This window comes from Oncorhynchus keta, unplaced genomic scaffold (assembly GCF_023373465.1).
Source record: "Oncorhynchus keta strain PuntledgeMale-10-30-2019 unplaced genomic scaffold, Oket_V2 Un_contig_18794_pilon_pilon, whole genome shotgun sequence".
Classification (NCBI taxonomy): Eukaryota; Metazoa; Chordata; class Actinopteri; order Salmoniformes; family Salmonidae; genus Oncorhynchus; species Oncorhynchus keta.
Genome location: NW_026281110.1, coordinates 68,188 through 137,003, shown reverse-complemented (window position 1 = coordinate 137,003; position 68,816 = coordinate 68,188). Strand labels below are relative to the sequence as shown.

General features: G+C 47.1%; 3 protein-coding genes and 4 long non-coding RNA genes across 78 annotated transcripts in view; 2 read left to right on the top strand and 5 right to left on the bottom strand.

The window, feature by feature from the left end:
* The window catches only part of LOC127920282 (uncharacterized), a 3,084-nt gene extending 2,716 nt beyond the window's left edge, over positions 1-368 (top strand). For all 50 annotated transcript variants that reach the window (XR_008105642.1, XR_008105634.1, XR_008105630.1 and 47 more), the window contains one exon: positions 1-368. This exon is cut by the window's left edge. Coding sequence is in view for 13 of the 50 variants with exons in the window: in XM_052504208.1 (XP_052360168.1) it covers positions 1-111 (111 nt within the window). In the remaining 37 variants the exon portion in view is untranslated.
* A 388-nt stretch (positions 369-756) lies between these two features.
* On the bottom strand, positions 757-3,853 carry LOC118382821 (hematopoietically-expressed homeobox protein hhex). The gene is given in 5 exon segments (XM_052504216.1): positions 757-1,021; positions 1,248-1,298; positions 1,516-1,694; positions 3,338-3,367; positions 3,370-3,853. Coding segments are annotated over 5 exon segments (846 nt in total). The 5' UTR covers positions 3,692-3,853; the 3' UTR covers position 757.
* A 7,077-nt stretch (positions 3,854-10,930) lies between these two features.
* On the top strand, positions 10,931-46,187 carry fh (fumarate hydratase). 7 transcript variants are annotated; one of them, XM_052504195.1, is made up of 10 exons: positions 10,932-11,099; positions 14,970-15,098; positions 15,394-15,504; positions 19,228-19,404; positions 24,022-24,204; positions 25,317-25,482; positions 26,034-26,237; positions 32,736-32,863; positions 35,436-35,589; positions 45,968-46,187. In XM_052504195.1, the coding sequence occupies exons 1-10, from the start codon at positions 10,992-10,994 to the stop codon at positions 46,108-46,110; spliced, it is 1,503 nt and encodes a 500-aa protein (XP_052360155.1). In that variant the 5' UTR covers positions 10,932-10,991; the 3' UTR covers positions 46,111-46,187. The 7 variants fall into 7 exon arrangements, with proteins under 7 accessions (XP_052360158.1, XP_052360160.1, XP_052360161.1 ...); XM_052504198.1 differs by lacking the exons at positions 35,436-35,589; positions 45,968-46,187 and adding an exon at positions 35,343-35,405 and having other exon boundaries at positions 10,931-11,099; XM_052504200.1 differs by lacking the exons at positions 35,436-35,589; positions 45,968-46,187 and adding an exon at positions 35,262-35,323 and having other exon boundaries at positions 10,931-11,099.
* LOC127920281 (uncharacterized) lies at positions 15,487-17,336 on the bottom strand. Its single transcript, XR_008105627.1, has 4 exons — positions 17,323-17,336; positions 16,471-16,571; positions 16,206-16,364; positions 15,487-15,588 (listed from the first exon to the last, which is right to left on the bottom strand). It is a non-coding gene; the product is annotated as an uncharacterized LOC127920281 (long non-coding RNA).
* Positions 29,333-30,073, bottom strand: LOC127920278 (uncharacterized). The gene is made up of 3 exons (XR_008105608.1): positions 29,745-30,073; positions 29,512-29,667; positions 29,333-29,471 (listed from the first exon to the last, which is right to left on the bottom strand). It is a non-coding gene; the product is annotated as an uncharacterized LOC127920278 (long non-coding RNA).
* LOC127920280 (uncharacterized) lies at positions 30,246-31,021 on the bottom strand. Of its 2 annotated transcripts, none has more exons than XR_008105625.1 (4): positions 30,885-31,021; positions 30,695-30,846; positions 30,498-30,611; positions 30,246-30,459 (listed from the first exon to the last, which is right to left on the bottom strand). It is a non-coding gene; the product is annotated as an uncharacterized LOC127920280 (long non-coding RNA). The 2 variants fall into 2 exon arrangements; XR_008105626.1 differs by having other exon boundaries at positions 30,923-31,021.
* Positions 31,119-32,406, bottom strand: LOC127920279 (uncharacterized). 16 transcript variants are annotated; one of them, XR_008105613.1, is made up of 6 exons: positions 32,272-32,406; positions 32,046-32,116; positions 31,862-31,999; positions 31,534-31,809; positions 31,304-31,487; positions 31,119-31,234 (listed from the first exon to the last, which is right to left on the bottom strand). It is a non-coding gene; the product is annotated as an uncharacterized LOC127920279 (long non-coding RNA). The 16 variants fall into 16 exon arrangements; XR_008105615.1 differs by having other exon boundaries at positions 31,304-31,510; positions 31,557-31,809; XR_008105610.1 differs by having other exon boundaries at positions 31,281-31,533; positions 31,603-31,809.
* Positions 46,188-68,816: the final 22,629 nt, after the last annotated feature.

Below are 68,816 nucleotides of genomic sequence, written 5' to 3'. Positions count from 1 at the left end.
CATAATTTTCTGACAAACCCACCTGCTACGCAAAAGTCAATTATGGTCAATTCTGACATAAACTGCATCCCATCTACAAAACCCAAAATCAGCGCCAAAATCCGCGGATGAGGTATATTGAGACGCAACCCAGATATCGTTAGTTTAATTAAGAGTTTATTTCAAAATAGTTCTACTAAACTAACATATGGAATTGTTTTAAGATGGTCATACCAAGAAAGATTTAGCTTTTTGATTTAGTCGACAACAAAAAATGCATCAAAATGAAGTTTGTTTTAAAGTGTCTGTCCTATATCTGAGAGGTATAAGAAAGATCGGGATTGTATTTTAATATTTGTACCAAAATTTAACAACAAAAAAAATGTCACTAAACTACTTCCACATACGTCCTTTCGTGTTTTTAACCCGTACGAGGGGATCTTCAAATCAAATTGTATATGTCACATGAGTACCGTGAAATGCTTACGTTCACGTCCAGTGAGGTTTGTGGGCGTCCTCGAGCTAAACATGTCGTTTCTAGGCCTAACCGTTCCGACGCTCATTTTTTGCTCAATTAATTTTTATTAAAAAAAAACTCAAATTGACAATAAAACAACATCACAAAATATACAGGTATTTATATACAAAACCAAATCTGTGTCCCAGAAAGATGCTACAACAATGTTTACTGACGGGCTATTGGTCCTCCTCCCGGGCCGTCAGTCACCCAGTGGGACAACGTCCAGATTGACCTGTAGTAAACAGTGATCTGATGACTTCATATCGGTGGATTCAGTGGGAACTCCATGTCATCCTCTATGTCCAGCTCTTGGTCTGTATCATCTGAAACGTCGGACTCTATTTGTCCTTGTGACAGAGGCGACGTGGAACACTGCAACCGACTGTGAGTGTGCGTCATCTCTGTAGCCCTACACCTCTGGTCCCGGCCCGGACTGAGGCTCACACCGGACTCCGGTCCCTCCTCGCAGTTTCTCCCGGTGCTATCGTCCTCCAGATCTGTCTTACTTCCGGTAGGGTTCTCCTGGGGGGGAAATAACAACAACGGTGACCAATCAGCCACAACGTACATTTCACATTGGGTATGCCATTGGCATTGTGCATGAATGTTACGCACAAGCACGAAATCTATAATAAATGTTTTTTATTTATTTTTTAGCTTGAAATGAAATATAAATAGCAATTTCTATATTCATAATTGACAACTGTAATCGAAAAGTACATTAAACCCCGTCCTAATTTATTCTTACCTGCTTCAGTCGCCTCCACTTGGCTCTTCGATTTTGGAACCACGTCTTCACCTGGAAAACAATGTCAACGAGAAATGTTTTAAAATGTTAGTCTACTAGATTGTGTGTCAGATCATTTACCTAAGACTATAGGCCTATGCGGAAATCAGTCGAACGAAATGTCTTTAAAAAAAAAAAGAATTTAATTGATGATACGGGTGAAACGGATAAAACCCAACTGACATGAATATATCCTGGATGTGGACCCTAATAAAACATTACTGCTGACCTGTCGTTCACTCAGTTGCAACATTTTAGCCAGTCGTTTTCGTTCGGGTGGTGAAAGGTATTTCTGCGTCTCAAACTTCTTTTCCAGCTCTATTGTCTGGTCGTTGGAGAATCGGACTTGTCCACCTTTTCTCTTGTGCAGTGGACGCTGAATGAACGGGCTCCATAGAAGTTGTTTCCCTTTGAAGACAAACAAAATACAAATAATGATTTAATATTGAAAAATGTTTTGACAAATGGGGCAGAATTATATGCTTAATGTTAGACCTTTAAAGTAGCCCCCCCAAAAAAGTGAACATAAATCAAAATGGTTTTCGTTAAGCTTGATTCGTTTCTCCTCCAGCAGAGGCCTAAAATGATTCTATGCAAATATTTACTGTGTTTATAATCTTTCTTGTCCGTGTTTTGCAGGCATCCGTTTAACCTCAGTTCTTAAAGGAAGGCCGTGAGTTGAAACTTGAAGCAGAGTGGAGAGAGTAGAACTATGGCAAAATATCCGTCCTGTGTTTCCTGTTGCTTTGCCTCACCAGTTTCTCTCATTACTAACGACCTTTCCATCAACATACTGCAATTGATGCTTTTTAAAATCGACATATGCTTTAATCAGCTTATCTCATTAAACTATAAGCATAACCTCATAAGAATACAATAATAAATCACCATTACAATAGTTAAATCCTTAAAAAAAACACACATATATATATATACATACACATACATATATATCTTCCAAAAGGCAAAAAATAAATAATCGCTTTAAAAAAAAATTGTTTGGTTTTGTGGCACAATGATCAAACCCATATTTTTCTTATAGGCGTGAATTTAATTATTTAATAAATGAAATCAATTGGATGAAATAGTGAAATTCAAATAACTTCAAAAGTCACCCTAAAGATGTTAAATTGCGTCAGTTCGTAGGCCTATTTCATGCTTTGCAGCTTGATTATTTTAGCAACCATAAAGTCACAATCCACCGCAGAGGAAATGAACAATATCAGACAAACGGATCCCGGCTATCAGAAGTCGAGTGTTTCCTGAATGCGTCTGTATTGAGGATGTCGATAAAATAATCAGCATCATGCACGACTCCCGGGGAAGAGGCTGCTCGAGGCCGCCAGGAAAACGTTCAACAGCTTCTGAAAGCAGATTTACTCCTATCGAGAGCTCAAGACTTCCTGTATGAACGGAAAGGGTCAGGCTTGCTGAACAGAGAGGCAGTTCACCTCAGGGCGACACTTTAATGCTGAAATAACAAGTGATTTAGAGCATGTTGTAGTCGCAGGATGCATCGGATGTTTGAAACAATAACGGATTTTGCACCCCAAAAAAACTCAAGGTGGTTGATTTAACTTTAACAATTAGCAAATTAAACAGATAACTTAATGTATTGAGGTAAATTATGCCTGAAGTAAATGAACTATGTTCAAGCATGATATAATGCTTACACATTTTTTACCTCTAAAACACACGACCACTTTAGGATGGAAACCTACAGCACGCTTCTGTAGCTCAGTTGGTAGAGCATGGCGCTTGTAACGCCAGGGTAGTAGTTTCCCCGGGAACCCATACGTAGAATGTATGCACACATGACTGTAAGTCGCTTTGGATAAAAGCGTCTGCTAAATGGCATATATTATTATATTATTATTATAGAATGTAGTTTCAAAATCAAGTACACGCACACACTTTTAATCTCCTTTCGCCTACACATTGTACATAGGTTATTACAGACGTACAGCAGTTGTCAACATTAAAGTATCTTTAACGAATTTCAGCAGAAAAAGCATCCAAACAAGTAAGAGATTGATATGAGTTGAACTCACCAAGCGGGTCGTGCCTGATCAGAGTATAGTCCCCACAGACCGCTGGAATGGATACAGGGAATTAGCGAAAGCCCCGGAGGCATACGTGGCGGTGAGCGCAGCGTGGTGAGAGAACGCAGGGTGGATCGGTGTCGGTTCATAGATGGGGGTCCGGTACGGAGAGACCAAACTGGTGAAGGATGAATTGGGTGACGGTAGATTTGGCGTGGAGACCACCACTGAAGACTGGGTCAGGGTCTCATTTCTCCCCAGGATGTCTTCGATGTAGAAAGGAGTTGGGTGGACGGGCTGGATAGGGGTCGGCGCGTAAAGAGGAACACCCATGGCTGAAGGCGCACTGTGTTGGTACTGCATGATCACACTGTGTTGGTACTGAATAATATCTCTATTCAACTATATTATCTTCTGCTGTCAAAGGAAGAAGTGTAGGAAACCTATAGGCGCCTCTCTCTCTCTCTCTCTCTCTCTCTCTCTCTCTCTCTCTCTCTCTCTCTCTCTCTCTCCATGAGTTGGCTGGTGAGTGTGACCTCAGTTAAAGCTTACTTCATATCTCAGCATTAGAGGGAGGAGATAACGGAGCAGGCCACTTCCTGCAGGTACACACACACACACTGCGATTGGTCCCCTCGGCAAATACACTTTATAATTCAATAATATCCAATCATTAGGCTATCCTTTATCTTACCTTGAAGCGCCTATGTTCATTAATAAAATAGGCCATTACGTGTTATCTGTTAAAAGAAAGAAAGATGGTATGAACATCTCCTGACGCGTGGCACATGTTAAAAAGACATGTCTTTATAAGTGATTCAATAAGCACGTGGTTTTACAGATTAAATAGAATAGGCTATTCACGTGGTTTTCCAGATTCAATAGAATAGGCTATTCACGTGGTTTTCCAGATTCAATAGAATAGGCTATTCACGTGGTTTTCCAGATGAAATAGAATAGGCTATTCATGTGGTTTTCCAGATTAAATAGAATAGGCTATTCATGTGGTTTTCCAGATTCAATAGAATAGGCTATTCACGTGGTTTTCCAGATGAAATAGAATAGGCTATTCATGTGGTTTTCCAGATTCAATAGAATAGGCTATTCATGTGGTTTTCCAGATTCAATAGAATAGGCTATTCACGTGGTTTTCCAGATTCAATAGAATAGGCTATTCACGTGGTTTTCCAGATTCAATAGAATAGGCTATTCACGTGGTTTTCCAGATTCAATAGAATAGGCTATTCATGTGGTTTTCCAGATTCAATAGAATAGGCTATTCACGTGGTTTTCCAGATTAAATAGAACAGGCTTTTCACGTGGTTTTCCCATGTGCATAAAACGTAGAAAAAACCCCTCTAATCTGTAAAAAGTAAATTATAATGGCCTGAATCATTCGGATATTTGGAGCACATTATCACAGACTATTACTACAGATTTAAACGGTAACAACAGATTGTAAAATACAACTGTGTCTGTGACAGGTGATTAACTCATGATTTGGATGATTGCAATGATCCCGAGGCTGATTCCTGTATCAGTGAGCCAATAGAGAGACACTATAGTAGCCCGTCAAGTATAACAGTGCTGTGTGTTGTGGGTCTATTATGAATGTTAGTGGTTTTAAATAGCTAACCGAGTAGGGGCTCTATCGGATTATTCCCGCATCGTTTCCTCTTCTCTGTTAAACAGTAATGAATACATTCCGTTATAACTTCTCTAATGTTTCAGTTTGATCAATAATAAGTGGTCTGTGCTCTCTCCAGTTTAAAACAGTGTCCATGACTACGAGCAGGCCCTAGCCTACATGTTGAACTTTTGTGTAATATTTCGCAGCCTATTTGGGTCTATTCTATATTCACTGAAGCTGCAATTTTGTAACTCGGCTCTTTTCAGCTCTTTTAATTAACAGTTATGTTTCTTTGTCTTCATGCAAAATTGTGCCGCAAAGCTGAAATCCCATTGACAATAGTTCCACTGATTAGCCGATTCGATTTTTCTACAAGCGAGTCACTCTAATAAAGAAAACTTTCTAACGTCGTAATTTAGATAAAAGAGACCCGAAGAATAAACACTGATACGAGAGAAGCTTAGACATATAGCCTCACATGAAAGTCAAATCACTAGACGGCTAATATTGGGACTTTGACAATGATTGCAGTGAATTGATCGGAGTGGCGTCCGGACTTCTGTTCCGACAAACAGCTGATAGTTACAGAGAGCAGGGTGGGTGGTCATCGCTGTCTAATGTCGTCGAGCGGCACCGACGTTGTTGGCGACACATGGCCGATTTTAGAGACGTTTTGAATTTAATGGAGTCAATTCATAAAAACGGGGTTTAATAAAATAAATAACCATCAAACACCCAACTGTATCTATTCTAAATATGTGGTATATTATTAAAGCTAATGCCATGAATATCCATAGGCCGTCTAGGCTACTTTATCCTGTCTACTGTGAGAGAAAGTAAGAGGGTGTAGCCACAGGCTTTAGGACCATAATCTGTTGTGTCACAGATGGATATTCGTTTTCAACAATTTATACAAACTGGGTCTTCAGCGCTGTTATCACCTGATTAGGTCCATAGTGTTGAAATAATAATATAATAATAATAATATATGCCATTTAGCTGACGCTTTTATCCAAAGCGACTTACAGTCATGTGTGCATACATTCTACGTATGGGTGGTCCCGGGAATCGAACCCACTACCCTGGCGTTACAAGCGCCAAGCTCTACCAACTGAGCCACAGAAGGACCCATTATGATGATTAGGCTACCTACATGTAATTACAGTTCATCTGCCCCAGATTACCAAGTAACATCATAGATTATTCGACAACAATTAAAATGCTTATGGTTCGCGACCTGATTTATGCTGCCGAGTGGTTAGAGTGTTGGACTAGTAACCGAAAGGTTGCTAGATTTAATCCCCCGAGTTGACAAGGTAAAAATCTGTCGTTTTGCCCCTGAACAAGGCAGTTAACCCACTATTCCCCGGTAGGCCGTCATTGTGAATAATATTTTTTCTTAACTGATTAGCCTCGTTAAATAAATAAAGGTTAGATTAAAAACAAGGGTGGCCCATCATGGTTTCACTTGTCCCCATTGAGTGCCGCCTGCCTGTGTGATTTATGGACCACCTTAACAGAAGGAGCATCATTGCTGCCATCTACAGGAACATAGATATACAGAGCAGACTAGTTTTTATTTATTTCTGAAGGGTAAAAACCGTGTGTAAAATCTCTTATTCCCACTCCAACTAGGAGCAGTACTGTTGACCAATCACCGACGAAAGGGGCGTGGACTTCGGATCCTGAATTTTCACAGAATGTCACGTGAACAAACCGAACCCAGATCAAAAAGGGGCTGATATGGTGGCCGTGATAAGGGCTTTTTAGAAAAGGCCCCCCCATCTCGGTGGTGTTGACAAATGGATGTAGTTTTTAAAAGATAATTTCCTGCAATTCTACACACATTTTTGCCATGCAAATGAGAGAAAAAGTTGAAGTTTTAAAACTCTCTCATTCAAGGAGTCAATTGGGCGCTAGAACAAAAAAATCCAACCTGAGCACCAATTATGTGAACAAGAAGCTCAACATATTAAACATTTTCCAGGATATGAGATAATAATAATACATTTAATTTGTTTGGCGCTTTATATTACAGTTATCTAAAACTTAACTTGTCCTCTGCAATATCGTAAAGCGTTGAAATCATGACATTAAGTACTTTCGAGGAATGTAGGGACGTTTCTGGAGTCATACCCAGACCTTTAGAAGGGATTGCTTGACGATTAGCTTAGCAACCGCTGATAACGGGATCGTGATTGGTCGACAGTCTGCTGGGCGGAGCGTTATATGTTCCTCTATTCATTTCCTGCTGGGATTCTTATCTACTCCTTTTCTAATATGGCTCAGCCAACCAAAATCTCTCCAGGGGGAGCGGCTGAAAGCGGATGTTTCCGGTTTTCAAGATACAGTATTTTCCATAGAATTAGGAATTAGAATACTAGAATCAGTGGCTATATTAGCATGTAAATCTTGGTATGGCAAACTCAAAACAGATTTTATGCATGCCAGCAAAGCCACTACACTACACAACACTAAACAATACATTAATTGCACTATATAATGGTGACAAACTGTTAGGATCTACATAAAGCTGTCCCAACAGCAGAGCTTTCTTTTCAGCACCATGGAGTCCTTACCACTGCTACACCTGCTTATCAGCGGAGACCTGTCTGGCAGAGAAACAGTTAATTCAGGCTCATTTACTGCCCTTTAAAAAACATACAGTACCAGTCCAAAGTTTGGACACGCCTTCTCATTCAAGTTTTTAAAATTTTATTTAATTTTTTACTATTTTCTACATTGTAGAATAATAGTGAAGACATCAAAACTATAAAATAACACATATGGAATCATGTAGTAACCAATAAAGTGTTACACAAATCAAAATATACTTTATATTTGAGATTCTTCAAAGTAGCCACCCTTTGCCTTGATGACAGCTTTGCACACTCTTGACATTCTCTTAACCAGCTTCAATAAAATGCATTTCAATTAACAGTGTGCCTTGGTAAAAGTTCATTTGTGGGATTTCTTTCCTTCTTAATGAGTTTGAGCCAATTAGTTGTGTTGTGACAAGGTAGGGGTGGTATACAGAAGATTGCCTTATTTGGTAAAGACCAAGTCCATATTATGGCAAGAACAGATCAAATAAGCAAAGAGAAACAACGTCCATCATGATTTTAAGACATGAAAGTCAGTCAATCGGGAAGATTTCAAGAACTTTTAAAGTTTCTTCAAGTGCAGTCGCAAAAACCATCAAGCGCTTTGATGAAACTGGCTCTCATGAGGACCGCCACAGGAATGGAAGACCCAGAGTTACCTCTGCTGCAGAGGATAAGTTCATTAGAGTTAACTGGCTCTCATGAGGACCGCCACAGGAATGGAAGACTCAGAGTTACCTCTGCTGCAGAGGATAAGTTCATTAGAGTTAACTGCACCTAAGATTACAGCCCAAATAAATGCTTCACAGAGTTCAAGTAACAGACGCATCTCAACATCAACTGTTCAGAGGAGACTGCGTGAATCAGGCCTTCATCGTTGAATTGCTGCAAAGAAACCACAACTAAAGGACACCAATAATAATAAGAGACTTGCTTGGGCCAAGAAACACGAGCAATGGACATTAGACTGGTGGAAATCTGTCCTTTGGTCTGTTGAGTTCAAATGTGTGAATTTTGCATCCAACTGCAGTGTCTTTATGAGACACAGAGTAGGTGAACGGATGATCTCCGCATGTATCGTTCCCATCGTGAAGCATGGAGGAGGAGGTGTGATGGTGCTTCGCTGGTGATACTGAAGAGGCTATATTGTAGAGGCTGTTTATACAGAAAATTGGTATTAAACCCATATGAACTGTATCTATAATTAAAAATCTAATCAAATCTAATTTCATTGGTCACCTACAAATATTTAGGAGATCTTATTGCGGATGTAGCGAAATGCTTGTGTTCCTAGAACATTGTAGTAATATCTGACTAAATGCTTGTGTTTCTAGCTCCAACAGTGCAGTAGTATCTAACTAAATACTTGTGTTTCTAGCTCCAACATTGTAGTAATATCTGACTAAATGCTTGTGTTCCTAGCTCCAACAGTGCAGTAATATCTAACTAAATGCTTGTGTTTCTAGCTCCAACAGTGCAGTAGTATCTAACTAAATGCTTGTGTTTCTAGCTCCAACAGTGCAGTAATATCTAACTAAATGCTTGTGTTCCTAGCTCCAACAGTGCAGTAATATCTAACTAAATGCTTGTGTTTCTAGCTCCAACAGTGCAGTAATATCTAACTAAATGCTTGTGTTCCTAGCTCCAACAGTACAGTAATATCTAACTAAATGCTTGTGTTCCTAGCTCCAACAGTACAGTAACATCTAACTAAATGCTTGTGTTCCCAGCTCCAACAATGCAGTAACATCTAACTAAATGCTTGTGTTCCTAGCTCCAACAGTGCAGTAGTATCTAACTAAATGCTTGTGTTTCTAGCTCCAACAGTTCCCAGCAGTAATATCTAACTAAATGCTTGTGTTCCCAGCTCCAACAGTGCAGTAATATCTAACTAAATGCTTGTGTTCCCAGCTCCAACAGTGCAGTAATATCTAACTAAATGCTTGTGTTCCCAGCTCCAACAGTGCAGTAATATCTAACTAAATGCTTGTGTTCCCAGCTCCAACAGTGCAGTAATATCTAACTAAATGCTTGTGTTCCCAGCTCCAACAGTGCAGTAATATCTAACTAAATGCTTGTGTTCCTAGCTCCAACAGTGCAGTAATATCTAACTAAATGCTTGTGTTCCCAGCTCCAACAGTGCAGTAATATCTAACTAAATGCTTGTGTTTCTAGCTCCAACAGTGCAGTAATATCTAACTAAATACTTGTGTTCCTATCTCCAACAGTGCAGTAGTATCTAACTAAATGCTTGTGTTTCTAGCTCCAACAGTGCAGTAGTATCTAACTAAATGCTTGTGTTTCTAGCTCCAACAGTGCAATAGTATCTAACTAAATGCTTGTGTTTCTAGCTCCAACAGGGCAGTAGTATCTAACAATTCACGACAATACACACATCTAAAAGTAAAACAATGTAATTAAGAAATATTTAAATATTAGGACGAGCAATGTCGGAGTGACATTGACTAAAACATTAGAATACATTTGAAATTAGTAACAGCATTCTTACATAGATATTCCTCTTGTCCAGATGGGATAGGGCAATGTGCAGTGTGGTGGCGATTGTATCTATTGGATCTATTGGGGCAGTATGCAAATTGAAGTGGGTCTAGTGTGACAGGTAAAGTAGAGGTGATATGATCCTTAACGAGCCTCTCAAAGCACTTAATGATGACAGAAGTGAGTGCTACTTTTACTGGCAATATTTTAAGTTGTCTATAATTCAATTTCACCATTTCTAATGGATCACATGCCTTACTTTTATGTTCCTGCTCAAGTAAAAGCAGGACTGGTGGCAACTCTGAAAAACTGATCTGGGGACTCTTCTCAGGCGTCAACAAACAACACACAAAGGCTTAAAACAACTTAGCCTAAAAATCCTCATAGCATAAATTCAAGTTTAGACAATTAAATCGGTAGCTGCAGTGCTCACCTGTCCCTCTGTGCCTATCAGTTATTAGAGATAGCAGTTTAGGACTCAACATTGCATGATTTCGAGCCTGTCCGCTATTTAAAATTATTTTTGACGTGGAGATCCGTCAAAAAGACATGTAAATAGCGCCCACTAGCGGCTATACAGGATACATGATAATAATAATATAATATTATTATTATTATATTATTACATGATCGCTTACACATTTGCATTTTCCCAACACAAGTTTAGACAAACCAAAAGGCCAAAAAATGTAATGACAAATACTGTAATATCAAACAACGTCACTTGTTTCAACGGCACGAAGACAGTCAAATGTAGTATAACGTTTTTACATCGCTTTTGATTCGGTGTGCTGCTTTAAATGATTACCCCCCTCACGTGCACAAGAAATGTTGCAAATATATGTTTCCGACCCCCTAACACAGACGTGTAGTTGGCTCATTTTTTTTAGTTCCGCCCTGGTCTGAAGGGACAGCTGGGTTAAATAACGCAATGTATCTCTCTTTGAGAAACGTCCTGCGATTTAACTGCAACGTCCAGGCGTTGCAGAGGAGCCTTTCCAACACAAAGCACAGTCCTGCAGTCATCTCCTCCAGAATGGTACGTTTTGGGGGTCTTATCGGGGGTTTTACAGTCAGTTGTTAGTCCATCGCAGGCCCTGCAGATGACCTTAATAGTTAGCCAAGCTAACTGGTTAGTTAGTTAGTTAGTGGTACGAGCTCAAATGAAATAGTTCGCCATCTTGCTATCGAGCTTTTACATTAATGTAGTAATTCTGTTTTTTTTAGGACAACCGCAGTGTGTCAAACAAACACAAGTACAAGTATTCACAGCAATATTCTGGTAGCTTGTCATTTGGCTAATGTTATCTTGTCAGGCTGGCAGAAGGTCAAAGTCAGTTTACAGCTGTCTGTTAACTGGCTACTTTCACTGCATTACTACCAAGTCAACACGGAGATCAAATTGTATTTTGTCGCTTGCGCCGAATACAACCGGTGTAGATTTGACCGTGGAATAATTATTTACGAGCTATTAACCAACAATACAGAGTGAAAACGTAACAACAATGTCTTAAATAATAATAAAAAAAGAAGCAAATAGTTAACTTTACTCAATAAAATAGCAATAACGAGGCTATACAAGGAGTGACTTAGCGAGTCAGTGTGTAGAGGGGTACGAGGTAGGTGGTGACAGTAGCTCCTAGGAATCTAACATGAAGGCTCATGGTTTTGGTGAACAGTCCCATCACAAGTCAGACTGTACAAGGCAGCCGCTACTCTTCCTGTGGTCCAGCACAAATGAAGGCAGTAATATACATAATAATACCATTTTTTAAAACATTAAAATACATTGTAAATGTATGTAGTACTGTGGAATAGAGTTCCATGTAGTCATGTCTCTATGTCGTACTGTGGAATAGAGTTCCATGTAGTCATGGCTCTGTGTAGTACTGTGGAATAGAGTTCCATGTAGTCATGTCTCTATGTAGTACTGTGGAATAGAGTTCCATGTAGTCATGGCTCTATGTAGTACTGTGGAATAGAGTTCCATGTAGTCATGGCTCTATGTAGTACTGTGGAATAGAGTTCCATCTAGTCATGGCTCTGTGTAGTACTGTGGAATAGAGTTCCATGTAGTCATGGCTCTGTGTAGTACTGTGGAATAGAGTTCCATGTAGTCATGGCTCTATGTAGTACTGTGGAATAGAGTTCCATGTAGTCATGGCTCTATGTAGTACTGTGGAATAGAGTTCCATGTAGTCATGGCTCTATGTAGTACTGTGGAATAGAGTTCCATGTAGTCATGGCTCTATGTAGTACTGTGGAATAGAGTTCCATGTAGTCATGGCTCTATGTAGTACTGTGGAATAGAGTTCCATCTAGTCATGGCTCTGTGTTGTACTGTGGAATAGAGTTCCATCTAGTCATGGCTCTATGTAGTACTGTGGAATAGAGTTCCATGTAGTCATGGCTCTATGTAGTACTGTGGAATAGAGTTCCATGTAGTCATGGCTCTATGTAGTACTGTGGAATAGAGTTCCATGTAGTCATGGCTCTATGTAGTACTGTGGAATAGAGTTACATGTGGTCATGGCTCTATGTAGTACTGTGGAATAGAGTTCCATGTAGTCATGGCTCTATGTAGTACTGTGGAATAGAGTTACATGTGGTCATGGCTCTATGTAGTACTGTGGAATAGAGTTACATGTGGTCATGGCTCTATGTAGTACTGTGGAATAGAGTTCCATGTAGTCATGTCTCTATGTAGTACTGTGGAATAGAGTTCCATGTAGTCATGGCTCTATGTAGTACTGTGGAATAGAGTTCCATGTAGTCATGGCTCTATGTAGTACTGTGGAATAGAGTTCCATGTAGTCATGGCTCTATGTAGTACTGTGGAATAGAGTTCCATGTGGTCATGGCTCTATGTAGTACTGTGGAATAGAGTTCCATGTAGTACTGTGGAATAGAGTTCCATGTAGTCATGTCTCTATGTAGTACTGTGGAATAGAGTTCCATGTAGTCATGGCTCTATGTAGTACTGTGGAATAGAGTTCCATGTAGTCATGGCTCTATGTAGTACTGTGGAATAGAGTTCCATGTAGTCATGGCTCTATGTAGTACTGTGGAATAGAGTTCCATGTAGTCATGGCTCTATGTAGTACTGTGGAATAGAGTTCCATGTAGTCATGGCTCTATGTAGTACTGTGGAATAGAGTTCCATGTAGTCATGGCTCTATGTAGTACTGTGGAATAGAGTTCCATGTAGTCATGGCTCTATGTAGTACTGTGGAATAGAGTTCCATGTAGTCATGGCTCTATGTAGTACTGTGGAATAGAGTTCCATGTAGTCATGGCTCTATGTAGTACTGTGGAATAGAGTTCCATGTAGTCATGGCTCTATGTAGTACTGTGGAATAGAGTTCCATGTAGTCATGGCTCTATGTAGTACTGTGGAATAGAGTTCCATGTAGTCATGGCTCTATGTAGTACTGTGGAATAGAGTTCCATGTAGTCATGGCTCTATGTAGTACTGTGGAATAGAGTTCCATGTAGTCATGGCTCTATGTAGTACTGTGGAATAGAGTTCCATGTAGTCATGGCTCTATGTAGTACTGTGGAATAGAGTTCCATGTAGTCATGGCTCTATGTAGTACTGTGGAATAGAGTTCCATGTAGTCATGGCTCTATGTAGTACTGTGGAATAGAGTTCCATGTAGTCATGGCTCTATGTAGTACTGTGGAATAGAGTTCCATGTAGTCATGGCTCTATGTAGTACTGTGGAATAGAGTTCCATGTAGTCATGACTCTACGTAGTACTGTAGCTGCAGTCAATTAACCATGTAGCTAACTGCAGTCAATTAACCATGTAGCTAACTGCAGTCAATTAACCATGTAGCTAATAGCAGTCAATTAACATGGCTCTATGTAGCTAATAGAGTTCTGCAGTCAATTAACCATGTAGCTAACTCTATGCAGTCAAATAGAGTTCCATGTAGTCATGGCTGCAGTCAAATAACCATGTAGCTGGCTGCAGTCAATTAACCGTGTAGTCAGCTCTGCAGTCAAATAACCATGTAGCTAACTGCAGTCAAATAACCATGTAGCTAACTGCAGTCAATTAACCATGTAGCTAACTGCAGTCAAATAACCATGTAGCTAACTGCAGTCAAATTAACCATGTAGCTAACTGCAGTCAAATAACCATGTAGCTAACTGCAGTCAATTAACCAGTCAATTAACCGTAGCTAACTGCAGTCAAATAACCATGTAGCTAACTGCAGTCAATTAACCATGTAGCTAGCTGCAGTCAATTAACCGTGTAGCTAACTGCAGTCAATTAACCATGTAGCTAACTGCAGTCAAATAACCATGTAGCTAACTGCAGTCAATTAACCATGTAGCTAACTGCAGTCAAATAACCATGTAGCTAACTGCAGTCAATTAACCATGTAGCTAACTGCAGTCAAATAACCATGTAGCTAACTGCAGTCAAATAACCATGTAGCTAACTGCAGTCAATTAACCATGTAGCTAACTGCAGTCAATTAACCATGTAGCTAACTGCAGTCAATTAACCATGTAGCTAACTGCAGTCAATTAACCATGTAGCTAGCTGCAGTCAAATAACCATGTAGCTAACTGCAGTCAATTAACCATGTAGCTAACTGCAGTCAATTAACCATGTAGCTAGCTGCAGTCAATTAACCATGTAGCTAACTGCAGTCAATTAACCATGTAGCTAACTGCAGTCAAATAACCATGTAGCTAACTGCAGTCAATTAACCATGTAGCTAGCTGCAGTCAATTAACCATGTAGCTAACTGCAGTCAATTAACCATGTAGCTAGCTGCAGTCAATTAACCATGTAGCTAACTGCAGTCAAATAACCATGTAGCTAGCCGCAGTCAATTAACCCCGACTGACTTTTCATCTTTTCTATTTGACTGTCTCCATGTTGTTGTTCAGTCTTCAGAGTACAGAATTGAGGCAGACACCTTCGGAGAGCTGAAGGTGCCCGTTGACAAGTATTATGGGGCTCAGACAGTCCGATCCACCATGAACTTCAAGATCGGAGGACCGTCGGAGAGAATGCCAGTAAGTTCAGACTAGATGCTACTTCCATCTATCAAGGTGTAGCTTGAGCCCTGAGACACGGCTGTGGATCCCTGTGGCTGTAGGTCACCCGTCCCGCCATGTCTCAGGGGTGTGGGGTCATTGTAGCTAGCTCTCGCTACAAATTGGACACACATCCTTGCAACAATTTCCTGTCCTATTTTCCCCAGATTCAGATCAGACTAAAGGTTACTTCCTGTAATCAGAGTATCGTTGTGTATCAGTGACATCATCGTAGCGCCACACGTCCTCACTAACTGTCTTTGGTGTCCAACAGATCCAGGTGATCAAAGCCTTTGGGATTCTGAAGAGGGCTGCTGCAGAGGTCAACAAGGACTACGGACTGGACCCGAGGCTGGCTGATGCCATCGTGCAGGCTGCTGATGAGGTGCCTGATACAGGGGGAACAGCCACAACCACTACAGGAGAGGGTCGCATGACTGTCAACGTTGTGACAGATTAGACTGGGTACCTGTCTACTAACACAGATTAGACTGGGTACCAGTCTAGTTCTAACACAGATTAGACTGGGTACCAGTCTAGTTCTAACACAGATTAGACTGGGTACCAGTCTAGTTCTAACACAGATTAGACTGGGTACCAGTCTAGTTCTAACACAGATTAGACTGGGTACCAGTCTAGTTCTAACACAGATTAGACTGGGTACCAGTCTAGTTCTAACACAGATTAGACTGGGTACCAGTCTAGTTCTAACACAGATTAGACTGGGTACCAGTCTAGTTCTAACACAGATTAGACTGGGTACCAGTCTAGTTCTAACACAGATTAGACTGGGTACCAGTCTAGTTCTAACACAGATTAGACTGGGTACCAGTCTAGTTCTAACACAGATTAGACTGGGTACCAGTCTAGTTCTAACACAGATTAGACTGGGTACCAGTCTAGTTCTAACACAGATTAGACTGGGTACCAGTCTAGTTCTAACACAGATTAGACTGGGTACCAGTCTAGTTCTAACACAGATTAGACTGGGTACCTGTCTACTGGATTAGACTGGGTACCTGTCTACTAACACAGATTAGACTGGGTACCTGTCTACTAACAGATTAGACAGATTAGACTGGGTACCTGTCTACTAACACAGATTAGACTGGGTACCTGTCTACTAACACAGATTAGACAGATTAGACTGGGTACCTGTCTACTAACACAGATTAGACTGGGTACCTGTCTACTAACACAGATTAGACTGGGTACCTGTCTACTAACACAGATTAGACTGGGTACCTGTCTACTAACACAGATTAGACTTAGACTGGGTACCTGTCTACTAACACAGATTAGACTGGGTACCTGTCTACTAACACAGATATAGACAGATTAGACTGGGTACCTGTCTACTAACACAGATTAGACAGATTAGACTGGGTACCTGTCTACTAACACAGATTAGACAGATTAGACTGGGTACCTGTCTACTAACACAGATTAGACCTGTCTAGATTAGACTGGGTACCAGTCTAGTTCTAACACAGATTAGACTGGGTACCAGTCTAGTTCTAACACAGATTAGACTGGGTACCAGTCTAGTTCTAACACAGATTAGACTGGGTACCAGTCTAGTTCTAACACAGATTAGACTGGGTACCAGTCTAGTTCTAACACAGATTAGACTGGGTACCAGTCTAGTTCTAACACAGATTAGACTGGGTACCAGTCTAGTTCTAACACAGATTAGACTGGGTACCAGTCTAGTTCTAACACAGATTAGACTGGGTACCAGTCTAGTTCTAACACAGATTAGACTGGGTACCAGTCTAGTTCTAACACAGATTAGACTGGGTACCAGTCTAGTTCTAACACAGATCTGTCCTGTCTACTAACACAGATTAGACTGGGTACCTGTCTACTAACACAGATTAGACTGGGTACCTGTCTACTAACACAGATTAGACTGGGTACCTGTCTACTAACACAGATTAGACTGGGTACCTGTCTACTAACACAGATTAGACTGGGTACCTGTCTACTAACACAGATTAGACTGGGTACCTGTCTACTAACACAGATTAGACTGGGTACCTGTCTACTAACACAGATTAGACTGGGTACCTGTACAGATTAGACTGTCTACTAACACAGATTAGACTGGGTACCTGTCTACTAACACAGATTAGACTGGGTACCTGTCTACTAACACAGATTAGACTTAGACTGGGTACCTGTCTACTAACACAGATTAGACAGATTAGACTGGGTACCTGTCTACTAACACAGATTAGACAGTCTACTATTTGACTGGGTACCTGTCTACTAACACAGATTAGACTGGGTACCTGTCTACTAACACAGATTAGACAGATTAGACTGGGTACCTGTCTACTAACACAGATTAGATTAGACTGGGTACCTGTCTACTAACACAGATTAGACAGATTAGACTGGGTACCTGTCTACTAACACAGATTAGACAGATTAGACTGGGTACCTGTCTACTAACACAGATTAGACAGATTAGACTGGGTACCTGTCTAGTTCTAACACAGATTAGACAGATTAGACTGGGTACCTGTCTACTAACACAGATTAGACAGATCAGCCTGGGTACCTGTCTAGTTCTAACACAGATTAGACAGATTAGCCTGGGTACCTGTCTACTAACACAGATTAGACAGATCAGCCTGGGTACCAGTCTAGTTCTAACACAGATTAGACAGATCAGCCTGGGTACCTGTCTACTAACACAGATTAGACTGGGTACCTGTCTACTAACACAGATTAGACTGGGTACCAGTCTACTAACACAGATTAGACAGATCAGCCTGGGTACCTGTTTAGTTCTAACATTAGGCTACACTGCTGTAGAGAATAGCTTTTGATACAGTACAGAGCTAAACACAGAGCACTAGACCTTGCTACCTAGCCTGGTCCCAGACCTGTTTGTGTTGTTGGCAAGACTGCACAAACAGATCTGGGATCAAGCTATCGCTAGCTACATTAGTCCTACTCGTTACATTTAGCCATGGTGCCTCATTCTACTGATGAATACCTTGGTACCGGTCTTGGAACTGGTCTTTTGGTACTGGCCTTGGTACTTGGTACCGGTCTTGGCCTTGGTACTGGTCTGGGCCTTGGTACCCTGGTCTGATGTCCATGTTGACCTCTCAGGTCTGATGTCCATGTTGACCTCTCTGGTCTGATGTCCATGTTGACCTCTCTGGTCTGATGTCCACGTTGACCTCTCTGGTCTGATGTCCACGTTGACCTCTCTGGTCTGATGTCCACGTTGACCTCTCTGGTCTGATGTCCACGTTGACCTCTCTGGTCTGATGTCCACGTTGACCTCTCTGGTCTGATGTCCACGTTGACCTCTCTGGTCTGATGTCCACGTTGACCTCTCTGGTCTGATGTCCACGTTGACCTCTCTGGTCTGATGTCCACGTTGACCTCTCTGGTCTGATGTCCACGTTGACCTCTCTGGTCTGATGTCCACGTTGACCTCTCTGGTCTGATGTCCACGTTGACCTCTCTGGTCTGATGTCCACGTTGACCTCTCTGGTCTGATGTCCACGTTGACCTCTCTGGTCTGATGTCCACGTTGACCTCTCTGGTCTGATGTCCACGTTGACCTCTCTGGTCTGATGTCCACGTTGACCTCTCTGGTCTGATGTCCACGTTGACCTCTCTGGTCTGATGTCCACGTTGACCTCTCTGGTCTGATGTCCACGTTGACCTCTCTGGTCTGATGTCCACGTTGACCTCTCTGGTCTGATGTCCACGTTGACCTCTCTGGTCTGATGTCCACGTTGACCTCTCTGGTCTGATGTCCACGTTGACCTCTCTGGTCTGATGTCCACGTTGACCTCTCTGGTCTGATGTCCACGTTGACCTCTCTGGTCTGATGTCCACGTTGACCTCTCTGGTCTGATGTCCACGTTGACCTCTCTGGTCTGATGTCCACGTTGACCTCTCTGGTCTGATGTCCACGTTGACCTCTCTGGTCTGATGTCCACGTTGACCTCTCTGGTCTGATGTCCACGTTGACCTCTCTGGTCTGATGTCCACGTTGACCTCTCTGGTCTGATGTCCACGTTGACCTCTCTGGTCTGATGTCCACGTTGACCTCTCTGGTCTGATGTTCCTTTACCAGGTGGCAGCTGGTAAGCTGGATGACCATTTTCCTCTGGTGGTGTGGCAGACCGGGTCAGGAACTCAGTCCAACATGAACGTCAACGAGGTGATCAGCAACAGGGCCATCGAGATCCTCGGAGGGAAGCTGGGGAGCAAGGACCCTGTCCACCCCAACGACCACGTCAACAAAAGCCAGGTGGGCGAACCATTCAGAAACGCTTTCTCATTTCATACTAAATGTTGAAGAAGGAAATAAACTGTTTTTCACCCAGATCGAAGGAGCGAGTTTTATCAGAGGGTAGGAGGGTAACAGACTGTAGCGTTTGCCCTCAGGAGGGTAACCGACTGTAGCGTTTGCCCTCAGGAGGGTAACAGACTGTAGCGTTTGCCCTCAGGAGGGTAACAGACTGTAGCGTTTGCCCTCAGGAGGGTAACAGACTGTAGCGTTTGCCCTCAGGAGGGTAACAGACTGTAGCGTTTGCCCTCAGGAGGGTAACAGACTCTCGTTTGCCCTCAGGAGGGTAACAGACTGTAGCGTTTGCCCTCAGGAGGGTAACAGACTGTAGCGTTTGCCCTCAGGAGGGTAACAGACTGTAGCGTTTGCCCTCAGGAGGGTAACAGACTGTAGCGTTTGCCCTCAGGAGGGTAACAGACTGTAGCGTTTGCCCTCAGGAGGGTAACAGACTGTAGCGTTTGCCCTCAGGAGGGTAACAGACTGTAGCGTTTGCCCTCAGGAGGGTAACAGACTGTAGCGTTTGCCCTCAGGAGGGTAACAGACTGTAGCGTTTGCCCTCAGGAGGGTAACAGACTGTAGCGTTTGCCCTCAGGAGGGTAACAGACTGTAGCGTTTGCCCTCAGGAGGGTGATGTAACAGACTGTAGCGTTTGCCCTCAGGAGGGTAACAGACTGTAGCGTTTGCCCTCAGGAGGGTAACAGACTGTACGTTTGCCCTCAGGAGGGTAACAGACTGTAGCGTTTGCCCTCAGGAGGGTAACAGACTGTAGCGTTTGCCCTCAGGAGGGTAACAGACTGTAGCGTTTGCCCTCAGGAGGGTAACAGACTTTTTATTTGGTTATCAGGAGGGTAACAGGCAAAGCTGGATATTTAGATCTGTATTTGCTGGATGTAACAGACTTTTTTCAGGAGGGTAACAGACTGATAAGCTCAGGTAACAGACTCCAGCATTTTCAAGGGTAACAGATCTGTAAATGCCCTCAGGAGGGTAACAGACTGTATTTGACCTCAGGAGGGTAACAGACTGTGCGTTTGCCCTCAGGAGGGTAACAGACTGTAGCGTTTGCCCTCAGGAGGGTAACAGACTGTCAGGTTCTGCCCTCAGGTCTAACAGACATTTGCCCTCAGGAGGGTAACAGACTGCAGCCATTTCCCTGGAGTTTAACAGACATGTTGAAGAGGAGGGTAACAGACTGTTTTTTGCCCTCAGGAGGGAACAGGACTGTAGCGTTTGCCCTCAGAGGGTAACAGACTGGCGTTTGCCCTCAGGAGGGTAACAGACTGTGCGTTTGCCCTCAGGAGGGTAACAGACTGTAGCGTTTGCCCTCAGGAGGGTAACAGACTGTGCGTTTGCCCTCAGGAGGGTAACAGACTGTAGCGTTTGCCCTCAGGAGGGTAACAGACTGTAGCGTTTGCCCTCAGGAGGGTAACAGACTGTCTCTCAGGAGGGTAACAGACTGTACGTTTGCCCTCAGGAGGGTAACAGACTGTAGCGTTTGCCCTCAGGAGGGTAACAGACTGTAGCGTTTGCCCTCAGGAGGGTAACAGACTGTAGCCGTTTGCCCTCAGGAGGGTAACAGACTGTTTGCCCTCAGGAGGGTAACGACTTTGCCCTCAGGAGGGTAACAGACTGTAGCGTTTGCCCTCAGGAGGGTAACAGACTGTACGTTTGCCCTCAGGAGGGTAACAGACTGTGCGTTTGTCCTCAGGAGGGTAACAGACTGTAGCGTTTGTTTCCTCAGGAGGGTAACAGACTGTGCGTTTGCCCTCAGGAGGGTAACAGACTGTAGCGTTTGCCCTCAGGAGGGTAACAGACTGTAGCGTTTGCCCTCAGGAGGGTAACAGACTGTAGCGTTTGCCCTCAGGAGGGTAACAGACTGTAGCGTTTGCCCTCAGGAGGGTAACAGACTGTAGCGTTTGCCCTCAGGAGGGTAACAGACTGTAGCGTTTGCCCTCAGGAGGGTAACAGACTGTAGCGTTTGCCCTCAGGAGGGTAACAGACTGTAGCGTTTGCCCTCAGGAGGGTAACAGACTGTAGCGTTTGCCCTCAGGAGGGTAACAGACTGTAGCGTTTGCCCTCAGGAGGGTAACAGACTGTAGCGTTTGCCCTCAGGAGGGTAACAGACTGGGTTTGCCCTCAGGAGGGTAACAGACTGTGGCGTTTGCCTCAGGAGGGTAACAGACTGCGTTTGCCCTCAGGAGGGTAACAGACTGTAGCGTTTGCCCTCAGGAGGGTAACAGACTGTGCGTTTGCCCTCAGGAGGGTAACAGACTGTAGCGTTTGTCCTCAGGGAGGTAACAGACTGTAGCGTTTGCCCTCAGGAGGTACAGGACGCTGTGCCGTGGTCTCAGGAATTGTAAATATTTGCCCTATTCATGGCTGTGCTGAGGCTCAGGACGCTGTGCGTTTGTCTCTGGGACAGGGTAACAGACTGTACTCAGGAGGGTAACAGACGCTGTGCGTTGCCCTCAGGAGGTAACAGACTGTAGCGTTGCCCTCAGGAGGGTAACAGACTGTAGCGTTTGCCCTCAGGAGGTAACAGACTGTAGCGTTTGCCCTCACTTGGGTAACAGACTGTAGCGTTTGCCCTCAGGAGGGTAACAGACATTTACTTTATTTACAAACTTGAGACTGTAGCGTTTGCCCTCAGGAGGGTAACCAACTGTAACAAAAGGGTAACATACTTTTATTTTCAGGAGGGTAACAGATGTCTGTTTTTAAACTGTCTGATTAATAACTGTATTTAGATGTAACTGTCCTGCGTATTTAGGAGGTAACTGACTGTAGCTCCCTCAGGAGGGTAAAGAGTGGCGTTTGATATTCAGGGTAGGGTAACTAGTTTGCCCTCAGGAGGGTAACCGACTGTAGCGTTTGACCTGGAGGGTAACCGACTGTAAGCGTTTGCCCTCAGAGGGTAACCGACTGTAGCGTTTGCCCTCAGGAGGGTAACCATGTATTGCCCTCAGGAGGGTAACCGACAAGCGTTTGCCCTCAGGAGGGTAACCGACTGTATTTCCCTCAGGAGGGTAACCGACTGTCCTTTGCCCTCAGGAGGGTAACAATGTATCAGGAGGGTACCATAGATTTGCCCTCAGGAGGGTAACAACTGTATTTCTCAGGAGGGTAACCTGTAGCGTTTGTCCTCAGGAGGAACAGGTACAGTTTGCCCAGGAGGGTAACAGACTGTTTGCCTCAGGAGGGTAAAGATGTATTTGCTCTCAGGAGGGTAACAGACTGTCCGTTTGCCCATCAGGGTAACAGACTGTGCCGTTGTCCTCAGGAGGGTAACAGACTGTAGCGTTTGCCCTCAGGAGGGTAACAGACTGTACGTTTGCCCTCAGGAGCCATTTAAAGACTGTATTTGCCCTCAGGAGGGTAACAGACGCACAGGACGCTGCCGTTTGCCCTCAGGAGGAAACTGTAGCGTTTGCCCTCAGGAGGGTAACAGACTGTCCGTTGCCCTCATTTAAAGACTGTAGGAGGAGGGTAACAGACTGTCCTGGAGGGTTAAAATGTATTTCTACCCTCAGGGAACAGACTGTACAGGAGGGTAACAGACCATTTAAAATGTATTTGCCCTCTCTTTGTCCTCAGGAGGGTAAAGATGTATTTCCCTCAGGAGGGTAACAGGACCAACTTGTCCTCAGGAGGGTACAGTACTGTCTAGGAGGGTAACCACTGTGCCGTTTGTCCTCAGGAGGGTTTAACAGACTGTATTTCCCTCAGGAGGGTAACCGACTGTGCTGTTGCCCTCATTTACAACTGTAGCGTTTCTCTCAGGAGGGTAACCGACTGTCGTTTCCCTCAGGAGGGTTTAAAACTGTATTTCCCTCAGGAGGGTAACCGACTGTGCTGTCCTCAGGAGCCATTTAAAATGTATTTGCCCTCAGGAGGGTAACAACTGTCCCCTCTGAGGGTTTAAAATGTATTTCCCTCAGGAGGGTAACAGACTGTGCCATTTGCCCTCAGGAGGGTAAGGACAGACTGTGCTGGTCCCTCAATGGTATTTAGGTATTTGCCCTCAGGAGGGTAACAACTGTGGGACTAATGCCCTTTAAAATGTATTTCCCTCAGGAGGGTAACAGACTGTGCGTTTGCCCTGGAGCCATTTAAAATGTATTTCTACCAGGAGGGTAACCACTGTCCGTAATGAGCTCAGGGAGGGTAACAGACTGTATTTCTCTCAGGAGGGTAACAGACTGTAGCGTTTGCCCCATTTAACAGACTGTATTTGCTCAGGTGGGTACAGACTGTCCTTTGCCCTCAGGAGGGTAACAGACTGTATTTGCCCTCAGGAGGGTAACTGTCCTAATGACCCTCATTTAAAGACTGTATTTGCCTCAGGAGGGTAACAGACTGTAGCGTTTGCAGCATTTAGTTAATTGTTTTTATTCATGGCTATCTGATAAGCTCAGGCAAAGAGTTTGTTTGATATTTAATCTGTATCTAATGTAACTAGTTGTATTTATAGGTATCTGATAAAGGTAAAGAGTTTTTAAATGTCTATTAATCTGTATCTAATGTAACTAGTTGGGTGTTTCAGAGTATTTGACCTGTAGTTGACCTCTCGTCTTGTAGAGCTCCAACGATACGTTCCCCACAGCCATGCACATCGCAGCAGCCAAAGAGGTCCACGAGGTTCTGCTGCCCGGTCTACAACACCTCCACGACGCCCTGCACGCCAAGGCCCTGGAGTTTAAAGAAATCATCAAGATCGGACGCACACACACACAGGACGCTGTGCCGTTGTCTCTGGGACAGGTACAGGACGCTGTGCCGTTGTCTCTGGGACAGGTACAGGACGCTGTGCCGTTGTCTCTGGGACAGGTACAGGACGCTGTGCCGTTGTCTCTGGGACAGGTACAGGACGCTGTGCCGTTGTCTCTGGGACAGGTACAGGACGCTGTGCCGTTGTCTCTGGGACAGGTACAGTACACACACAGGACGCTGTGCCGTTGTCTCTGGGACAGGTACAGGACGCTGTGCCGTGGTCTCTGGGACAGGTACAGGACGCTGTGCCGTTGTCTCTGGGACAGGTACAGGACGCTGTGCCGTGGTCTCTGGGACAGGTACAGGACGCTGTGCCGTGGTCTCTGGGACAGGTACAGGACGCTGTGCCGTTGTCTCTGGGACAGGTACAGTTACACACACACACAGGACGCTGTGCAACTGTCTAATGGGACATTTAAAATGTATTTCTACACACACGGAACTGTCCTAATGAGCCATTTAACAGGTACAGTCTACACAGTCACCAACTGTGCCCTTGTCTCTGGGACAGGTAAAATGTATTTCACCAGGACGCTGTCCTAATGAGCCATTTAAAAGGTATTTCACACCAGGATGCTGTGCCGTTGTCCTGGGACAGGAGCCATTTAAAATGTATTTCTACAGGTACGACGCAACTGTCCTGGGACAGGAGTACATTTAAAAGGATGCTATTTCTCTGGGACCAGCCGACTAACTGTCCTAAGGAGCCATTTAAAATGTATTTCTGAGACAGGTAAGGACGCTGTGTCGTTTCTCTGGGACCAGTACACACACAACGCTGTGCCTAATGGGACAGGTAAAGGATGTATTTCTCTGGGACAGGTACAGCACACACCAGGATGCTGTCCTTGTCTCTGGGACAGGTACAGTACCTAATGAGCCATTTAAAATGTATTTCTACAGGACGCTGTCCTAATGAGACAGGTACAGGACGCTGTGCCGTTGTCTCTGGGACAGGTACAGGACCAACTGTCCTAATGAGCCATTTAAAGGACGCTGTGTCCTTGTCTCTAAAATGGGACAGGTACAGGACTGTCCTAATGAGCCATTTAAAATGTATTTCTACCAGCCGACTAACTGTCCTGTTTCTCTTGGTTTTGCAGGAGTTCGGTGGGTATGTGCAGCAGGTTAAGTACAGTATTGAGCGAGTGAAGACGGCCATGCCCAGAATATATGAGCTGGCAGCAGGAGGTACTGCCGTGGGCACGGGCCTCAACACGCGCATCGGCTTCGCTGAGAAAGTAGCAGCTACTGTCGCCTCTCTCACAGGTACAGGAGGGTACACACACACACACACACACACACACACACACACACACACACACATATTGGTTATCATAGTCATGTCTGGTCCATGTTTTCTCACTACTGGTGTCTCCCAGGGCTCTGCACTAGGTCCGCTATAATGTATCACTACTGGTGTCCCCCAGGGCTCTGTACTAGGTCCTCTTTAATGTCTCACTACTGGTGTCCCCCAGGGCTCTGCACAAGGTCCTCTTTAATGTCTCACTACTGGTGTCCCCCAGGGCTCTGCACAAGGTCCTCTTTAATGTCTCACTACTGGTGTCCCCCAGGGCTCTGCACTAGGTCCTCTGTAATGTCTCACTACTGGTGTCCCCCAGGGCTCTGCACTAGGTCCTCTCCTGTTTTCTCTGTACACCAAGTCACTTGGTTCTGTCAGAGGGTTTGCATTATGGTGTTATGGCTTCATTTTACCCTCCCAGCTGTTATCATAAGTCAGACATTACACACTCTGTCAACCTTGAATTGTTTCTGTTTTTATCAAGACCTGTCTACATGATGTCACATCCTGTCTCCAGGTCTGCCTTTCGTGACTGCTCCCAACAAATTTGAGGCTCTGGCGGCCCACGATGCTCTGGTGGAGCTGAGCGGTGCGTTGAACACGGTGGCCGTCAGTATGATGAAGATCGCCAATGATATCCGCTTCCTGGGGTCCGGGCCCCGCTCTGGCCTGGGAGAACTCTGTCTGCCCGAGAACGAGCCTGGTAGCAGCATCATGCCTGGTGAGTTTCCGTAGTCTGGGTCCGGGCCCCGCTCTGGCCTGGGAGAACTCTGTCTGCCCGAGAACGAGCCTGGTAGCAGCATCATGCCTGGTGAGTTTCCGTAGTCTGGGTCCGGGCCCCGCTCTGGCCTGGGAGAACTCTGTCTGCCCGAGAACGAGCCTGGTAGCAGCATCATGCCTGGTGAGTTTCCGTAGTCTGGGTCCGGGCCCCGCTCTGGCCTGGGAGAACTCTGTCTGCCCGAGAACGAGCCTGGTAGCAGCATCATGCCTGGTGAGTTTCCGTAGTCTGGGTCCGGGCCCCGCTCTGGCCTGGGAGAACTCTGTCTGCCCGAGAACGAGCCTGGTAGCAGCATCATGCCTGGTGAGTTTCCGTAGTCTGGGTCCGGGCCCCGCTCTGGCCTGGGAGAACTCTGTCTGCCCGAGAACGAGCCTGGTAGCAGCATCATGCCTGGTGAGTTTCCGTAGTCTGGGTCCGGGCCCCGCTCTGGCCTGGGAGAACTCTGTCTGCCCGAGAACGAGCCTGGTAGCAGCATCATGCCTGGTGAGTTTCCGTAGTCTGGGTCCGGGCCCCGCTCTGGCCTGGGAGAACTCTGTCTGCCCGAGAACGAGCCTGGTAGCAGCATCATGCCTGGTGAGTTTCCGTAGTCTGGGTCCGGGCCCCGCTCTGGCCTGGGAGAACTCTGTCTGCCCGAGAACGAGCCTGGTAGCAGCATCATGCCTGGTGAGTTTCCGTAGTCTGGGTCCGGGCCCCGCTCTGGCCTGGGAGAACTCTGTCTGCCCGAGAACGAGCCTGGTAGCAGCATCATGCCTGGTGAGTTTCCGTAGTCTGGGTCCGACCCCGCTCTGGCCTGGGAGAACTCTGTCTGCCCGAAACAGCCTGGTAGCAGCATCATGCCTGGTGAGTTTCCGTAGTCTGGGTCCGGGCCCCGCTCTGGCCTGGGAGAACTCTGTCTGCCCGAGAACGAGCCTGGTAGCAGCATCATGCCTGGTGAGTTTCCGTAGTCTGGGTCCGGGCCCCGCTCTGGCCTGGGGAGAGCTCTGTCTGCCCGAGAACGAGCCTGGTAGCAGCATCATGCCTGGTGAGTTTCATATGAGATCCGACCCCGCTCTGGCCTGGGAGAACTCTGTCTGCCCGAGAACGAGCCTGGTAGCAGCATCATGCCTGGTGAGTTTCCGTAGTCTGGGTCCGGGCCCCGCTCTGGCCTGGGAGAACTCTGTCTGCCCGAGAATAGCCTGGTAGCAGCATCATGCCTGGTGAGTTTCCGTAGTCTGGGATCAGGGCCCAGTCTGGCCTGGGAGAACTCTGTCTGCCCGAGAACGAGCCTGGTAGCAGCATCATGCCTGGTGAGTTTCCGTAGTCTGGGTACCCCGCTCTGTAAAGCATAGACTAAGTACAGTCCCAGAATACGAGCCTGGTACATCATGCCTGGTGAGTTTCCGTAGTCTGGGTCCGGGCCCCGCTCTGGCCTGGAGAAATATGTCATGCCCAGAAGAATAGCCTGGTAGCAGCATCATAGATGGTGAGTTAAATAGAATACAGTATATCAATGAGTAATGCAGGGCCCCGCTATGGCCTGGGAGAACTCTGTCTGCCCGAGACATGGAAGTAGCAATCATGCCTGGTGAGTTTCCAGTAGTCTGGGTCCGGGCCCCAGTATCTGGCCTGGGAGAACTCTGTCTGCCCGAGATAGAGCCTGGTAGCAGCTGTCAGTGCCTGGTGAGTTAAGTGGTAGTCTGATACATCTGGCCTGGGAGAACTCTGTCTGCCCGAGAACAGCCTGGTAGCAGCATCATGCCTGGTGAGTATACATATGAGATGACCCGCTCTGGCCTAGACTCTGTCTGCCCGAGAACAGAGCCTACATAGAGCATCATGCCTGGTGAGTTTCCGTATCTGGTTTAATCACCATTGTTGTAACAGAGCGTAACACATATAGTTCACTGTCAAATCAAATTGATTGGTTACATACACGAAGCTACATAGCAGATGTTATACATGAGCGAAATGCTAAGATCCGACAGTAGTAATATAACATGAGCTCAAATGACAATTTCCCAGCTGTTACAGAGCAATGACACAAATCTAACTAAAGGAATGGAATTAAGTATATAAATATGGATGAGCAATGTCCCATAGACTAAAATACAGTAGAATAGAATACAGTATATACATATGAGATGAGTAATACACAGACTAAGATACAGTAGAATAGAATACAGTATATACATATGAGATGAGTAAACATAGACTAAGACCCCACAGTAATACATATGAGATGAGTAAAGCATAGACTAAGATACAGTAGAATAGAATACAGTATATACATATGAGATGAGTAAAGCATAGACTAAGATACAGTAGAATAGAATACAGTATATACATATGAGATGAGTAATGCATAGACTAAGATACAGTAGAATAGAATACAGTATATACATATGAGATGAGTAAAGCATAGACTAAGATACAGTAGAATAGAATACAGTATATACATATGAGATGAGTAAAGCATAGACTAAGATACAGTAGAATACAGTATATACATATGAGATTAATAGAATACAGTATGTACATATGAGATTAATAGAATACAGTATGTACATATGAGATGAGTAATGCATAGACTAAGATACAGTAGAATAGAATACAGTATATACATATGAGATGAGTAAAGCATAGACTAAGATACAGTAGAATAGAATACAGTATATACATATGAGATGAGTAATGCATAGACTAAGATACAGTAGAATAGAATACAGTATATACATATGAGATGAGTAATGCATAGACTAAGATACAGTAGAATAGAATACAGTATATACATATGAGATGAGTAATACATAGACTAAGATACAGTAGAATAGAATACAGTATATACATATGAGATGAGTAATGCATAGACTAAGATACAGTCGTATAGAATACAGTATATACATATGAGATGAGTAATGCAGGACATGTAAACATTATTAAGGAGACATTATTAAAGTAGGAAAGGAGTGAAAGAGATCACAGAAAGAGTGAACAGTATTTGGACATGCCATAGAACACTTGGGTACTATCTGTCCCAGTGGTCTGGCATCAGCTAAGTGGAACAGAGATACATGACCCCACCTAACTCCCAGCTGTTATAACAGAGCTACATGACCCCACCTAACTCCCAGCTGTTATAACAGAGCTACATGACCCCACCTAACTCCCAGCTGTTATAACAGAGCTACATGACCCCACCTAACTCCCAGCTGTTATAACAGAGCTACATGACCCCCACCTAACTCCCAGCTGTTATAACAGAGCTACATGACCCCACCTAACTCCCAGCTGTTATAACAGAGCTACATGACCCCACCTAACTCCCAGCTGTTATAACAGAGCTACATGACCCCACCTAACTCCCAGCTGTTATAACAGAGCTACATGACCCCACCTAACTCCCAGCTGTTATAACAGAGCTACATGACCCACCCAACTCCCAGCTGTTATAACAGAGCTACATGACCCCACCTAACTCCCAGCTGTTATAACAGAGCTACATGACCCCACCTAACTCCCAGCTGTTATAACAGAGCTACATGACCCCACCTAACTCCCAGCTGTTATAACAGAGCTACATGACCCCACCTAACTCCCAGCTGTTATAACAGAGCTACATGACCCCACCTAACTCCCAGCTGTTATAACAGAGCTACATGACCCCACCTAACTCCCAGCTGTTATAACAGAGCTACATGACCCCACCTAACTCCCAGCTGTTATAACAGAGCTACATGACCCCACCTAACTCCCAGCTGTTATAACAGAGCTACATGACCCCACCTAACTCCCAGCTGTTATAACAGAGCTACATGACCCCACCTAACTCCTAGCTGTCTGAAATCATCCGCCACATCTAGGGTGGGTCAGGTTTCAAGATGTATTTTTGTCCAGGCCTTTACTTCCTCCTCTTGACCTCTCCTTTAGTCAGACTACCTCTCTAGCTACCCACAACCTGTCTTTATGCTCCTGAACAGGCAGTTAACCCACTGTTCCTAGGCCGTCATTGAAAATAAGAATTTGTTCTGAACTGACTTGCCTAGTTAAATAAAGGTAAAATAAAAAATAAAACCTGCCTTTACTCAGACAGCCTCTCTAGCAACCCACAACCTGTCTTTAGTCAGACTACCTCTCTAGCTACCCACAACCTGTCTTTATTCAGACAGCCTCTCTAGCTACCCACAACCTGTCTTTATTCAGGCAGCCTCTCTAGCTACCCACAACCTGTCTTTATTCAGACAGCCTCTCTAGCTACCCACAACCTGTCTTTATTCAGACAGCCTCTCTAGCTACCCACAACCTGTCTTTATTCAGACAGCCTCTCTAGCTACCCACAACCTGTCTTTATTCAGACAGCCTCTCTACCCACAACCTACAGACACAACCTGTCTTTAGTCAGACAGCCTCTAGCTACCCACAACCTGCCTTTAGTCAGACAGCCTCTCTAGCTACCCACAACCTGTCTTTATTCAGACAGCCTCTCTAGCTACCCACAACCTGCCTTTAGTCAGACAGCCTCTCTAGCTACCCACAACCTGTCTTTATTCAGACAGCCTCTCTAGCTACCCACAACCTGCCTTTATTCAGACAGCCTCTCTAGCTACCCACAACCTGTCTTTATTCAGACAGCCTCTCTAGCTACCCACAACCTGTCTTTATTCAGACAGCCTCTCTAGCTACCCACAACCTGTCTTTAGTCAGACAGCCTCTCTAGCTACCCACAACCTGTCTTTAGTCAGACAGCCTCTGGAGGAATACTTGAGGATTTCAAAGGGTAAGGATCCTACACTGATGGACTGATTACAGAACAGTTTCTACTAAAGGCCTTGACATGACATGAAGGGATCGTGCTGATGGACTGATTACAGAACAGTTTCCTCTGAAGGCCTTGACATTTAGGAGAGCCTTGAAAGTGGTGCCGTCCAGTGTTTTACCCTCCCCTCAGAAGTCGTGTTGTTGACCTCTGTCCAGCTGTGTTGTTGACCTCTGTCCAGCTGTGTTGTTGACCTCTGTTCAGCTGTGTTGTTGACCTCTGTTCAGCTGTGTTGTTGACCTCTGTTCAGCTGTGTTGTTGACCTCTGTTCAGCTGTGTTGTTGACCTCTGTTCAGCTGTGTTGTTGACCTCTGTTCAGCTGTGTTGTTGACCTCTGTTCAGCTGTGTTGTTGACCTCTGTCCAGCTGTGTTGTTGACCTCTGTTCAGCTGTGTTGTTGACCTCTGTTCAGCTGTGTTGTTGACCTCTGTTCAGCTGTGTTGTTGACCTCTGTCCAGCTGTGTTGTTGACCTCTGTCCAGCTGTGTTGTTGACCTCTGTCCAGCTGTGTTGTTGACCTCTGTTCAGCTGTGTTGTTGACCTCTGTTCAGCTGTGTTGTTGACCTCTGTTCAGCTGTGTTGTTGACCTCTGTTCAGCTGTGTTGTTGACCTCTGTTCAGCTGTGTTGTTGACCTCTGTTCAGCTGTGTTGTTGACCTCTGTTCAGCTGTGTTGTTGACCTCTGTTCAGCTGTGTTGTTGACCTCTGTTCAGCTGTGTTGTTGACCTCTGTGTTCCCTGCCAGCTGTTGTTGACCTCTGTTCAGCTGTGTTGTTGACCTCTGTTCAGCTGTGTTGTTGACCTCTGTCCAGCTGTGTTGTTGACCTCTGTTCAGCTGTGTTGTTGACCTCTGTTCAGCTGTGTTGTTGACCTCTGTTCAGCTGTGTTGTTGACCTCTGTTCAGCTGTGTTGTTGACCTCTGTCCAGCTGTGTTGTTGACCTCTGTTCAGCTGTGTTGTTGACCTCTGTTCAGCTGTGTTGTTGTAGGATTTCAGCAGGTTGTGATTGGAGCTCGTGTAACGTTACAGCCCTACCTTAATATATGCAATTTAGCAGACGCTTTTATCCAAAGCGACTTACAGTCAGTCATGTGTGCATACATTCTACGTATGGGTGGTCCCGGGAATCGAACCCACTACCCTGGCGTTACAAGCGCCATGCTCTACCAACTGAGCTACAGAAGGACCACCTTGGACTGGGTTTAGTTTATTTGCACAAGTAGAACAGTTTGTAACTGTGGGGTCTTAACCAATGTGTGTTTGAACTAATATGGGTTTGACCCACAGGGTTTTAACCAATGTGTGTTTGAACTAATATGGGTTTGACCCACAGGGTTTTAACCAATGTGTGTTTTAACTAATATGGGTTTGACCCACAGGGTTTTAACCAATGTGTGTTTTAACTAATATGGGTTTGACCCACAGGGTTTTAACCAATGTGTGTTTTAACTAATATGGGTTTGACCCACAGGGTTTTAACCAATGTGTGTTTGACCCACAGGGTTTTAACCAATGTGTGTTTGAACTAATATGGGTTTGACCCACAGGGTTTTAACCAATGTGTGTTTGACCCACAGGGTTTTAACCAATGTGTGTTTGAACTAATATGGGTTTGACCCACAGGGTTTTAACTGTGTGAATGTATATCTTCCAGGGAAAGTTAACCCCACCCAGTGTGAGGCCATGACCATGGTAGCAGCCCAGGTTATGGGAAACAACGTGGCTGTGACCATCGGAGGCAGCAACGGACACTTTGAGCTTAACGTCTTCAAGCCAATGATGGTAAGAACTGATATTACCATGGACTGAGACACTGCTAATAGGCCAGTTTCACCGTGGACTGAGACACTGCTAATAGGCCAGTTTCACCATGGACTGAGACACTGCTAATAGGCCAGTTTCACCATGGACTGAGACACTGCTAATAGGCCAGTTTCACCATGGACTGAGACACTGCTAATAGGCCAGTTTCACCGTGGACTGAGACACTGCTAATAGGCCAGTTTCACCGTGGACTGAGACACTGCTAATAGGCCAGTTTCACCGTGGACTGAGACAATGCTAATAGGCCAGTTTCACCGTGGACTGAGACAATGCTAATAGGCCAGTTTCACCGTGGACTGAGACACTGCTAATAGGCCAGTTTCACCGTGGACTGAGACAATGCTAATAGGCCAGTTTCACCGTGGACTGAGACAATGCTAATAGGCCAGTTTCACCGTGGACTGAGACAATGCTAATAGGCCAGTTTCACCGTGGACTGAGACACTGCTAATAGGCCAGTTTCACCGTGGACTGAGACAATGCTAATAGGCCAGTTTCACCGTGGACTGAGACAATGCTAATAGGCCAGTTTCACCGTGGACTGAGACACTGCTAATAGGCCAGTTTCACCGTGGACTAAGACAATGCTAATAGGCCAGTTTCACCGTGGACTAAGACAATGCTAATAGGCCAGTTTCACCGTGGACTAAGACAATGCTAATAGGCCAGTTTCACCGTGGACTAAGACAATGCTAATAGGCCAGTTTCACCGTGGACTGAGACAATGCTAATAGGCCAGTTTCACCGTGGACTAAGACAATGCTAATAGGCCAGTTTCACCGTGGACTGAGACACTGCTAATAGGCCAGTTTCACCGTGGACTGAGACAATGCTAATAGGCCAGTTTCACCGTGGACTAAGACAATGCTAATAGGCCAGTTTCACCGTGGACTGAGACAATGCTAATAGGCCAGTTTCACCGTGGACTAAGACACTGCTAATAGGCCAGTTTCACCGTGGACTAAGACGATGCTAATAGGCCAGTTTCACCGTGGACTAAGACGATGCTAATAGGCCAGTTTCACCGTGGACTAAGACGATGCTAATAGGCCAGTTTCACCGTGGACTAAGACAATGCTAATAGGCCAGTTTCACCGTGGACTAAGACACTGCTAATAGGCCAGTTTCACCGTGGACTGAGACACTGCTAATAGGCCAGTTTCACCGTGGACTGAGACACTGCTAATAGGCCAGTTTCACCGTGGACTGAGACAATGCTAATAGGCCAGTTTCACCGTGGACTGAGACAATGCTAATAGGCCAGTTTCACCGTGGACTAATAGGACTGCTAAGAGTTTCACCGTGGACTAAGACGATGCTAATAGGCCAGTTTCACCGTGGACTAAGACATGCTAATAGGCCAGTTTCACCGTGGACTGAGACAATGCTAATAGGCCAGTTTCACCGTGGACTAAGACAATGCTAATAGGCCAGTTTCACCGTGGACTAAGACATGCTAATAGGCCAGTTTCACCGTGGACTAAGACGTGTGCTAATAGGCCAGTTTCACCGTGGACTAAGACAATGCTAATAGGCCAGTTTCACCGTGGACTGAGACAATGCTAATAGGCCAGTTTCACCGTGGACTGAGACACTGCTAATAGGCCAGTTTCACCGTGGACTAAGACACTGCTAATAGGCCAGTTTCACAGTGGACTGAGACAATGCTAATAGGCCAGTTTCACCGTGGACTGAGACAATGCTAATAATAGGCCAGTTTCACCGGCTGGACCTCAGACAAAGCTAATAGGCCAGTTTCACCTTGGACTGAGACAATGCTAATAGGCCAGTTTCACCAGTGGACTGAGGGATGCTAATAGGCCAGTTTCACCGTGGACTCAGACAATGCTAATAGGCCAGTTTCACCAGGCTGGACTAAGACATAATGCTAATAGGCCAGTTTCCAGATTAAGTGTTGAACTCAATGCCTCAATAATGTAGATTAAGAACGTGTTGAACTCAGCCAGGCTGCTGGGGATGCCTCAGTCATAATGTAACTCCTCCTCCTCCTCCCAGATTAAGAACGTGTTGAACTCAGCCAGGCTGCTGGGGGATGCCTCAGTCATAATGTAACTCCTCCTCCTCTCTCCTCCTCCCAGATTAAGAACGTGTTGAACTCAGCCAGGCTGCTGGGGGATGCCTCAGTCATAATGTAACTCCTCCTCCTCCTCTTCCTCCTCCCAGATTAAGAACGTGTTGAACTCAGCCAGGCTGCTGGGGGATGCCTCAGTCATAATGTAACTCCTCCTCCTCCTCCTCCTCTTCCTCCTCCCAGATTAAGAACGTGTTGAACTCAGCCAGGCTGCTGGGGGATGCCTCAGTCATAATGTAACTCCTCCTCTCCTCCTCCTCCCAGATTAAGAACGTGTTGAACTCAGCCAGGCTGCTGGGGGATGCCTCAGTCATAATGTAACTCCTCCTCTCCTCCTCCTCCCAGATTAAGAACGTGTTGAACTCAGCCAGGCTGCTGGGGGATGCCTCAGTCATAATGTAACTCCTCCTCCTCCTCCCCCTCTCTTCCTCCTCCCAGATTAAGAACGTGTTGAACTCAGCCAGGCTGCTGGGGGATGCCTCAGTCTCCTTCACTGATAACTGTGTGGTGGGCATTGAAGCGAACATCGACAGGATCAACAAACTCATGAACGAGTCCTTGATGCTGGTCACCGCCCTCAACCCACACATAGGTATGTGTCGTAGTACCTTACGTGCTTCCAAGTAGTGTACGTACGTACAGCAGGGGACCAAAAGTCATGAACGAGATCTAGATATCTGCTCTCTAGAGACGGCAGGAGCGGTAGAGATACTCTGAATGATCGGCTATGAAAAGACAACTGACATTTACTCCTGAGGTGCTGACTTGTTGCACCCTCAACAACTACTGTGATTATTATTATTTGACCCTGCTGGTCATTTATGAACATTTGAACATCTTGGCCATGTTCTGTTATAATCTCCACCCGGCACAGCCAGAAGAGGACAGGCCACCCCATATAGCCTGGTTCCTCTCTAGGTTTATAATCTCCACCCAGCACAGCCAGAAGAGGACAGGCCACCCCATATAGCCTGGTTCCTCTCTAGGTTTATAATCTCCACCCGGCACAGCCAGAAGAGGACTGGCCACCCCTCATAGCCTGGTTCCTCTCTAGGTTTCTTCCTAGGTTTTGGCCTTTCTAGGGAGTTTTTCCTAGCCACCGTGCTTCTACACCTGCATTGCTTGCTGTTTGGGGTTTTAGGCTGGGTTTCTGTACAGCACTTTGAGATATCAGCTGATGTACGAAAGGCTTTATAAATAAATTTGATTTGATTTACTGTTCAGAATACAACTGCAGGAGAAATCAACAGGTTATCCATCGGTCTTTCGCTTGTAACCACTAGAGGGCAGTAACTCACAGTCCCACGTTTCAACAGTGCTGAGATTCACTGTAATGTGAGTGTTGTCAATGAGATGTTTTGCTCTACAGCACAGTGAGTCTGTCTACTGCAGTAGATGGAGTCCTACTGAGACAGTCCACTCTGTCTGGTGGCCTAGTGTGTAGGGAGTCCACTCTGTCTGGTGGCTCAGTGTGTAGGGAGTCCACTCTGTCTGGTGGCTTAGTGTGTAGGGAGTCCACTCTGTCTGGTGGCCTAGTGTGTAGGGAGTCCACTCTGTCTGGTGGCTTAGTGTGTAGGGAGTCCACCCTCTGTCTGGTGGCCTAGTGTGTAGGGAGTCCACTCTGTCTGGTGGCTTAGTGTGTAGGGAGTCCACTCTGTCTGGTGGCCTAGTGTGTAGGGAGTCCACCCTCTGTCTGGTGGCTTAGTGTGTAGGGAGTCCACTCTGTCTGGTGGCTTAGTGTGTAGGGAGTCCACCCTCTGTCTGGTGGCTCAGTGTGTAGGGAGTCCACTCTGTCTGGTGGCTTAGTGTGTAGGGAGTCCACCCTCTGTCTGGTGGCTTAGTGTGTAGGGAGTCCGCCCTCTGTCTGGTGGCTCAGTGTGTAGGGAGTCCACCCTCTGTCTGGTGGCTTAGTGTGTAGGGAGTCCACTCTGTCTGGTGGCTCAGTGTGTAGGGAGTCCACTCTGTCTGGTGGCTTAGTGTGTAGGGAGTCCACTCTGTCTGGTGGCCTAGTGTGTAGGGAGTCCACTCTGTCTGGTGGCTTAGTGTGTAGGGAGTCCACCCTCTGTCTGGTGGCCTAGTGTGTAGGGAGTCCACTCTGTCTGGTGGCTTAGTGTGTAGGGAGTCCACTCTGTCTGGTGGCTTAGTGTGTAGGGAGTCCACTCTGTCTGGTGGCCTAGTGTGTAGGGAGTCCACTCTGTCTGGTGGCTCAGTGTGTAGGGAGTCCACTCTGTCTGGTGGCTCAGTGTGTAGGGAGTCCACTCTGTCTGGTGGCTTAGTGTGTAGGGAGTCCACTCTGTCTGGTGGCTTAGTGTGTAGGGAGTCCACTCTGTCTGGTGGCTTAGTGTGTAGGGAGTCCACTCTGTCTGGTGGCTTAGTGTGTAGGGAGTCCACTCTGTCTGGTGGCCTAGTGTGTAGGGAGTCCACCCTCTGTCTGGTGGCTTAGTGTGTAGGGAGTCCACTCTGTCTGGTGGCTCTGTAGTGTGTAGGGAGTCCACCACCCTCTGTCTGGTGGCTTAGTGTGTAGGGAGTCCGCTCTGGTGGCTCAGTGTGTAGGAGTCCACTCTGTCTGGTGGCTTAGTGTGTAGGAGTCCACTCTGTCTGGTGGCTTAGTGTGTAGGAGTCCACCCTCTGTCTGGTGGCTTAGTGTGTAGGGAGTCCACTCTGTCTGGTGGCTTAGTGTGTAGGAGTCCACCCTCTGTCTGGTGGCTTAGTGTGTAGGGAGTCCACTCTGTCTGGTGGCTTAGTGTGTAGGGAGTCCACCCTCTGTCTGGTGGCTTAGTGTGTAGGGAGTCCACCCTCTGTCTGGTGGCTTAGTGTGTAGGGTCCACTCTGTCTGGTGGCTTAGTCCACTCTGTCTGGTGGCCTAGTGTGTAGGGAGTCCACTCTGTCTGGTGGCCTAGTGTGTAGGGAGTCCACCTCTGTCTGGTGGCTTAGTGTGTAGGTCCACCTCTGTCTTAGTGTGTAGGAGTCCACCCTCTGTCTGGTGGCTTAGTGTGTAGGGAGTCCACCCTCTGTCTGGTGGCTTAGTGTGTAGGAGTCCACCCTGTCTGGTGGCTGTGTGTAGGAGTCCACCCTCTGTCTGGTGGCTTAGTGTGTAGGGAGTCCACCCTCTGTCTGGTGGCTTAGTGTGTAGGAGTCCACCCACCCTCTGTCTGGTGGCTCAGTGTGTAGGGAGTCCACCCTCTGTCTGGTGGCTCAGTGTGTAGTCCACCCTCTGTCTGGTGGCTCAGTGTGTAGGGAGTCCACCCTCTGTCTGGTGGCTTAGTGTGTAGGAGTCCACTCTGTCTGGTGGCTTAGTGTGTAGGGAGTCCACTCTCTGTCTGGTGGCCTAGTGTGTAGGGAGTCCACTCTGTCTGGTGGCCTAGTGTGTAGGGAGTCCACCCTCTGTCTGGTGGCCAGTAGTGTCTGTGGCTCAGTGTGTAGGAGTCCACCCTCTGTCTGGTGGCTCAGTGTGTAGTGTCTGGTGGCTCAGTGTGTAGTCCACCCTCTGTCTGGTGGCTTAGTGTGTAGGGAGTCCACCCTCTGTCTGGTGGCTTGTGTAGGGAGTCCACTCTGTCTGGTGGCCTAGTGTGTAGTCCACCCTCTGTCTGGTGGCTTAGTGTGTAGGAGTCCACCCTCTGTCTGGTGGCTTAGTGTGTAGGGAGTCCACCCTCTGTCTGGTGGCTTAGTGTGTAGGTCCACCCTCTGTCTGGTGGCTTAGTGTGTAGGGAGTCCACCCTCTGTCTGGTGGCTTAGTGTGTAGGGAGTCCACCCTCTGTCTGGTGGCTTAGTGTGTAGGGAGTCCACCCTCTGTCTGGTGGCTCAGTGTGTAGGGAGTCCACCCTCTGCCTAGGGAGTCCTCTCTGTCTGGTGGCTTAGTGTGTAGGGAGTCCACCCTCTGTCTGGTGGCTCAGTGTGTAGGGAGTCCACCCTCTGTCTGGTGGCTCAGTGTGTAGGGAGTCCACCCTCTGTCTGGTGGCTTAGTGTGTAGGGAGTCCACCCTCTGTCTGGTGGCTCAGTGTGTAGGAGTCCACCCTCTGTCTGGTCTGGTGGCCACCCTCTGTCTGGTGGCTCAGTGTGTAGGAGTCCACCCTCTGTCTGGTGGCTCAGTGTGTAGGGAGTCCACCCTCTGTCTGGTGGCTCAGTGTGTAGGAGTCCACCCTCTGTCTGGTGGCTCAGTGTGTAGGAGTCCACCCTCTGTCTGGTGGCTTAGTGTGTAGGGAGTCCACCCTCTGTCTGGTGGCTTAGTGTGTAGGGAGTCCACTCTGTCTGGTGGCCTAGTGTGTAGAGAGTCCACCCTCTGTCTGGTGGCTTAGTGTGTAGGGAGTCCACCCTCTGTCTGGTGGCTTAGTGTGTAGGGAGTCCACCCTCTGTCTGGTGGCTCAGTGTGTAGGGAGTCCACCCTCTGTCTGGTGGCTCAGTGTGTAGGGAGTCCACCCTCTGTCTGGTGGCTTAGTGTGTAGGGAGTCCACCCTCTGTCTGGTGGCTTAGTGTGTAGGGAGTCCACCCTCTGTCTGGTGGCTTAGTGTGTAGGGAGTCCACCCTCTGTCTGGTGGCTTAGTGTGTAGGGAGTCCACTCTGTCTGGTGGCTTAGTGTGTAGGGAGTCCACCCTCTGTCTGGTGGCCTAGTGTGTAGGGAGTCCACCCTCTGTCTGGTGGCTTAGTGTGTAGGGAGTCCACCCTCTGTCTGGTGGCCTAGTGTGTAGGGAGTCCACCCTCTGTCTGGTGGCTAGTGTGTAGGGAGTCCACTCTGTCTGGTGGCCTAGTGTGTAGGGAGTCCACCCTCTGTCTGGTGGCTTAGTGTGTAGGGAGTCCACTCTGTCTGGTGGCCTAGTGTGTAGGGAGTCCACCCTCTGTCTGGTGGCCTAGTGTGTAGGGAGTCCACTCTGTCTGGTGGCTTAGTGTGTAGGGAGTCCACCCTCTGTCTGGTGGCTTAGTGTGTAGGGAGTCCACCCTCTGTCTGGTGGCTTAGTGTGTAGGAGTCCACCCTCTGTCTGGTGGCTTAGTGTGTAGGAGTCCACCCTCTGTCTGGTGGCTTAGTGGCCACCCTCTGTCTGGTGGCTTAGTGTGTAGGGAGTCCACCCTCTGTCTGGTGGCTCAGTGTGTAGGGAGTCCACCCTCTGTCTGGTGGCCTAGGGGAGTCCTCTCTGTCTGGTGGCTTAGTGTGTAGGAGTCCACCCTCTGTCTGGTGGCTCAGTGTGTAGGAGTCCACCCTCTGTCTGGTGGCTCAGTGTGTAGGAGTCCACCCTCTGTCTGGTGGCCTAGTGTGTAGGGAGTCCACCCTCTGTCTGGTGGCCTAGTGTGTAGAGAGTCCACCCTCTGTCTGGTGGCTTAGTGTGTAGGGAGTCCACCCTCTGTCTGGTGGCTCAGTGTGTAGGAGTCCACCCTCTGTCTGGTGGCTTAGTGTGTAGGAGTCCACCCTCTGTCTGGTGGCTCAGTGTGTAGGAGTCCACCCTCTGTCTGGTGGCTTAGTGTGTAGGGAGTCCACCCTCTGTCTGGTGGCTTAGTGTGTAGGGAGTCCACCCTCTGTCTGGTGGCTTAGTGTGTAGGGAGTCCACTCTGTCTGGTGGCCTAGTGTGTAGGGAGTCCACCCTCTGTCTGGTGGCCTAGTGTGTAGGGAGTCCACTCTGTCTGGTGGCCTAGTGTGTAGGGAGTCCACCCTCTGTCTGGTGGCTTAGTGTGTAGGGAGTCCACTCTGTCTGGTGGCCTAGTGTGTAGGAGTCCACCCTCTGTCTGGTGGCCTAGTGTGTAGGGAGTCCACCCTCTGTCTGGTGGCTTAGTGTGTAGGGAGTCCACCCTCTGTCTGGTGGCTTAGTGTGTAGGGAGTCCACCCTCTGTCTGGTGGCTTAGTGTGTAGGGAGTCCACTCTGTCTGGTGGCTTAGTGTGTAGGAGTCCTCCCTCTGTCTGGTGGCTTAGTGTGTAGGGAGTCCACCCTCTGTCTGGTGGCTTAGTGTGTAGGGAGTCCACCCTCTGTCTGGTGGCTTAGTGTGTAGGAGTCCACCCTCTGTCTGGTGGCCTAGTGTGTAGGAGTCCACCCTCTGTCTGGTGGCTCAGTGTGTAGGAGTCCACCCTCTGTCTGGTGGCTCAGTGTGTAGGAGTCCACCCTCTGTCTGGTGGCTCAGTGTGTAGTCTACTCTGTCTGGTGGCTTAGTGTGTAGGGAGTCCACCCTCTGTCTGGTGGCCTAGTGTGTAGGAGTCCATCCTCTGTCTGGTGGCTTAGTGTGTAGGGAGTCCACCCTCTGTCTGGTGGCCTAGTGTGTAGGGAGTCCACTCTGTCTGGTGGCTTAGTGTGTAGGGAGTCCACTCTGTCTGGTGGCTCAGTGTGTAGGGAGTCCACCCTCTGTCTGGTGGCCTAGTGTGTAGGGAGTCCACCCTCTGTCTGGTGGCTTAGTGTGTAGGGAGTCCACTCTGTCTGGTGGCTCAGTGTGTAGGGAGTCCACCCTCTGTCTGGTGGCTGAGTGTGTAGAGAGTCCACCCTCTGTCTGGTGGCTTAGTGTGTAGGGAGTCCACTCTGTCTGGTGGCTCAGTGTGTAGGGAGTCCACTCTGTCTGGTGGCCTAGTGTGTAGGGAGTCCACTCTGTCTGGTGGCTCAGTGTGTAGGGAGTCCGCCCTCTGTCTGGTGGCTCAGTGTGTAGGGAGTCCACTCTGTCTGGTGGCTTAGTGTGTAGGGAGTCCACCCTCTGTCTGGTGGCTTAGTGTGTAGGGAGTCCACCCTCTGTCTGGTGGCCTAGTGTGTAGGGAGTCCACCCTCTGTCTGGTGGCTCAGTGTGTAGGGAGTCCACCCTCTGTCTGGTGGCTTAGTGTGTAGGGAGTCCACCCTCTGTCTGGTGGCCTAGTGTGTAGGGAGTCCGCTGTCTGGTGGCTCAGTGTGTAGGGAGTCCACCCTCTGTCTGGTGGCTTAGTGTGTAGGGAGTCCACTCTGTCTGGTGGCCTAGTGTGTAGGGAGTCCACTCTGTCTGGTGGCTCAGTGTGTAGGGAGTCCACCCTCTTGTCTGGTGGCTCAGTGTGTAGGGAGTCCACCCTCTGTCTGGTGGCTCAGTGTGTAGGGAGTCCACCCTCTTGTCTGGTGGCTCAGTGTGTAGGGAGTCCACCCTCTGTCTGGTGGCTCAGTGTGTAGGGAGTCCGCCCTCTGTCTGGTGGCTCAGTGTGTAGGGAGTCCACCCTCTGTCTGGTGGCTCAGTGTGTAGGGAGTCCGCCCTCTGTCTGGTGGCTCAGTGTGTAGGGAGTCCACCCTCTGTCTGGTGGCTCAGTGTGTAGGGAGTCCACCCTCTGTCTGGTGGCTTAGTGTGTAGGGAGTCCACCCTCTGTCTGGTGGCTTAGTGTGTAGGGAGTCCACCCTCTGTCTGGTGGCTTAGTGTGTAGGGAGTCCACTCTGTCTGGTGGCTTAGTGTGTAGGGAGTCCACCCTCTGTCTGGTGGCTTAGTGTGTAGGGAGTCCACCCTCTGTCTGGTGGCCTAGTGTGTAGGGAGTCCACTCTGTCTGGTGGCTTAGTGTGTAGGAGTCCACCCTCTGTCTGGTGGCTCAGTGTGTAGGAGTCCACCCTCTGTCTGGTGGCTTAGTGTGTAGGGAGTCCACTCTGTCTGGTGGCTTAGTGTGTAGGGAGTCCACTCTCTGTCTGGTGGCTTAGTGTGTAGGGAGTCCACCCTCTGTCTGGTGGCTCAGTGTGTAGGGAGTCCACCCTCTGTCTGGTGGCTCAGTGTGTAGGGAGTCCACTCTGTCTGGTGGCCTAGTGTGTAGGGAGTCCACCCTCTGTCTGGTGGCTTAGTGTGTAGGGAGTCCACCCTCTGTCTGGTGGCTTAGTGTGTAGGGAGTCCACCTTCTGTCTGGTGGCTCAGTGTGTAGGGAGTCCACCCTCTGTCTGGTGGCTTAGTGTGTAGGGAGTCCACTCTGTCTGGTGGCCTAGTGTGTAGGGAGTCCACCTTCTGTCTGGTGGCTCAGTGTGTAGGGAGTCCACCCTCTGTCTGGTGGCTCAGTGTGTAGGGAGTCCACCCTCTGTCTGGTGGCTTAGTGTGTAGGAGTCCACTCTGTCTGGTGGCTTAGTGTGTAGGGAGTCCACTCTGTCTGGTGGCTTAGTGTGTAGGGAGTCCACCTTCTGTCTGGTGGCTTAGTGTGTAGGGAGTCCACTCTGTCTGGTGGCTTAGTGTGTAGGGAGTCCACACTCTGTCTGGTGGCCTAGTGTGTAGGGAGTCCACTCTGTCTGGTGGCTCAGTGTGTAGGGAGTCCACCCTCTGTCTGGTGGCTTAGTGTGTAGGGAGTCCACTCTGTCTGGTGGCTCAGTGTGTAGGGAGTCCACTCTGTCTGGTGGCTTAGTGTGTAGGGAGTCCACTCTGTCTGGTGGCTCAGTGTGTAGGGAGTCCACCCTCTGTCTGGTGGCTCAGTGTGTAGGGAGTCCACCCTCTGTCTGGTGGCTCAGTGTGTAGGGAGTCCACCCTCTGTCTGGTGGCTTAGTGTGTAGGGAGTCCACCCTCTGTCTGGTGGCTTAGTGTGTAGGGAGTCCACTCTGTCTGGTGGCTTAGTGTGTAGGGAGTCCACCCTCTGTCTGGTGGCTTAGTGTGTAGGGAGTCCACCCTCTGTCTGGTGGCTTAGTGTGTAGGGAGTCCACCCTCTGTCTGGTGGCTTAGTGTGTAGGGAGTCCACCTCTGTCTGGTGGCCTAGTGTGTAGGGAGTCCACTCTGTCTGGTGGCTCAGTGTGTAGGGAGTCCACCCTCTGTCTGGTGGCCTAGTGTGTAGGGAGTCCACCCTCTGTCTGGTGGCTTAGTGTGTAGGGAGTCCACCCTGTCTGGTGGCTTAGTGTGTAGGGAGTCCACTCTGTCTGGTGGCCTGTGTGGCCACTCTGTCTGGTGGCTTAGTGTGTAGGGAGTCCACTCTGTCTGGTGGCTTAGTGTGTAGGGAGTCCACCCTCTGTCTGGTGGCTTAGTGTGTAGGGAGTCCACTCTGTCTGGTGGCTTAGTGTGTAGGGAGTCCACCCTCTGTCTGGTGGCCTAGTGTGTAGGGAGTCCACCCTCTGTCTGGTGGCCTAGTGTGTAGGGAGTCCACCCTCTGTCTGGTGGCCTAGTGTGTAGGGAGTCCACTCTGTCTGGTGGCTTAGTGTGTAGGGAGTCCACTCTGTCTGGTGGCCTAGTGTGTAGGGAGTCCAGTCTGGTGGCCTAGTGTGTAGTCCACCCTCTGTCTGGTGGCTCAGTGTGTAGAGTCCACCCTCTGTCTGGTGGCTTAGTGTGTAGGAGTCCACCCTCTGTCTGGTGGCTTAGTGTGTAGGGAGTCCACTCTGTCTGGTGGCTTAGTGTGTAGGGAGTCCACCCTCTGTCTGGTGGCTTAGTGTGTAGGGAGTCCACTCTGTCTGGTGGCTTAGTGTGTAGGGAGTCCACTCTGTCTGGTGGCTCAGTGTGTAGGGAGTCCACTCTGTCTGGTGGCTCAGTGTGTAGGGAGTCCACCCTGTCTGGTGGCTTAGTGTGTAGGGAGTCCACCCTCTGTCTGGTGGCTCAGTGTGTAGGGAGTCCACCCTCTGTCTGGTGGCTTAGTGTGTAGGGAGTCCACCCTCTGTCTGGTGGCCTAGTGTGTAGGGAGTCCACCCTCTGTCTGGTGGCTTAGTGTGTAGGGAGTCCACCCTCTGTCTGGTGGCCTAGTGTGTAGGGAGTCCACCCTCTGTCTGGTGGCTTAGTGTGTAGGGAGTCCACTCTGTCTGGTGGCTCAGTGTGTAGGGAGTCCACCCTCTGTCTGGTGGCTTAGTGTGTAGGGAGTCCACCCTCTGTCTGGTGGCCTAGTGTGTAGGGAGTCCACCCTCTGTCTGGTGGCTTAGTGTGTAGGGAGTCCACCCTCTGTCTGGTGGCCTAGTGTGTAGGGAGTCCACCCTCTGTCTGGTGGCCTAGTGTGTAGGGAGTCCACCCTCTGTCTGGTGGCTTAGTGTGTAGGGAGTCCACTCTGTCTGGTGGCTTAGTGTGTAGGGAGTCCACCCTCTGTCTGGTGGCTTAGTGTGTAGGGAGTCCACTCTGTCTGGTGGCCTAGTGTGTAGGGAGTCCACTCTGTCTGGTGGCTTAGTGTGTAGGGAGTCCACTCTGTCTGGTGGCTTAGTGTGTAGGGAGTCCACCCTCTGTCTGGTGGCTTAGTGTGTAGGGAGTCCACTCTGTCTGGTGGCTTAGTGTGTTTTGCACTACGTATTGAATAGGGACATTACAGAACCCAGGAGTTCTCTGTTGGGACATTACAGAACCCAGAAGTTCTCGGTTGGGACATTACAGAACCCAGGAGATCTCGGTTGGGACATTACAGAACCCAGGAGATCTCGGTTGGGACATTACAGAACCCAGGAGTTCTCTGTTGGGACATTACAGAACCCAGGAGTTCTCGGTTGGGACATTACAGAACCCAGGAGTTCTCGGTTGGGACATTACAGAACCCAGGAGATCTCGGTTGGGACATTACAGAACCCAGGAGATCTCGGTTGGGACATTACAGAACCCAGGAGTTCTCTGTTGGGACATTACAGAACCCAGGAGATCTCGGTTGGGACATTACAGAACCCAGGAGTTCTCGGTTGGGACATTACAGAACCCAGGAGTTCTAGGTTGGGACCGCCAACTGTCACGATCACATACAATACTTATTTTCCACCATAATTTGCAAATTAATTCATTCAAAATCCTACAATGTGATTTTTCTGGATTTTTTTTCTCATTTTGTCTGTCATAGTTGAAGTGTACCTATGATGAAAATTACAGGCCTCTCTCATCTTTTTAAGTGGGAGAACTTGCACAATTGGTGGCTGACTAAATACTTTTTTACCCCACTGTATGTCTTCGAGGGTCTGCTATTGGTCTGCTTTTGGTCTGCTATTGGTCTGCTATTGGTTCCTTAATTGTGTTCTGAGGCTCAGGTCTTCAGTGTTTCGGACGTTGAGGAAGGAGAAGGTCACTGGTTTGTCATCAATCTCAGTCTTAATGACGCTTCAGTATTTTAACGTCTGAATTTCATCCCTTCTCCATCTTCTCCACAGGTTATGACAAAGCCGCTAAGATTGCCAAGACGGCTCACAAAGAGGGAGGAAATCTGAAGGAAACTGCCATCAAGCTAGGATACCTGACTGCAGAAGAGTTTGACGCGTGGGTCAAGCCACACGAGATGCTGGGACCCAAGTAGAACACAACACGCTGCAGAATGTCTGTGGTTATAAATGTCTTGTCTTTGTACAAATAAAACATGTTTCTTTGTTGGAACACATTGTTGTATATTATTTAAACCTTATTTTAACAGGTTAGTTGACTGAGGACACATATTATTTAAACCTTATTTTACCAGGTTAGTTGACTGAGGACACATTGTTGTATATTATTTAAACCTTATTTTACCAGGTCAGTTGACTGAGGACACATATTATTTAAACCTTATTTTACCAGGTCAGTTGACTGAGGACACATTGTTGTATATTATTTAAACCTTATTTTACCAGGTTAGTTGACTGAGGACACATTATTTAAACCTTATTTTAACAGGTCAGTTGACTGAGGACACATATTATTTTAACAGGTCAGTTGACTGAGGACACATATTATTTAAACATTATTTTACCAGGTTAGTTGACTGAGGACACATATTATTTAAACCTTATTTTACCAGGTTAGTTGACTGAGGACACATATTATTTTAACAGGTTAGTTGACTGAGAACACATTATTTAAACCTTATTTTACCAGGTTAGTTGACTGAGGACACATATTATTTAAACCTTATTTTACCAGGTTAGTTGACTGAGAACACACTGTTGTATATTATTTAAACCTTATTTTACCAGGTTAGTTGACTGAGGACACATTGTCATTTACAGCAACGACTTGGGGAATAGTTCCAGGGGAGAGGAGGGAAATGAATGAGCCAAAGCTGTTCCCTTCCTCAGTGCAGGAACAGACAGGCCTGATCTATGGACAGATGTTCCATTCCTCAGTGCAGGAACAGACAGGCCTGATCTATGGACAGATGTTCCATTCCTCAGTGCAGGAACAGACAGGCCTGATCTATGGACAGATGTTCCATTCCTCAGTGCAGGAACAGACAGGCCTGATCTATGGACAGATGTTCCATTCCTCAGTGCAGGAACAGACAGGCCTGATCTATGGACAGATGTTCCATTCCTCAGTGCAGGAACAGAACAGGAACCATTTTGCCGTAATAAAAAAACAATAAATCCTAATTTGGCCTTAAGCCCTGTTTCCTGTTACCTGAGCTTGGAGCTGTCTACTCAGTCATCAACCGTCCTCAACCCATAGAAGAAGAGGATTCACTGTCAACATCTACGACATGAAGCGTTGCCATTTCCAGCCCAATCCTCCCTGCGCTCCTCTGGTGTCAGTCACAGCTCTGCCTGTCCTGAATACCCTGCCCTGCTTGCTGTAGGCCAGGGTTCCCCAACCTTAGTCCTCCAGTACCCCCAACAGCCCAACCCTGGTCCTCCAGTACCCCCAACAGGGTTCCCCAACTCTGGTCCTCCAGTACCCCCAACAGTGTTCCCCAACCTTAGTCCTCCAGTACCCCCAACAGGGTTCCCCAACTCTGGTCCTCCAGTACCCCCAACAGTGTTCCCCAACCTTAGTCCTCCAGTACCCCCAACAGTGTTCCCCAACCTTAGTCCTCCAGTACCCCCCAACAGGGTTCCCCAACCCTGGTCCTCCAGTACCCCCAACAGGGTTCCCCAACTCTGGTCCTCCAGTACCCCCAACAGTGTTCCCCAACCTTAGTCCTCCAGTACCCCCCAACAGGGTTCCCCAACCCTGGTCCTCCAGTCCCCCCAAACAGGGTTCCCCAACTCTGGTCCTCCAGTACCCCCAACAGGGTTCCCCAACTCTGGTCCTCCAGTACCCCCAACAGGGTTCCCCAACTCTGGTCCTCCAGTACCCCCAACAGGGTTCCCCAACCCTGGTCCTCCAGTACCCCCAACAGCCAAACCCTGGTCCTCCAGTACCCCCAACAGGGTTCCCCAACTCTGGTCCTCCAGTACCCCCAACCCTGGTCCTCCAGGGTTCCCCCAACCCTGGTCCTCCAGTACCCCCAACAGCCCAACCTGGTCCTCCAGTACCCCCCAACAGGGTTCCCCAACTCTGGTCCTCCAGTACCCCCAACCCTGGTCCTCCAGTACCCCCAACAGCCCAACCCTGGTCCTCCAGTACCCCCAACAGCCCAACCCTAGTCCTCCAGTACCCCCAACAGCCCAACCCTGGTCCTCCAGTACCCCCAGCCCTGGTCCTCCAGTACCCCCAACCCTGGTCCTCCAGTACCCCCAACCCTGGTCCTCCAGTACCCCCAACCCTGGTCCTTCAGTACCCCCAACCCTGGTCCTCCAGTACCCCCAACAGGGTTCCCCAACTCTGGTCCTTCAGTACCCCCAACCCTGGTCCTCCAGTACCCCAACTCAGGTCCTCCAGTACCCCCAACAGCCCAACCCTGGTCCTCCAGTACCCCCAACAGTACCCCCAACAGCCCAACCCTGGTCCTCCAGTACCCCCAAGTACCCCCAACAGCCCAACCCTGGTCCTCCAGTACCCCCAACCCTGGTCCTCCAGTACCCCCAACAGCCCAACCCTGGTCCTCCAGTACCCCCAACCCTGGTCCTCCAGTACCCCCAACAGCCCAACCCTGGTCCTCCAGTACCCCCAACCCTGGTCCTCCAGTACCCCCAACCCTGGTCCTCCAGTACCCCCAACCCTGGTCCTCCAGTACCCCCAACCCTGGTCCTTCAGTACCCCCAACAGCCCAACCCTGGTCCTCCAGTACCCCCAACCCTGGTCCTCCAGTACCCCCAACAGCCCAACCCTGGTCCTCCAGTACCCCCAACCCTGGTCCTCCAGTACCCCCAACCCTGGTCCTTCAGTACCCCCAACCCTGGTCCTCCAGTACCCCCAACAGGGTTCCCCAACTCTGGTCCTCCAGTACCCCCAACAGGGTTCCCCAACTCTGGTCCTCCAGTACCCCCAACAGGGTTCCCCAACTCTGGTCCTCCAGTACCCCCAACAGGGTTCCCCAACCCTGGTCCTCCAGTACCCCCAACAGGGTTCCCCAACCCTGGTCCTCCAGTACCCCCAGCAGGGTTCCACAACCCTGGTCCTCCAGTACCCCCCAACAGTGTTCCCCAACTCTGGTCCTCCAGTACCCCCAACCCTGGTCCTCCAGTACCCCCCAACAGGGTTCCCCAACTCTGGTCCTCCAGTACCCCCAACAGTGTTCCCCAACTCTGGTCCTCCAGTACCCCCCAACAGTGTTCCCCAACATTGGTCCTCCAGTACCCCCAACCCTGGTCCTCCAGTACCCCCAACAGTGTTCCCCAACTCTGGTCCTCCAGTACCCCCAACAGTGTTCCCCAACATTGGTCCTCCAGTACCCCCAACCCTGGAACTCCAGTACCCCCAACAGCCCAACCCTGGTCCTCCAGTACCCCCAACAGCCCAACTCTGGTCCTCCAGTACCCCCCAACAGGGTTCCCCAACTCTGGTCCTCCAGTACCCCCAACCCTGGAACTCCAGTACCCCCAACAGCCCAACCCTGGTCCTCCAGTACCCCCAACAGCCCAACCCTGGTCCTCCAGTACCCCCAACCCTGGAACTCCAGTACCCCCAACAGCCCAACCCTGGTCCTCCAGTACCCCCAACAGGGTTCCCCAACTCTGGTCCTCCAGTACCCCCAACCCTGGAACTCCAGTACCCCCAACAGCCCAACCCTGGTCCTCCAGTACCCCCCAACAGCCCAACCCTGGTCCTCCAGTACCCCCAACAGCCCAACCCTGGTCCTCCAGTACCCCCAACAGCCCAACCCTGGTCCTCCAGTACCCCCAACAGCCCAACCCTGGTCCTCCAGTACCCCCAACCCTGGAACTCCAGTACCACCAACAGCCCAACCCTGGTCCTCCAGTACCCCCCAACATCCCACCTCTGGTCCTCCTGTACCCCCAACTCTGGTCCTCCTGTACCCCCAACTCTGGTCCTCCTGTACCCCCAACTCTGGTCCTCCTGTACCCCCAACTCTGGTCCTCCTGTACCCCCAACTCTGGTCCTCCTGTACCCCCAACTCTGGTCCTCCTGTACCCCCAACTCTGGTCCTCCTGTACCCCAACTCTGGTCCTCCTGTACCCCCAACTCTGGTCCTCCTGTACCCCCAACTCTGGTCCTCCTGTACCCCCAACTCTGGTCCTCCTGTACCCCCAACTCTGGTCCTCCAGTACCCCCCCAACTCTGGTCCTCCAGTACCCCCCCAACAGCCCAACCCTGGTCCTCCAGTACCCCCAACAGCCTAGTGGTTAGAGCAGGTTGGTTAGAGGGGGAGGCAGGTAGCCTAGTGGTTAGAGGGGGGCGGCAGGTAGCCTAGTGGTTAGAGGGGGGTGGCAGGTAGCCTAGTGGTTAGAGCAGGTAGCCTAGTGGTTAGAGCAAGTAGCCTAGTGGTTAGAGCAGGTAGCCTAGTGGTTAGAGCAGTGAGCCTAGTGGTTAGAGCAGGTAGCCTAGTGGTTAGAGCAGGTAGCCTAGTGGTTAGAGCAGGTAGCCTAGCGGTTAGAGGCAGGTAGCCTAGTGGTTAGAGCAGGTAGCCTAGTGGTTAGAGCAGTGAGCCTAGTGGTTAGAGCAGTGAGCCTAGTGGTTAGAGCAGGTAACCTAGTGGTTAGAGCAGGTAGCCTAATGGTGAGAGCAGGAAGCCTAGTGGTTAGAACAGTGAGCCTAGTGGTTAGAGCAGGTAACCTCGTGGTTAGAGCAGGTAGCCTAATGGTTAGAGCAGGTAGCCTAGTGGATAGAGCAGGTAGCCTAATGGTTAGAGCAGGTAGCATAGGGGTTAGAGGGGGAGGCAGGAAGCCTAGTGGTTAGAGGCAGGTAGCCTAGTGGTTAGAGGGGGGAGGAAGGTAGCCGAGTGGTTAGAGGCAGCTAGCCTAGTGGTTAGAGAGCGGAGGCAGGTAGCCTAGTGGTTAGAGGCAGGTAGCCTAGTGGTTAGAGCAGGTAGCCTGGTGGTTAGAGCAGGTAGCCTAGTAGCTATAATCTGATAGTGGATTTGGGGTGGTAGATGCCAAGTCTCCTTAATGGCTCTAATCTGATAGTGGTAGTGGGGTGGTAGATGTCTAGTCTCCCATATGGCTCTATTCTGATAGTGGTAGATGTCTATTTGGGGTGGTAGATGCCTAGTCTCATTTATGGCTCTATTCTGATAGTGGTAATGGGGTGATAGATGTCTAGTCTCCCTTATGGCTCTAATCTGATAGTGGTAGTGGGGTGGTAGATGTCTATTCTCCCTTTTGGCTCTAATCTGGTAGTGGTAATTGGGTGGTAGATGTCTATTTGGGGTGGTAGATGCCTAGTCTCATTTATGGCTCTATTCTGATAGTGGTAATGGGGTGATAGATGTCTAGTCTCCTTTATGGCTCTAATGTGATAGTGGTAGTGGGGTGGTAGATGTCTCGTCTCCTTATGGCTCTAATCTGATAGTGGTAGTGGGGTGGTGGATGTCTAGTCTCCGTTATGGCTCTAATCTGATAGTGGTATATGCCTAGTCTGCTTTATGGCTCCAATCTGATAGTGGTAGTGGGGTGGTAGATGTCTAGACTCCTTTATGGCTCTAATCTGATAGTGGTAGTGGGGTGGTAGATGTCTCGTCTCCCTTATGGCTCTAATCTGATAGTGGTAGTGGGGTGGTGGATGTCTAGTCTCCGTTATGGCTCTAATCTGATAGTGGTATATGCCTAGTCTGCTTTATGGCTCTAATCTGATAGTGGTAGTGGGGTGGTATATGTCTAGGCTCCTTATGGCTCTAATCTGATAGTGGTAGTGGGGTGGTAGATGTCTAGTCTCCTTTATGGCTCTAATGTGATAGTGGTAGTGGGGTGGTAGATGTCTAGGCTCATTTATGGCTCTAATCTGATAGTGGTAGTGGGGTGGTAGATGTCTCGTCTCCCTTATGGCTCTAATCTGATAGTGGAAGTGGGGTGGTAGATGCCTAGTCTCCGTTATGGCTCTAATCTGATAGTGGTAGTGGGGTGGTAGATGTCTAGTCTCCCCTATGGCTCTAATCTCATAGTGGTCGTGGGGTGGTAGATGTCTAGTCTCCCCTATGGCTCTAATCTGATAGTGGTATATGCCTAGTCTGCTTTATGGCTCCAATCTGATAGTGGTAGTGGGGTGGTAGATGTCTAGACTCCTTTATGTCTCTAATCTGATAGTGGTAGTGGGGTGGTAGATGTCTATCCAACCTTATGGCTCTAATCTGATAGTGGTATATGCCTAGTCTGCTTTATGGCTCTAATCTGATAGTGGTAGTCGGGTGGTAGATGTCTAGTCTCCTTTATGGCTCTAATCTGATAGTGGTAGTGGGGTAGTAGATGTCTAGTCTCCTTTATGGCTCTAATCTGATAGTGGTAGTCGGGTGGAAGATGTCTAGTCTCCTTTATGGCTCTAAACTGTTAGTGGTAGTGGGGTAGTAGATGTCTAGTCTCCCTTATGGCTCTAATCTGATAGTGGTAGTGGGGTGGTAGATGTCTAGTCTCCCTTATGTCTCTAATATGATAGTGGTAGATGCCAAGTCTGCTTTATGGCTCTAATCTCATAGTGGTCGTGGGGTGGTAGATGTCTAGACTCCCTTATGTCTCTAATCTGATAGTGGTATATGCCTGGTCTGCTTTATGGCTCTAAACTGATAGTGGTAGTGGGGTGGTAGATGTCTAGTCTCCCTTATGGCTCTAAACTGATAGTGGTATATGCCAAGTCTGCTTTATGGCTCTAATTTGATAGTGGTATATGCCTAGTCTGCTTTATGGCTCTAATCTGATAGTGGTAGATGTCCATCCCCCTTATGGCTCTAATCTGATAGTGGTAGTGGGGTGGTGGATGTCTAGTCTCCGTTATGGCTCTAATCTGATAGTGGTATATGCCTAGTCTGCTTTATGGCTCTAATCTGATAGTGGTAGATGTCCATCCCCCTTATGGCTCTAATCTGATAGTAGTAGTGGGGTGGTATATGTCTAGGCTCCCTTATGGTTCAAATCTGATAGTGGTAGTGGGGTGGTAGATGTCTATTTGGGGTGGTAGATGCCTAGTCTCATTTATGGCTCTATTCTGATAGTGGTAATGGGGTGATAGATGTCTAGTCTCCCTTATGGCTCTAATCTGATAGTGGTAGTGGGGTGGTAGATGTCTATTCTCCCTTTTGGCTCTAATCTGGTAGTGGTAATTGGGTGGTAGATGTCTATTTGGGGTGGTAGATGCCTAGTCTCATTTATGGCTCTATTCTGATAGTGGTAATGGGGTGATAGATGTCTAGTCTCCCTTATGGCTCTAATCTGATAGTAGTAGTGGGGTGGTATATGTCTATTTGGGGTCTAGTCTTTTATGGCTCTATTCTGATAGTGGTAATGGGGTGATAGATGTCTAGTCTCCCTTATGGCTCTAATCTGATAGTGGTAGTGGGGTGGTAGATGTCTTGTCTCCTTTATGGCTCTAATCTGATAGTGGTAGTGGGGTGGTAGATGTCTAGTCTCCGTTATGGCTCTAATCTGATAGTGGTATATGCCTAGTCTGCTTTATGGCTCCAATCTGATAGTGGTAGTGGGGTGGTAGATGTCTATCCAACCTTATGGCTCTAATCTGATAGTGGTATATGCCTAGTCTGCTTTATGGCTCTAATCTGATAGTGGTAGATGTCCATCCCCCTTATGGCTCTAATCTGATAGTGGTAGTGGGTTGGTAATGTCGAGTCTCCTTTATGGCTCTAATCTGATAGTGGTAGTGGGGTGGAAGATGTCTAGTCTCCTTTATGGCTCTAAACTGTTAGTGGTAGTGGGGTAGTAGATGTCTAGTCTCCCTTATGGCTCCAATCTGATAGTGGTATATGCCTAGTCTGCTTTATGGCTCTAATCTGATAGTGGTAATGGGGTGGAAGATGTCTAGTTTCCCTTATGGCTCTAATCTGATAGTATAAAGTTGGTGGTAGATGTCTGTTCTCCCTTTTGGCTCTAATCTGATAGTGGTATATGCCTCGTCTGCTTTATGGCTCTAATCTGATAGTGGTAGATGTCCATCCCCTTTATGGCTCTAATCTGATAGTGGTATATGCCTCGTCTGCTTTATGGCTCTAATCTGATAGTGGTAGTGGGGTGGTAGATGTCTATCCAACCTTATGGCTCTAATCTGATAGTGGTATATGCCTAGTCTGCTTTATGGCTCTAATCTGATAGTGGTAGTGGGGTGGTAGATGTCTAGTCTCCCTTATGGCTCCAATCTGATAGTGGTATATGCCTAGTCTGCTTTATGGCTCTAATCTGATAGTGGTAATGGGGTGGAAGATGTCTAGTTTCCCTTATGGCTCTAATCTGATAGTATAAAGTTGGTGGTAGATGTCTGTTCTCCCTTTTGGCTCTAATCTGATAGTGGTATATGCCTAGTCTGCTTTATGGCTCTAATCTGATAGTATAAAGTTGGTGGTAGATGTCCATCCCCCTTATGGCTCTAATCTGATAGTGGTAGTGGGGTGGTAGATGTCTAGTCTCCCTTATGTCTCTAATATGATAGTGGTAGATGCCAAGTCTGCTTTATGGCTCTAATCTCATAGTGGTCGTGGGGTGGTAGATGTCAAGTCTCCCCTATGGCTCTAAACTGATAGTGGTATATGCCAAGTCTGCTTTATGGCTCTAATTTGATAGTGGTAATGGGGTGGTAGATGACTAGGATCCCTTGTGGCTCTAATCTGATAGTGGTAGTGGGGTAGCAGATGTCTCGTCTCCATTATGGCTCTAATGTGGTAATGGTAATGGGGTAGTAGATGTCCATCCCCCTTATGGCTCTAATCTGATAGTGGTAGTGGGGTGTTAGATGTCCATCCCCCTTATGGCTCTAATCTGATAGTGGTAGTGGGGTGGTAGATGTCTAGTCTCCGTTATGGCTCTAATCTGATAGTGGTAGTGGGGTGGTAGATGTCTAGTCTCCTTTATGGCTCTAATCTGATAGTGGTAATGGGGTGGAAGATGTCTAGTTTCCCTTATGGCTCTAATCTGATAGTATAAAGTTGGTGGTAGATGTCCATCCCCCTAATGGCTCTAATCTGATAGTGGTAGTGGGGTGGTAGATGTCTAGTCTCCCTTATGTCTCTAATCTGATAGTGGTAGATGCCAAGTCTGCTTTATGGCTCTAATCTCATAGTGGTAATGTGGGTGGTAGATGTCTAGACTCCCTTATGTCTCTAATCTGATAGTGGTAATGGGGTGGTAGATGTCTAGTTTCCTTTATGGCTCTAATCTGATAGTATAAAGTTGGTGGTAGATGTCTGTTCTCCTTTTGGCTCTAATCTGATAGTGGTATATGCCTAGTCTGCTTTATGGCTCTAATCTGATAGTATACAGTTGGTGGTAGATGTCCATCCCCCTTATGGCTCTAATCTGATAGTGGTAGATGTCTAGTCTCCCTTATGTCTCTAATATGATAGTGGTAGATGCCAAGTCTGCTTTATGGCTCTAATCTCATAGTGGTCGTGGGGTGGTAGATGTCTAGACTCCCTTATGTCTCTAATCTGATAGTGGTATATGCCTGGTCTGCTTTATGGCTCTAAACTGATAGTGGTAGTGGGGTGGTAGATGTCTAGTCTCCCTTATGGCTCTAAACTGATAGTGGTATATGCCAAGTCTGCTTTATGGCTCTAATTTGATAGTGGTAATGGGGTGGTAGATGACTAGGATCCCTTGTGGCTCTAATCTGATAGTGGTAGTGGGGTAGCAGATGTCTCGTCTCCATTATGGCTCTAATGTGGTAATGGTAATGGGGTAGTAGATGTCCATCCCCTTATGGCTCTAATCTGATAGTGGTAGTGGGGTGTTAGATGTCCATCCCCTTATGGCTCTAATCTGATAGTGGTAGTGGGGTGGTAGATGTCTAGTCTCCGTTATGGCTCTAATCTGATAGTATAAAGTTGGTGGTAGATGTCTGTTCTCCCTTTTGGCTCTAATCTGATAGTGGTATATGCCTAGTCTGCTTTATGGCTCTAATCTGATAGTATAAAGTTGGTGGTAGATGTCCATCCCCCTAATGGCTCTAATCTGATAGTGGTAGTGGGGTGGTAGATGTCTAGTCTACTTTATGGCTCTAATCTGATAGTGGTAGTGGGGTGGTAGATGTCTAGTCTCCTTTATGGCTCTAAACTGATAGTGGTAGTGGGGTGGAAGATGTCTAGTCTCCTTTATGGCTCTAATCTGATAGTGGTAGTGGGGTGGAAGATGTCGAGTCTCCTTTATGGCTCTAATCTGATAGTGGTATATGCCTAGTCTGCTTTATGGCTCTAATCTGATAGTATAAAGTTGGTGGTAGATGTCCATCCCCCTAATGGCTCTAATCTGATAGTGGTAGTGGGGTGGTAGATGTCTAGTCTCCCTTATGGCTCTAAACTGATAGTGGTTCATGCCTAGTCTGCTTTATGGCTCTAAACTGTTAGTGGTAGTGGGGTGGTAGATGTCTAGTCTACTTTATGGCTCTAATCTGATAGTGGTAGTGGGGTGGTAGATGTCTAGTCTCCTTTATGGCTCTAATCTGATAGTGGTAGTGGGGTGGAAGATGTCTAGTCTCCTTTATGGCTCTAATCTGATAGTGGTAGTGGGGTGGAAGATGTCTAGTCTCCTTTATGGCTCTAATCTGATAGTGGTAGTGGGGTGGAAGATGTCTAGTCTCCTTTATGGCTCTAATCTGATAGTGGTAGTGGGGTAGTAGATGTCTAGTCTCCCTTATGGCTCTAATCTGATAGTGGTATATGCCTAGTCTGCTTTATGGCTCTAATCTGATAGTGGTAATGGGGTGGAAGATGTCTAGTTTCCCTTATGGCTCTAATCTGATAGTATAAAGTTGGTGGTAGATGTCTGTTCTCCCTTTTGGCTCTAATCTGATAGTGGTATATGCCTAGTCTGCTTTATGGCTCTAATCTGATAGTATAAAGTTGGTGGTAGATGTCCATCCCCCTTATGGCTCTAATCTGATAGTGGTAGTGGGGTGGTAGATGTCTAGTCTCCCTTATGTCTCTAATATGATAGTGGTAGATGCCAAGTCTGCTTTATGGCTCTAATCTGATAGTGGTAGTGGGGTGGTAGATGTCAAGTCTCCTTATGGCTCTAAACTGATAGTGGTATATGCCAAGTCTGCTTTATGGCTCTAATTTGATAGTGGTAATGGGGTGGTAGATGACTAGGATCCCTTGTGGCTCTAATCTGATAGTGGTAGTGGGGTAGCAGATGTCTAGTCTCCATTATGGCTCTAATGTGGTAATGGTAATGGGGTAGTAGATGTCCATCCCCTTATGGCTCTAATCTGATAGTGGTAGTGGGGTGTTAGATGTCCATCCCCTTATGGCTCTAATCTGATAGTGGTAGTGGGGTGGTAGATGTCTAGTCTCCGTTATGGCTCTAATCTGATAGTGGTAGTGGGGTGGTAGATGTCTTGTCTCCTTTATGGCTCTAAACTAATAGTGGTAATGGGGTGGAAGATGTCTAGTTTTCCTTATGGCTCTAATCTGATAGTATAAAGTTGGTGGTAGATGTCCATCCCCCTAATGGCTCTAATCTGATAGTGGTAGTGGGGTGGTAGATGTCTAGTCTCCTTATGTCTCTAATCTGATAGTGGTAGATGCCAAGTCTGCTTTATGGCTCTAATCTTATAGTGGTAACGGGGTGGTAGATGTCTAGTTTCCCTTATGGCTCTAATCTGATAGTATAAAGTTGGTGGTAGATGTCTGTTCTCCCTTTTGGCTCTAATCTGATAGTGGTATATGCCTAGTCTGCTTTATGGCTCTAATCTGATAGTATACAGTTGGTGGTAGATGTCCATCCCCCTTATGGCTCTAATCTGATAGTGGTAGATGTCTAGTCTCCCTTATGTCTCTAATATGATAGTGGTAGATGCCAAGTCTGCTTTATGGCTCTAATCTCATAGTGGTCGTGGGGTGGTAGATGTCTAGACTCCCTTATGTCTCTAATCTGATAGTGGTATATGCCTGGTCTGCTTTATGGCTCTAAACTGATAGTGGTAGTGGGGTGGTAGATGTCTAGTCTCCCTTATGGCTCTAAACTGATAGTGGTATATGCCAAGTCTGCTTTATGGCTCTAATTTGATAGTGGTAATGGGGTGGTAGATGACTAGGATCCCTTGTGGCTCTAATCTGATAGTGGTAGTGGGGTAGCAGATGTCTCGTCTCCATTATGGCTCTAATGTGGTAATGGTAATGGGGTAGTAGATGTCCATCCCCCTTATGGCTCTAATCTGATAGTGGTAGTGGGGTGTTAGATGTCCAGTCTCCCCTATGGCTCTAATCTGATAGTAGAAAGTTGGTGGTAGATGTCTAGTCTCCCTTATGGCTCTAATCTGATAGTGGTAGTGGGGTGGTAGATGTCTAGTCTCCTTTATGGCTCTAATCTGATAGTGGTAGTGGGGTGGTAGATGTCTAGTCTCCGTTATGGCTCTAATCTGATAGTGGTAGTGGGGTGGTAGATGTCTAGTTTCCCTTATGGCTCTAATCTGATAGTATAAAGTTGGTGGTAGATGTCTGTTCTCCCTTTTGGCTCTAATCTGATAGTGGTATATGCCTAGTCTGCTTTATGGCTCTAATCTGATAGTATAAAGTTGGTGGTAGATGTCCATCCCCCTAATGGCTCTAATCTGATAGTGGTAGTGGGGTGGTAGATGTCTAGTCTACTTTATGGCTCTAATCTGATAGTGGTAGTGGGGTGGTAGATGTCTAGTCTCCTTTATGGCTCTAAACTGATAGTGGTAGTGGGGTGGAAGATGTCTAGTCTCCTTTATGGCTCTAATCTGATAGTGGTAGTGGGGTGGAAGATGTCGAGTCTCCTTTATGGCTCTAATCTGATAGTGGTATATGCCTAGTCTGCTTTATGGCTCTAATCTGATAGTATAAAGTTGGTGGTAGATGTCCATCCCCCTAATGGCTCTAATCTGATAGTGGTAGTGGGGTGGTAGATGTCTAGTCTCCCTTATGGCTCTAAACTGATAGTGGTTCATGCCTAGTCTGCTTTATGGCTCTAAACTGTTAGTGGTAGTGGGGTGGTAGATGTCTAGTCTACTTTATGGCTCTAATCTGATAGTGGTAGTGGGGTGGTAGATGTCTAGTCTCCTTTATGGCTCTAAACTGATAGTGGTAGTGGGGTGGAAGATGTCTAGTCTCCTTTATGGCTCTAATCTGATAGTGGTAGTGGGGTGGAAGATGTCGAGTCTCCTTTATGGCTCTAATCTGATAGTGGTAGTGGGGTGGAAGATGTCTAGTCTCCTTTATGGCTCTAATCTGATAGTGGTAGTGGGGTAGTAGATGTCTAGTCTCCCTTATGGCTCCAATCTGATAGTGGTATATGCCTAGTCTGCTTTATGGCTCTAATCTGATAGTGGTAGTGGGGTGGAAGATGTCTAGTCTCCTTTATGGCTCTAATCTGATAGTATAAAGTTGGTGGTAGATGTCTGTTCTCCCTTTTGGCTCTAATCTGATAGTGGTATATGCCTAGTCTGCTTTATGGCTCTAATCTGATAGTATAAAGTTGGTGGTAGATGTCCATCCCCCTAATGGCTCTAATCTGATAGTGGTAGTGGGGTGGTAGATGTCTAGTCTCCCTTATGGCTCTAAACGAATAGTGGTTCATGCCTAGTCTGCTTTATGGCTCTAAACTGTTAGTGGTAGTGGGGTGGTAGATGTCCAGTCTCCTTTATGGCTCTAATCTGATAGTGGTAGTGGGGTAGTAGATGTACATCCCCCTTATGGCTCTAATCTGATAGTGGTTGTGGGGTGGTAGATGTCGAGACTCCCTTATGGCTCTAATCTGATAGTGGTAGTGGGGTGGTAGATGTCGAGACTCCCTTATGGCTCTAATCTGATAGTGGTTGTGGGGTGGTAGATGTCGAGACTCCCTTATGGCTCTAATCTGATAGTGGTAGTGGGGTAGTAGATGTACATCTCCATTATGGCTCTAATGTGATAATGGTAGTGGGGTGTTAGATGTCCAGTCTCCCCTATGGCTCTAAACTGATAGTGGTATATGCCTAGTCTGCTTTATGGCTCTAATCTGATAGTGGTAGTGGGGTGGTAGATGTCTAGTCTCCTTTATGGCTCTAATCTGATAGTGGTAGTGGGGTGGTAGATGTCTAGTCTCCCTTATGGCTCTAAACTGATAGTGGTATATGCCTAGTCTGCTTTATGGCTCTAATTTGATAGTGGTAATGGGGTGGTAGATGTCTAGGATCCCTGTGGCTCTAATCTGGTAGTGGGGTAGTAGATGTCTCGTCTCCATTATGGCTCTAATGTGATAGTGGTAATGGGGTAGTAGATGTCTAGTCTCCTTTATGGCTCTAATCTGATAGTGGGGTGGTAGATGTCTAGTCTCCTTTATGGCTCTAATCTGATAGTGGTAGTGGGGTGGTAGATGTCTAGTCTCCGTTATGGCTCTAAACTAATAGTGGTAGTGGGGTGGTAGATGTCTAGTCTACTTTATGGCTCTAATCTGATAGTGGTAGTGGGGTGGTAGATGTCTAGTCTCCCTTATGGCTCTAAACTGATAGTGGTATATGCCTAGTCTCCTTTATGGCTCTAATCTGATAGTGGGGTGGTAGATGTCTAGTCTACTTTATGGCTCTAATCTGATAGTGGTAGTGGGGTGGTAGATGTCTAGTCTCCCTTATGGCTCTAAACTGATAGTGGTATATGCCTAGTCTCCTTTATGGCTCTAATCTGATAGTGGGGTGGTAGATGTCTAGTCTACTTTATGGCTCTAATCTGATAGTGGTAGTGGGGTGGTAGATGTCTAGTCTCCCTTATGGCTCTAAACTGATAGTGGTAGTGGGGTGGTAGATGTCTAGTCTCCGTTATGGCTCTAATCTGATAGTGGTAGTTGGGTGGTTGCTGTCTAGTCTACTTTATGGCTCTAATCTGATAGTGGTAGTTGTCTAGTCTCCGGTATGGCTCTAATCTGATAGTGGTAGTGGGGTGGTAGATGTCTAGTCTCCGTTATGGCTCTAAACTAATAGTGGTTCATGCTTCGTCTGCTTTATGGCTCTAATCTGATAGTGGTAATGGGGTGGTAGATGTCTAGTTTCCCTTATGGCTCTAATCTGATAGTGGTATATGCCTAGTCTGCTTTATGGCTCTAATCTGATAGTGGTAGCGGGGTAGTAGATGTCCATCCCCCTTATGGCTCTAATCTGATAGTGGTAGTGGGGTGTTAGATGTCCAGTCTCCCCTATGGCTCTAAACTGATAGTGGTATATGCCTAGTCTGCTTTATGGCTCTAATCTGATAGTGGTAATGGGGTGGAAGATGTCTAGTCTCCTTTATGGCTCTAATCTGATAGTGGTAGTGGGGTAGTAGATGTCTAGTCTCCCTTATGGCTCCAATCTGATAGTGGTATATGCCTAGTCTGCTTTATGGCTCTAATCTGATAGTGGTAATGGGGTAGTAGATGTCTAGTCTCCCTTATGGCTCCAATCTGATAGTGGTATATGCCTAGTCTGCTTTATGGCTCTAATCTGATAGTGGTAATGGGGTGGTAGATGTCTAGTTTCCCTTATGGCTCTAATCTGATAGTATAAAGTTGGTGGTAGATGTCTGTTCTCCCTTTTGGCTCTAATCTGATAGTGGTATATGCCTAGTCTGCTTTATGGCTCTAATCTGATAGTATAAAGTTGGTGGTAGATGTCCATCCCCCTAATGGCTCTAATCTGATAGTGGTAGTGGGGTGGTAGATGTCTAGTCTCCCTTATGGCTCTAAACTGATAGTGGTTCATGCCTAGTCTGCTTTATGGCTCTAAACTGTTAGTGGTAGTGGGGTGGTAGATGTCCAGTCTCCCTTATGGCTCTAATCTGATAGTGGTAGTGGGGTGGTAGATGTCTAGTCTCCCTTATGGCTCTAAACGAATAGTGGTTCATGCCTAGTCTGCTTTATGGCTCTAAACTGTTAGTGGTAGTGGGGTGGTAGATGTCCAGTCTCCCTTATGGCTCTAATCTGATAGTGGTAGTGGGGTGGTAGATGTCTAGTCTCCTTTATGGCTCTAATCTGATAGTGGTAGTGGGGTAGTAGATGTACATCCCCCTTATGGCTCTAATCTGATAGTGGTTGTGGGGTGGTAGATGTCGAGACTCCCTTATGGCTCTAATCTGATAGTGGTAGTGGGGTGGTTGATGTCTAGTCTCCCTTATGGCTCTAATCTGATAGTGGTTGTGGGGTGGTATATGCCTCGTCTGCTTTATGGCTCTAAACTTTTAGTGGTAGTGGGGTAGCAGATGTCTCGTCTCCATTATGGCTCTAATGTGATAATGGTAGTGGGGTGTTAGATGTCCAGTCTCCCCTATGGCTCTAAACTGATAGTGGTATATGCCTAGTCTGCTTTATGGCTCTAATCTGATAGTGGTAGTGGGGTGGTAGATGTCTAGTCTCCTTTATGGCTCTAATCTGATAGTGGTAGTGGGGTGGTAGATGTCTAGTCTCCCTTATGGCTCTAAACTGATAGTGGTATATGCCTAGTCTGCTTTATGGCTCTAATTTGATAGTGGTAATGGGGTGGTAGATGTCTAGGATCCCTGTGGCTCTAATCTGATAGTGGTAGTGGGGTAGTAGATGTCTCGTCTCCATTATGGCTCTAATGTGATAGTGGTAATGGGGTGATAGATGTCTAGTCTCCTTTATGGCTCTAATCTGATAGTGGGGTGGTAGATGTCTAGTCTACTTTATGGCTCTAATCTGATAGTGGTAGTGGGGTGGTAGATGTCTAGTCTCCGTTATGGCTCTAATCTGATAGTGGTAGTTGGGTGGTTGCTGTCTAGTCTACTTTATGGCTCTAATCTGATAGTGGTAGTGGGGTGGTAGATGTCTAGTCTCCGGTATGGCTCTAATCTGATAGTGGTAGTGGGGTGGTAGATGTCTAGTCTCCGTTATGGCTCTAAACTAATAGTGGTTCATGCTTCGTCTGCTTTATGGCTCTAATCTGATAGTGGTAATGGGGTGGTAGATGTCTAGTTTCCCTTATGGCTCTAATCTGATAGTGGTATATGCCTAGTCTGCTTTATGGCTCTAATCTGATAGTGGTAGCGGGGTAGTAGATGTCCATCCCCCTTATGGCTCTAATCTGATAGTGGTAGTGGGGTGTTAGATGTCCAGTCTCCCCTATGGCTCTAAACTGATAGTGGTATATGCCTAGTCTGCTTTATGGCTCTAATCTGATAGTGGTAATGGGGTGGTGGATGTCTAGTTTCCCTTATGGCTCTAATCTGATAGTATAAAGTTGGTGGTAGATGCCTGTTCTCCCTTTTGGCTCTAATCTGATAGTGGTAGATGCCTCGTCTGCTTTATGGCTCTAATCTGATAGTGGTAGTTGGGTGGTTGCTGTCTAGTCTACTTTATGGCTCTAATCTGATAGTGGTAGTGGGGTGGTAGATGTCTAGTCTCCTTTATGGCTCTAATCTGATAGTGGTAGTGGGGTGGTAGATGTCTAGTCTCCTTTATGGCTCTAATCTGATAGTGGTAGTGGGGTGGTAGATGTCTAGTCTCCTTTATGGCTCTAATCTGATAGTGGTAGTGGGGTGGTAGATGTCTAGTCTACCTTATGGCTCTAATCTGATAGTGGTAGTGGGGTGGTAGATGTCTAGTCTACCTTATGGCTCTAATCTGATAGTGGTAGTGGGGTGGTAGATGTCTAGTCTCCTTATGGCTCTAATCTGATAGTGGTAGTGGGGTGGTAGATGTCTAGTCTCCGTTATGGCTCTAAACTAATATTGGTTCATGCTTCGTCTGCTTTATGGCTCTAATCTGATAGTGGTAATGGGGTGGTAGATGTCTAGTTTCCCTTATGGCTCTAATCTGATAGTGGTATATGCCTAGTCTGCTTTATGGCTCTAATCTGATAGTGGTAATGGGGTGGTAGATGTCTAGTTTCCCTTATGGCTCTAATCTGATAGTGGTATATGCCTAGTCTGCTTTATGGCTCTAATCTCATAGTGGTAGTGGGGTGGTAGATGTCCATCCCCCTTATGGCTCTAATCTGATAGTGGTAGTGGGGTGGTAGATGTCTAGTCTCCCTTATGTCTCTAATCTGATAGTGGTAGATGCCAAGTCTGCTTTATGGCTCTAATCTCATAGTGGTCGTGGGGTGGTAGATGTCTAGACTCCCTTATGTCTCTAATCTGATAGTGGTATATGCCTAGTCTGCTTTATGGCTCTAATCTGATAGTGGTAGTGGGGTGGTAGATGTCTAGTCTCCCTTATGGCTCTAAACTGATAGTGGTAGTGGGGTGGTAGATGTCTAGTCTCCTTTATGGCTCTAATCTGATAGTGGTAGTGGGGTGGTAGATGTCTAGTCTACCTTATGGCTCTAATCTGATAGTGGTAGTGGGGTGGTAGATGTCTAGTCTCCGTTATGGCTCTAATCTGATAGTGGTTCATGCTTCGTCTGCTTTATGGCTCTAATCTGATAGTGGTAGATGTCTAGTCTCCTTTATGGCTCTAATCTGATAGTGGTAGTGGGGTAGTAGATGTCTAGTCTCCCTTATGGCTCCAATCTGATAGTGGTATATGCCTAGTCTGCTTTATGGCTCTAATCTGATAGTGGTAATGGGGTGGTAGATGTCTAGTTTCCCTTATGGCTCTAATCTGATAGTGGTATATGCCTAGTCTGCTTTATGGCTCTAATCTGATAGTGGTAATGGGGTGGTAGATGTCTAGTTTCCCTTATGGCTCTAATCTGATAGTGGTATATGCCTAGTCTGCTTTATGGCTCTAATCTGATAGTGGTAATGGGGTGGTAGATGTCTAGTTTCCCTTATGGCTCTAATCTGATAGTGGTATATGCCTAGTCTGCTTTATGGCTCCAATCTGATAGTGGTAATGGGGTTGTAGATGTCTAGTTTCCCTTATGGCTCCAATCTGATAGTGGTATATGCCTAGTCTGCTTTATGGCTCCAATCTCATAGTGGTAGTGGGGTGGTAGATGTCTAGTTTCCTTTATGGCTCTAATCTGATAGTGGTAATGGGGTGGTAGATGTCTAGTCTCCCTTATGGCTCTAATCTGATAGTGGTATATGCCTAGTCTGCTTTATGGCTCTAATCTGATAGTGGTAATGGGGTGGTAGATGTCTAGTTTCCCTTATGGCTCTAATCTGATAGTATAAAGTTGGTGGTAGATGTCCATCCCCCTTATGGCTCTAATCTGATAGTGGTAGTGGGGTGGTAGATGTCTAGTCTCCCTTATGTCTCTAATCTGATAGTGGTAGATGCCAAGTCTGCTTTATGGCTCTAATCTCATAGTGGTCGTGGGGTGGTAGATGTCTAGACTCCCTTATGTCTCTAATCTGATAGTGGTATATGCCTAGTCTGCTTTATGGCTCTAAACTGATAGTGGTAGTGGGGTGGTAGATGTCTAGTCTCCCTTATGGCTCTAAACTGATAGTGGTATATGCCAAGTCTGCTTTATGGCTCTAATTTGATAGTGGTAATGGGGTGGTAGATGACTAGGATCCCTTGTGGATCTAATCTGATAGTGGTAGTGGGGTAGTAGATGTCTCGTCTCCATTATGGCTCTAATATGATAATGGTAATGGGGTAGTAGATGTCCATCCCCCTTATGGCTCTAATCTGATAGTGGTAATGGGGTGGTAGATGTCTAGTCTCCTTTATGGCTCTAATCTGATAGTGGTAGTGGGGTGGTAGATGTCTTGTCTCCTTTATGGCTCTAATCTGATAGTGGTAGTGGGGTGGTAGATGTCTAGTCTCCTTTATGGCTCTAATCTGATAGTGGTAGTGGGGTGGTTGATGTCTAGTCCCCCTTATGGCTCTAATCTGATAGTGGTATATGCCTCGTCTGCTTTATGGCTCTAAACTGTTAGTGGTAGTGGGGTGGTAGATGTCTAGTCTCCCTTATGGCTCTAATCTGACAGTGATAGTGGGGTGGTAGATGTCTAGTCTCCCTTCTGGCTCTAATGTTATAGTGGTAGTGGGGTAGTAGATGTCTAGTCTCCCTTATGGCTCCAATCTGATAGTGGTATATGCCTAGTCTGCTTTATGGCTCTAATCTGATAGTGGTAATGGGATGGTAGATGTCTAGTTTCCCTTATGGCTCTAATCTGATAGTATAAAGTTGGTGGTAGATGTCTGTTCTCCCTTTTGGCTCTAATCTGATAGTGGTAGATGCCAAGTCTGCTTTATGGCTCTAAACTGATAGTGGGGTGGTAGATGTCTAGTCTCCCATATAGCTCTAATCTAATAGTGGTAATGGGGTGGTAGATGTCTGTTCTCCCATTTGGCTCTAATCTGATAGTGGTAGTGGGGTAGATGCCTAGTCTGCTTTATGGCTCTAATCTGATAGTGGTAATGGGGTGGTAGATGTCTAGTTTCCTTATGGCTCTAATCTGGTGGTAGATGTCCATCCCCCTTATGGCTCTAATCTGATAGTGGTAGTGGGGTGGTAGATGTCTAGTCTCCCTTATGTCTCTAATCTGATAGTGGTAGATGCCAAGTCTGCTTTATGGCTCTAATCTGATAGTGGTAGTGGGGTGGTAGATGTCTAGTCTCCTTTATGTCTCTAATCTGATAGTGGTATATGCCTAGTCTGCTTTATGGCTCTAAACTGATAGTGGTAGTGGGGTGGTAGATGTCTAGTCTCCCTTATGGCTCTAAACTGATAGTGGTATATGCCAAGTCTGCTTTATGGCTCTAATTTGATAGTGGTAGTGGGGTGGTAGATGACTAGGATCCCTTGTGGATCTAATCTGATAGTGGTAGTGGGGTAGTAGATGTCTCAACTCCATTATGGCTCTAATATGATAGTGGTAATGGGGTAGTAGATGTCCATCCCCCTTATGGCTCTAATCTGATAGTGGTAATGGGGTGGTAGATGTCTAGTCTCCTTTATGGCTCTAATCTGATAGTGGTAGTGGGGTGGTAGATGTCTTGTCTCCTTTATGGCTCTAATCTGATAGTGGTAGTGGGGTGGTAGATGTCTAGTCTCCTTTATGGCTCTAATCTGATAGTGGTAGTGGGGTGGTTGATGTCTAGTCCCTTCTCTATAGCTTATGGCTCTAATCTGATAGTGGTATATGCCTCCTGCTTTATGGCTCTAAACTGTTAGTGGTAGTGGGGTGGTAGATGTCTAGTCTCCTTATGGCTCTAATCTGATAGTGGTAGTGGGGTGGTAGATGTCTAGTCTCCTTCTGGCTCTAATGTTATAGTGGTAGTGGGGTAGTAGATGTCTCGTCTCCCTTATGTCTCCAATCTGATAGTGGTATATGCCTAGTCTGCTTTATGGCTCTAATCTGATAGTGGTAATGGGATGGTAGATGTCTAGTTTCCCTTATGGCTCTAATCTGATAGTATAAAGTTGGTGGTAGATGTCTGTTCTCCCTTTTGGCTCTAATCTGATAGTGGTAGATGCCTAGTCTGCTTTATGGCTCTAAACTGATAGTGGGGTGGTAGATGTCTAGTCTCCCATATGGCTCTAATCTGATAGTGGTAGTGGGGTGGTAGATGTCTAGTCTCCCATATAGCTCTAATCTAATAGTGGTAGTGGGGTGGTAGATGTCTAGTCTCCCATATAGCTCTAATCTGATAGTGGTAGTGGGGAAGTAGATGTCTATCCCCGTTTTATGGCTCCAATGTGATAGTGGTAGTGGGGTGGTAGATGTCTAGTCTCCCTTATGTCTCTAATCTGATAGTGGTATATGCCTAGTCTGCTTTATGGCTCTAATCTGATAGTGGTAGTGGGGTGGTAGATATTGTCTCCTTATGGCTCTAATCTGATAGTGGTAGTTGGGTAGTAGATGTCTCGTCTCCATTATGGCTCTAATGTGATAGTGGTAATGGGGTAGTAGATGTCCAGTCTCCCTTTTATGGCTCTAATCTGATAGTATAAAGTGGTGGTAGATGCCTGTTCTCCCTTATGGCTCCAATCTGATAGTGGTAATGGGGTGGTAGATGTCTGTTCTCCCTTTTGGCTCTAATCTGATAGTGGTATATGCCTAGTCTGCTTTATGGCTCCAATCTCATAGTGGTAATGGGGTGGTAGATGTCTAGTTTCCCTTATGGCTCTAACCTGATAGTATAAAGTTGGTGGTAGATGTCCATCCCCCTTATGGCTCTAATCTGATAGTGGTAGTGGGGTGGTAGATGACTAGGATCCCTTGTGGCTCTAATCTGATAGTGGTATATGCCAAGTCTGCTTTATGGCTCTAATTTGATAGTGGTAATGGGGTGGTAGATGACTAGGATCCCTTGTGGCTCTAATCTGATAGTGGTAGTGGGGTAGTAGATGTCTCGTCTCCATTATGGCTCTAATGTGATAGTGGTAGTGGGGAAGTAGATGTCTATCCCCGTTTTATGGCTCCAATGTGATAGTGGTAGTGGGGTGGTAGATGTCTAGTCTCCTTTATGGCTCTAATCTGATAGTGGTAGATGCCTAGTCTGCTTTATGGCTCTAAACTGATAGTGGTTGTGGGGTGGTAGATGTCTAGTCTCCCTTATGGCTCTAAACTGATAGTGGTATATGCCAAGTCTGCTTTATGGCTCTAATTTGATAGTGGTAATGGGGTGGTAGATGACTAGGATCCCTTGTGGCTCTAATCTGATAGTGGGGTAGTAGATGTCTCGTCTCCATTATGGCTCTAATGTGATAGTGGTAGTGGGGAAGTAGATGTCTATCCCCGTTTTATGGCTCCAATGTGATAGTGGGGTGGTAGATGTCTAGTCTCCTTTATGGCTCTAATCTGATAGTGGTAGTGGGGTGGTAGATGTCTAGTCTCCTTTATGGCTCTAATCTGATAGTGGTAGATGTCTAGTCTCCTTTATGGCTCTAATCTGATAGTGGTAGTGGGGTGGAAGCTGTCTAGTC

Excerpts from the sequence above, each read along its gene's own strand:
- fh (XM_052504195.1), top strand. The coding sequence starts at position 10,992 with ATGTATCTCTCTTTGAGAAACGTCCTGCGATTTAACTGCAACGTCCAG. Across the intron at positions 11,100-14,969 it reads CAGTCATCTCCTCCAGAATG|TCTTCAGAGTACAGAATTGA; the intron begins GTACGTTTTGGG and ends GTTGTTGTTCAG. Across the intron at positions 15,099-15,393 it reads GACCGTCGGAGAGAATGCCA|ATCCAGGTGATCAAAGCCTT; the intron begins GTAAGTTCAGAC and ends GGTGTCCAACAG.